The following is a 72,089-nucleotide window of genomic DNA, read 5'->3' as shown; positions in this document are numbered from 1 at the left end:
ATTTAAACGAAAAAAAAGTTGGATCTAAGCCTGACAAACATGAAGTACATTTTAAGATCTTATTACTAGAAATAAATATGTAACTGATTTTTATCAGAGCTGTAAATACCAGCATGAGTGCCAAAAGATCCACCTCAGGACATCCTCGTCAGAGCTCTTAATTTTAGCTCATCTTAAATGAGCTAACCTGGTTATTGAAAGCAGTCCAAGGCAGCAACAGAGAGCAACATGTGTTCCCATGCACTGCTGAGAACTGTTGAGCTGAGAAGTCATGCACTATCCTGCACAGCTCTCCATACTCTCTTCAGTTGCTTCTGGTACCCAAATAGCATTTTTTAAAGAATACCTGTAATATATAGCACCATAGTGACTACTGCCTGATAGAAAGTGTTGCTTTCTCTGTAAGAATATGACTAATTTAAAAGATGATGATAATTTTGTGCAGAGCCATTTCTCCTGTTCTGTCCTGACAGGTTTGAAGCAAAGATAATAATGAAAAATCAGGTGATTTCCCTGAGAATCGGGTGTTGCAGTTGACTGCACACTTCCCTAATTGATGGGGTATGAAAGCAGCAGAAAATTAGGAAAGGAACCATAGTTTCTTAGCAAACTGTGCTTGTGTTAACTCACTGCAGCAACACCTCCTCCCAAGGTTTCTTAAGGAAGGAGGTTACTCAAAAAGTAACCCACAGCTTAATGGCATAAAGGAAACAAACACCAAGAGTGATTGGATCCAAGGTATGAGAGTTGAAATCAGCAATTAGCAAATGTCCAGATGCATGATCCCAACAAAAGAAAAGATTAGAAGGCTTTGTCCACCCTGTTTCTGCTGGGTGTGTGAGCAGCATGAAGAGACATGCACAAGTTAGGTTAATCCAGAAAGCAGAGGTAAAATAGCAGTCAAGATGTGGCAGTGCAGTGTGGGGCAGTAAGGAATGTGTTCAATAGTCACTGGATAGCCCTGGTGGCTGCTGATGGTGCCATTATCAGCACTGTGCTCATTGGAGCTGCCCAGAGCACAGCCCACGTAGTCAGTGCTGCTGTGGCCATCCCACCTGTGGGTGAGCACGTGGAGAGGCCAGTGCAGGCAGTGGGTTGTGCTATGCAGAGCATCACTCTTGGTTGCCTGCCAAGGTAACTCCAGGCTCATTGGAAGGGCTGACCTACATGCAGTAGTCTTGCAGCAACACTTGTTTACATTGTGCATGGAATAGATACCCAGAGGTAAGACAAGACAAAACAAAACTTCTTTTTAAAAGTAAGGCTGTGAATAAACAGTTATCCCATACCTAGAGTGCATCACAAGAGGATTTTTCCCCAGGGAGGAAAATGCAAGAGTAATCGAAGGGAGATCACCGTGGCAGTGCACATTTCTGATGCTGTGTAGCAGAGAAACCCCATCAGTTTTCCAGTTTATTGCCTTATGCCTTGGGAAAGTTGAATTCTAGATTATGACACTTTAAAAGACCTTAAAACCATTGTCTTAAGCAAGCAAATGTTCTTACATTGATGGTATTAAATCCTTCAAAACTGGAGTAACTGTCACAAATAGGCAAGATTGCTGACATTTTGACCCTACCTAGTATGTATTCCATACATACTAGGAAAACTTGATTATTGGCTATAATAATTACTTGGTAGGACATTGGCACTTAGCCTCATTCTCAGGGAGGAGGTCCTGTAGCCATGTGGTGATCCAGTATATGAGCATGAAAACCAGTTTGGAAAACCTGTGCCCATTTTCAGTGGCAAGGAGGGAATTTAATTATAACGAAAATAAATACCTTGATTGTCAGAAATTAAGATCCCATAACACCAAGAAATGATGCAAGGGCTGTCTTCAAAATAGAGAAACCTGCCAGGACTCTTCAAGCTTAACACTTAAAGGATTATGTTGGAAACTTTAGGCTACTAATGTCTTAAATCTCAGTGGATGTTTAGAAAGTACTGAGCCCACTGAAGATGGCCTGAATTTTAACAAGGTAGCAGCAAAGATCAAGGACTGAGCTAGCATAGAGAAAAAATGTGCAAAGGAGATGACTGGAATATGTTCAAATTAGCAGTTAATATGAGCTGTCACTGAGTGATGTAAAGAAAATCTACAGTACAGATGCTGAAAATGGTTTCAGCAGATGATTGCTATAATTTCTGTAAAGCCTAGATCCTGAGAGTTTGCAGGTACTCCTGCTTGCCCAGCCACTAGCCAATACAGGCATATCCCATGCCTCAGGCCCAACTCTTTCATACAAAAATATAATCTAATACTTTTAAGATGCCTTAGAAAAACAGATTACAAATAAGTGTTGTATTATTCACCAGACTTATTACTTCAAAAAATAAATTAAAACTTTAAACAATAGAAGTTAAATTTTAACATCTTATTAGAGCAGTAGTGAATTATTCACTATAGTGTGAAAATTCAACATAGTCTAAGTGGAGAGGAAGGAATATTTTTTCTCTGTGTTAAACTGAAAGAATCAAACATTCATGGTTGAATGAATTCAATTCCTCATAGCCTATAATATTCTGTGAGCACTCTACAAAATACCAAGTCCCTGAGTCCCATTTTGTCCAAAAAAGTGCTCGCATGTCAAGACATCTGAGTCCCTGATTTATTGCATTTATTCACCAAAAAGACCCACAAAGCATCTTTAAAAAAAAAAAAAATCTGCCTAGTTCTCACCCATCATTAGACAGACACAGCAAAGTTTTCTAACAGCAAAATTTTCTTGCATATGAAACCATTATACTTAATTTTGATTTTTTCATTGGAAACTGCATTCTCAGGTGTAAAATCACAATGGTTTATACTAGCTGGCCAGAAGACTGGCAGAGCAGCCAATAACATCAGATCTGCTTTTGCCCTAGAACTTATCTTACATGTCTTCTGATAAAAAGCCACATGTGGTCTCATGTTAATACCATGAAGGTACATTGAAGAGAGGAACATATCAGCCAGTTACTGTGGGCTAAGGCAGGGTCTGAGTTTTGCCTAATTGTCCATGTTGCCATGCACTTCTGTCTGGTTTAACCTCCAAAGAATGTGGTAAACAGGTCACCTCTCAATGAGCTCACTTTTACCACAAGGTGAGAGTAGACACATAGGAAAATACTGATGAGTATTTGTTATGAGGGGACTTCAGATCCCTAGATTACTTGCTTGCCACCTGCCACCTTGCTGTTCTCTAAGTCTGATTGCTTGTAGGTCAGGGACAGTAACTCCAATCAAGTGGAATGTTTCTTTCCACTCAGGAAACCTGCAGCATCTATCTTGAAGGTATATTTCAAGATTTCCCCATAAAGCAAAATACTTTCCTGTTTATTTACAGGACATATTTACAGATGTGGGTTTGTGAATGCTGCTACATATTTAAGATAGTAGGATCTGATTACTTTAAATTAAATATTTTCTAATCCTATCATGGAATGATTTCCAGGTTGATTTTTTTCTATTAAATAAACCTTTTCTGAGAAAATATGTTGCAGAATACCCTGTAAAAGCAAAAAAAAAAAAAAAAAAAAAAATCTGCTAGGATTGCTTTGGGTATTTGAAGAAATAACCATTTTCTCTTAATTTTGCTTTCTTACTTTCTTACAGTCCTCAGTTATCTGCCTCAGTGGCCAAGACTTTCCAAAGATAATTGTCCCTAACATACACCTCATTCACCAAGAAAAAGTCTTCCTTGCTCCAGAACCTTGATGTATCTTGGGAAACTCTGAGATTTATATGAGATGATTTTAAGGACAGAAAGCTTAAAACTATGATGGCATTTCAAAAACAAATTATTCAATTCTCATGTATAAAAATCATGTGGTTAGTGAGTAGGGGCTCAGACACAATCTTATTTTTACATGTGGTGCTGGGGAGTCTCAAATTAGTCAAGAGCAAATGACTCATTTCAAAAAAACAAGTCATTAAAATACACAAAAAAGTCACAAAATTACATCAGACTTGAACAAAATGCCTTATTTTTAAGGAGGAAGAGAAAAAGGTGTTTGAGACATAACTTGATTGCTGTTAATCTTTGCTGGGAGAAAAAAGTATCTGCTACAGTGGTCTCTAATTTAGTGGGAAAAAGTTCCAAGGAACCAGTGTCTGGAAGATAAAACTGGAAACAAAACACTGCACTGAGCATAAGCACTGAAATAAAGCTTTCAAGGGGATTTGTGAATAATCATCTTTGAATCAAATTTACTCTGAAAGAATGTTTTCTGTCAAAAGTTTCTTTGTCTCAGTACAAATGTAATACAATGAAATGCAGTGAGACTGATGTAGCAACACAGATGTTAATTTCATGGTTCTATCTGACTTAAAACTATTACATAATTCATTCCAGAGGTCCTGGCAGTGAGTTTGAGGCCAAAACCAGTGTCAGACATTAAAAGTACTGCCTGTGCTGAAGGGTATGGTTGATGCTGTACATCTAAAGAATACCAGTCAGGCTGAGGTATCTCTGATCACTGTCGAGGCATGAACACCAAAATTAGATGGGAACTAGAAACACACAGTGCATGGAAGGTGGAAAAAACCTAGTTAAACATGAGATCATCAGAAGGAGAAGAGATGCCATTAAAGAGCGAACATTTTGAAACTCCTACTCAATAGTGTTTCAATGTAATTTTTGTGCTATTGAAGTTTCTATGGAATTGCATCCAATTTTTGTCATAACGAACTAATGATTTGAGTGTGTAAGTTATTCAACATTCTTAATGATGCAGCATTGACTATGATGTTGATTTTGTTGTAGATAAACATATCAGAACTATCAATGCATTTTCATGTTTGTTTTATATTTATTAGTTTTTGCTTCCTAAATGAATTACCATATGCTGAGTGACTGGATTGCATTGCTGTATAGGAGGTGTAATTCACATGACATGAATATTTTGCAGAACATCGGGGTTTCTACCATTATGCATCTTAGTCTTTTCTCTACTCCATCTGTTGAAATGGTGAATTTATTATAGATAGTTTTAAAATGAGACTTCTGAGTAATGGTTGTCTCAGATGTGACCTTTATGTTGAGCAGGGAGTGCATAATTGTTGGAAGACTTACACAGCTTTTTGTGGAATTATAAGTTTATCAAAATTTTGCATCATAAGAAGCAAAGGAAAGAAGAAAATAAGCCACATTAGAGAACTGAAGAACTTGGGAACAGTTCTGACTGAATAAACTGAGTATTCTGCTACAATCCCTTTTTAATATACTTCTAAGAAAGGTGATTGTATTGTACTTGTAAGAGAAGCTACAGTTAAATTTAATGTGCACTGCCTCTCTGACAGAATGATTTTGGTTGTACTTGTACATTCATGTCTTCTCCAAAAATCCCATCCTCTTTGAGAGAATTACTTCCCAAGTCTACATTGTGAAAGTATACTAATATTCTCTCTGTTTTCACATTATTTTTCCCAAGCAGAAAGGCCCATCTATTTCCTCACCTACATCTGTCTTATTTGCATGCAGATGCTGTTCTACTGCTGCTTGTTTTACTCCTGTTCCAGGAGGCAGCCCCAGGTCCCTGAACACCCTACCAGCTGTATTGGTGCTTGACACAAGATCCTTCCTTCCTTCCTTCCTTCCTTCCTTCCTTCCTTCCTTCCTTCCTTCCTTCCTTCCTTCCTTCCTTCCTTCCTTCCTTCCTTCCTTCCTTCCTTCCTTCCTTCCTTCCTTCCTTCCTTCCTTCCTTCCTTCCTTCCTTCCTTCCTTCCTTCCTTCCCTCTCCTTTTCTTTAGTCTTTCCCTCTCTCTCTTTCACCCTACTCCTTATTCAAAATACACCAGTGTCTGTTTATAGTAGAAGATAAGGGATTAACTCATACTGATTTCCATGCCAAGTGTATAATTTACCAATACAACTTAGTTTTTTAGGACCATCTGAATTCTGTTGTTCTTTTCCAAACACTATGACTGTTGTGTGCTCCCTTTCCCTAAGAGTGGGACACCACACATACAAAATCAGTCCTTGAAATGATAATTCAAGGTTATAGGAAAATTCTGCAAATACCCTGAAGCAACAGCAGTCTGGAATGGGACTTTCCAAGTGTCAGTAAGTCCATCAGTGACACTCAAACACATTATTTATCCATTAAATAAACACACAGACACTGAATTGCTGAGGGTGCTATTCCATCATTCTCAAATGGTACCCAACTACAGTGTATGTATCACAGAGACACAGAATTGTATAATCATGGAGTGGTTTGGGTTGGAAGATCATTTAGTTCCATTTCCACTAGACCAGGGTGCTCAGAGCCCCATCCAGCCTGGCCTTGAACACCTCCAGGGATATAGGAAGTATTAGTAAAAGTATGTATTGTGACATTGTTAAAGAGTTAGGATGTTTGCATTTTGGGACAAGAGAGATTTTAGTCTCTTACTGATAATGTCATTATAAAGTATGTGATTTCACAGTAGCTGCAAGGAATCCCACTGACCTGCTCCTACCTTGGTGCTAATTGCAGGATGATGAAAGGATGTGCAGGCTGCAGTGAAAACATCAATGTTTAAGGAAACAGCTGGATGCAGTCCTGGCCATGTCTTTGTGGAATGCTGAGCTTTCAGAGTGAGCAATTGCACGCTATATCTTTTCATTACCTGAGCAGATACTGGCAGGCTCTGGTTGCATACATAATCCCCATACACACTCAGCTGGTAAATCTGGCACACAGAGGCAGAAATTCTATCCCCTCCCTCTAAGTATAAAGGGAAGCAATCAGGGAAAATGAGGGATGCCTCCTGCTCCCACATCCCTTATTGCACAGTGACGTGGCTTAGGAATGAAGGAATGCCAGGCAGCCCTGTGTCATGTTGTGTGTTGTGCACTGGTGTGGTATGCACATCCACTCTGCTGTTATGGACTGATATATGTGGTGCATTAGAAACTTTTGGATTTATAAACTCTACCTACAATAAATGTATTTGGTGCAACAACATGTTTCCCCTTCAATTTCCTAGTACATAATACCATTTTTAGGGTACCCAGCTATTGTGTACATAAGCAGAAGTGTGTGTAGAACAGAAAATATTTTTAATAGAAGAGATGGAAAATGTTCTCCTCCTAATCTAAGGAAATAAAGCCTTGTTAGGTAGGTATTGTTATCAACATGACATGCATCTATTCCCATTTGAAATAATGTGCATTTGGAAGCCTGCTCTGAAGCAGTCTGGAACAAAATAAACAGAGAGCTTTGTTAAGAATTTATTTTTCTTTATTAACTGGTTAAGACTTTTAATAACTGGAAAAATGTAAAGAGGATTTCCTAGGGATAATAATAATATAACATGATCCTGTTACCAGAAATGGTTTCACTATTGCTTCATATTTGGTAGGTCCTGGATCACATTAGTAACGGGGACTGAAAACAAGTGAACTGTGGAAAGATAAGCATAATTCCATCTGTTAATGCAAAGGAGATTTCTTCATTACCTGGTGACTCAATAGTATATTATGGACTGCAACATGTATTAGTTATGGAAGTTGCTGTTGAAAACAAGCACTCACTAGCATCTCACTGACCACTGCAATTCCCAGGGTATGAAGTGGTCTGAGGTGTCCCTTGCCAGCTACGGATAAAATTTAGAGAAGCTTGAAAAGAAGCTGAACTATGAGAGGAGTTCCAAAAAAGCAAATATTTCCCAAGGCTTTCCACATCCCTCTCAGTCAGAAGAAGCTTGCCAAGAAATGGCACAAGCCAAAAACTGTAAGCATACCGAGTTCCACAGTCCATCCATTTGGGATAATTTTTCAGTGTTAGTTAATTCATCTTAGTCTACTGACATGTTAGAGCTACAAAAATATTGTAAGAGATGGGTACTCTTCCTTGGTATACCTATATCTCTTCTATTTCTGCAAATTGCAAAGATGAATTAAAAGAGGCCCTAGTTACATGTTTAGATCACTCCCCTTCCTCCTCCATAGTTTACCAGGCACAGGAGAAAAAAGAAGTGGTGCAAGAGAAATACTCTTTTCCCATCTTTACACGAAGAAAAATGCAACCCATAGCTGTGAACCAGTAATAAACCCAGGCCATAAATCTGGATACTGTAGCAAAATTCAGAAGTCTCTTCCTGTTCTGTTGCAACTCACTCATGGCAACTGTAAAAAGGGTTCAGTGGATCTTTTTCCTGTCATAGATTCTCTGAGACACTGCTTTTACCTAGTGCTTGTAGCATTCAGCAGAACATCTGCTAGTTCACCATTGCCAGAGGCTGACCCTGAGGTCCATGGTCATGGTGGTCTCTTCTCCTCCCTCTCTGCCATTATCATGCAGCCTCTCAGTCACTTTCACTGTGTCCTACAGGGAAAGGTTCAGGGAGCCCTGTTCCAAGTTATGTCATAGCAGATGGTGGTGGCTCAAGGAGCTGGCTGTTGGCTGCTCACAGCAGCAGCTGTCCCAAACTCTACCATGACCCAGATAGCAGCAGGAAAGGTGACTTGGCATTGTGTTGGATGGCATAACTGTGATGAACTGTGTAGCAAATGGAGAGGGACACATGGAAATGGAAAGTGAAACACTGTGCAAATATCAACTCATTAGGAAGTTGTCCAGTACATGGAAAAGTGAAAAGGGAAAAAGCTGGGAAAATAAAACTTGAAGAGAGTTATATTAATGATACTTTGGATCTAGTTTAGCAACATGTGCTTGCTTCTTCCAAATAGCAAAGCAGGAAGATGTTGGGAATGAGGAAATAGGAAAACCTTATAAATATGAGTGCTTAGTGGAAGATTTTGAAACCATAAGTGAAATAGAAATGGTAGCAGTTTTCGACTGTGGGGCTGAGAGCAACCATGTGAAGGTTTGAGGCCTCTTCCTTTGTTTAGATAATGCCAAATGCCACAAATACAAAAGAGCCAGCAGACATTCTGTTCCAAGTATGGCAGGAAAGGTTTAGAGATAAGGTTTATAGATAAGAAAGCAATAAACCATGGTAATATAGGAATTCCTATAGGTTGCATGCAAATATTAGGAAAATAGTATTTTGTAGTAGATTGGTTAGTGGAAATTAGAATATTCAACATAGAAGAATACTTATTGTGTTGTAAACGAGAAATCGCTATCTATGCGCTATTCTCTCTTATCCTCTCTTGCTCTCTTATTCTCTCTTACACTCTCTCCCTCTCATACTTCTCTCTCTGTCCTGCTCTGAGTTGTGGCTGGCAGCTCTTAGCAGGACCCTTATACCCACGCCCTAACAATAAACTACAAACTTCAAGACCAGAATATAGAGAGCTCCTGAGTCTGTCCTGACGACTGTCCTCCTGACAATAACTCCCACAGGAAGTTAACTGCACAGGATTTCTCCTGCAGCTCTGGTGATACACACTGATGAGTTGAACTGTAACTCAGTACAGTTACAGTCTTTGGCTTGTGCCATTTCTCACAGAAATGTTGGACAAGAATGGCAATAGGGGAATGAAGCCAGGAGGGGAGAAGAGTGCTGTGGGGAAAAATATGCAGCGAATCTGGATTGAAGACAAGCTCATACATAGGGACAGGAAACCCACTGAAGGTGTGACCAAAACCTGGCATCAATAGATACCTGTGTCCCCAAAAATAAATTTGCAGCAGGAAATGTTCATGATCTGAAATTAAATTAGCTGCACTAGCAAACTCCTAAAACACTCTCTGTCTTGCTTTCAGCCTAAACCAGCTGGGCTTCTTCCCAGCTGTTCTGAAGATTTGCCTAGGGAGTAGGACCCAAACACTCTCAGCCTGTCTTCATAGAAGAGGTGCTCCACCCCTTTGATCACTTTTATGGCCTTCCTCTGGACCTGCTCCTGTGCTGAGGTCCCAGGGCTAGACTCAGGTGAGGTCTCATCAGAGCAGAGTAGAGGGACAGAATCACCTCCCTTGACACTCTTACCACACTTTTTTTGATACAGCCAAGGATATGGTTGATTTTTGAGCTGCAAGTGCACATTTCCAGATCATGTCCCGCCTCTCAGCCTCCAGTACCCCTGGTCCTTCCTGTAAGGGCTATCAAATTGTTTCTTTGCTGAAAGATTGGATTCTGCAGAATCAAAATAAGTGAATCATACAGACACACAAATATGTCAAGTATGTGGAACAGGTATTTGACCCTTGCCCTGTTGCTCTGTCCTCAGACTGGCTGTATCTGTACCAAGTTTAGTGAATGACTGGTGTGAACTCATCAGGAATTACCTTGTGCACACCACACCTCAACCTATTTACTTTGAATAGGCCGGAAGCTAGGACCATATTACACTGTTTGTATTGATTTGGGAACCACACCTTATGATTACCTTATCTTTGGGCTATGATTGTGAGGCATCCTCTTGCATTTACATTTATGCCACTGGTTTTCTATGTAACTGGGGACAACTTATATAAACATGCTATGGCTCCATTTCTTCATCTCTAAATTGGGAGCAATTCTTTCCTCATGAGATTGTTATGAAGACACATTAATCAATGTTGATAAACAGAGGATATCCTGATGTAAATGAGGTAGATACATGAAAAGTATTATTATTATTATTTATATTATGACAGCACATTCTGGTTGTATATACACAGGGAATATATAGATCAGCTCAGAATGGGTGAAGTTTACCTAATCTATACATAAGGGTGGGATTAATTTTCTTTAGTCACCTAACACCATCTAGTCACTGTTCTAGGATTTTATATTATTCATAGAGACAGAAGACCTCAGGCAATGACTTTTTTATCTAAGGGTGATAGAAAACATCTTCTGCAAGTCTCTATTTCTCCCTGCTGGCTATGGAACCTGAAGCAGCTCATAGAAAATTTGCAGGTGCACAAAGGAAAGTGAAACTAAGCACAGATTTGCCATTTTGACCAAGAAATTGACACTATTTATTCCTTATTCATTAGAATGATATGGCTAAAATATCACCTATATTCTACCCACCATATCCTTTCAAGTCAATTGGACAGCCACATAGCAAGAATTATACAGGTGTGAGCCAGCTTTATTATTCCCCATGTGAGTTCTTATTGCACTGACACAACACTGGAGAATCACTTGGAAACCCCAGAAACTCCAAATTCTGCAAGCATGAGCTCAGGTTTCTTTGCTGAATGCATGGCAAGCCTTAGCCCCAGAAATTGATTATGTAGCAAGAATCCTTTTAAACTTAACATCAGAGCTGAGCTCATATTTGGAAGAAGGAAAGGAGGAGTAGGAAGAGCTGAAGAAGGTGGACTCACCTCGGGTACCCATTTAAACATCAGTAAGATCATTGAATCATTATTATAGATCACTGTACCTATACAGGAATATTATCTTGGCTGCCTCTAGCCATAACATGGACCAGATGCCATTTTCCCTAGCCTTCCCTCCTATGGCCAAAGTATTTTTCATGCAGCTATGTCAGAGTGCTTTAAAACTGCCAATATCTGACTTGATTGCAAGATATTTTTATCTCAGCTTATTTTGCAAGGGCTCTGTTCCTGCTGTAGGTGTGATTTCTAGCATAAGGGTTCCAGTTCTAGTAACTATGGCATTACAGATAAAATGTTCCTATTTACAATTCATATAATATTTTCTCAGCCTCCTATAATCCATAATTGTAATACAATGGTGTATTCTACTTATTCATAGATGAAATTCCATTTATACATGTTAGCTATAGAATATTCACATTTTAAGATACAATGCAAGATATTTTAACAAGTTTGATATTGTCATGCAAGTAAAATCTCTCTACATTCATTTGCAATCTGAGCCCACATGGCAATAAAAGTTTCTTTAAGTGTTATATATTGTTTAGTGTTTGATTTTCTAGGTAAAATGGTCTTCTATAACTCCTGTTATGACCATGTTGGATATTTTGGCTGCATTGTAACTGCTGTTATTATTATTAATCACAGTATTGCCATTCCTATATGGTAACACATTTGTGGTTATCATTACACCTGTACATTCACAAATATTCCTTTACAGTATGACTTAATCTGTATCAGTCATGAATTTGAGTAAGTTTGGGATTATAAACATTACCTGATCATAAATCCTGTATGATGTACTGTGAGATAGCATATACTGAAAGTATAGCTCAGGTCATGTAACATTGTAACCTGTGTCCTTTTGCACATATCAGAAAAAAAAATAGACTACTAACTACATCTAGAGAAAACATGTTCAAATATTAAACTGGTTGATTTCACAAGTGTGCAACTCATTAACATGACTCAGGTTCAGGACTCAATTAAAAAGGCAGAAATTGGATTTCATTAAAAGAAAAATAAAATATGTAAGCAATTAATGGCCACCAATGGGTGTCATGAAATACAGACTTTGTTAGATAGGCTCAGTATTTGAAGATCAGAAGTCTGACCAATAAAGGCGTAAAAAGCATAAAAGATAAAGCTTCTGTAAGCATCTGAATTATGTGAGTTTAAAAAACTAGTCAATTTAATTTCTATGGATTAGCAAGTAGCTAAGTGACAGTAAGGGTAACTGCAAACAGACCATAAGCTGTATGGAGTACAATAGTTTCTGAGAAACCATTGACAGATCTACAAAATTTCTACAAAAATACTAAAAACTTGCAAAAACTTTGGTGAAAGATATAACATCTAGAATGTGCCTAACACTACCCATCAAAATGGTTTGCAGTCCAATAAAAAATCAAGAATTTACTAAATGAAGAAATATTAATTGATTTCCTACCTAGAGAAGGGATTACTGACCATAGACTGATCTATGAAGTAGGGTTAAGTATAAAAGATGCAATTGGAAATTCTGACAAGAACAAATTACGGTAAGTAACAATTTATAAGTAATTAATTCAGAAAAAGAGAGAAGTGGAAACTCTTGCATGCCACAGAGATAGAAGATATGACTTCTTTTTCTGTGCTGCAGAAAGTTACATGGAGGCTATTTGAAAGGAAGCCAGTCTGGGCTTGAAACAGAGCAGAGATGGTGACAGCAGCCAAGAAGGATGTTGCTTCTTGACACAATACCAGCAGGTCTGAGGATGTTGTCCTCAGTGCTGCAGCCACTGAGCAGCTCTGGGCTGGCACTGGGTTATGTATGCATGGACCTGCACTTTGGCAGAAGTTTCTGGTGCACTCCCTTACCCCTGTATCAGCAAAATACAGGAGATAGGTTCTCTTATAGTTGGGTACTGCCCTGCAATGCATTTTTCTTTAGGTACCAGTGTTGTACTGTGTAAAACTGTAAAAAAAAATTAAAAGTATCATTTGTCTTCTGTAGTTAAATAGCCTCTGTGAAGTTTGAATCAGCCCTGTACCTACAGATACCCTTCCTAGAGCATGCTGGTATAGTGAATCCTACTATATATTGTATATACTGATAGATTCTGTTGCATGGTGTTATTCTGCCCAAGATGCAGGAGTGCATTTGTTGAATTCTATAAAATGTTTGTCAGCCCATTTCTTCAGCTTGTCAAGGTGACTCCAACAGCAGACATATCATCCAGCACAGTGACTGCTCCCTACATTTGGATATCATCAGTGAACTTGTGGCAGATACACACTGTTCCATTGTCAAAGCCATGAAGGGAGATGTTAAATAATATTGCTCCCAATATGAATGCCCAAGGAATACCACTTATAAACAGACACCACATCATTTTCAGCCTGTTGCTCCAGCCTTTTTTTTTTTAATCATATTAATTCATCCAGCTAGTGAATTGAACTAATGGTAAACCCATCTACCCTGCCTGTCTAGTTTAGTTCCAAAGATGCTGTAAGAGCAGAGATAAAAGCTTGCCAAAGTGAAGGGCATCCAATTCTCTGCCCTCATCTTCAAATCCAGTCATTGCAATGAAGAATGTAATTAGGTTGGTCAAGAACAATTTGCCATTGGTAAATCCATACTTTTTTCCCCAATCACTTACTACTCTCTTACTTGCCTGTACATGGCTTACATGAGGATCTGCTCCTTAACCTTCACAAAGATGAAAGAAAGACAGGTGGCCTCTATTTCCCCAGCTCTTCCTCCTTGTCATCCTGGAAGATGAGTGTGACATTTGCTTCTGCAGTCATTGGGAACTTCTGATCAGTGTAACTTCTTGAAGAGGTAGGGAATAGCCTTGCAGTGATATCAGTCAGGCTTCCTACTTGACTCTGTGTTCAAGTTGCTTGAGTAATCCCTAACTTGGTCTTACTCTAACACTGGTTATATTCCACTAAACATATGGAGAACAAATTTTGCCAATAAAAACTGGGATGTAAAACCTCCACCTTTCTGACTCCTTCATTACTAGGTTACCTGTTCACTCGGCCTTATTCTTCCTCTTGCTGCTTCCTTCATGTACTTCACCAAGTTTTACTCTGACTAGACCTTGGTTTTCATAATTCAGTCATTTCAGACTTGAGTATTCCTTCTGTATTTATCCTGAGCAGCCCATGCCTCCTATGTCCCATAGGATCCATTTTTCCTATGTAAGTCCTGTCAGGAGTTCCCCATTCAGATAGTCTGGCCACCTCACACCTGCATCATGTCCTGCAGACAGAAGATAATGCTTCTCATGGTTTGAGACTCACTCTCCTGGGCTTCTTTTTCTTCCAAAGGACCAGCTCCTGGGAACTTCCACAACAATAATCTCCCTGAGGTCCTCTACTTTTAAGTTCCGAGTTAATATCACTTCTTGACTCTTTTGCTTTCCATCTTCAAATCTTGTGGCTTACTAGGTCTAGACCAAGCAATCCTGATTCTTTTGTTATTAGAATCAGCTAGGCAGAAATAAAACCAAATTTTGTCATTCAACAAGCTTATTTAAAAAGAAATCTTTTTTCGTCTTGACATGCATTAATAAATTGATCCTCAGAGTATACCACTGTAAATATTTTATTGTAATCATATAATCCAGCATCCTTGGCCTTTTTCACATTGACCTCTTTCCCAATGAAAAGGCAAGTAGTATACTTCTCTTGGTGTTTCTACTGTAAACAAAATAAAGTAAAACTCTACTGAATTCAGCGAGGTCCTGTTCATTTACACAAGATCTGTTCCAAGTATTGATTCATTCACTCTTCAAATAATTCAGATATAGAGCTATCCTTTTGTGTCCATGAGCCTCTCATTATTTGTGATTTTTTGGCAGATATTGCAGTATCTGATTGGCCTTTGTCGTTTGGACATACTTTAATATTTCCTCTAACTGATAGATGCTCTTCCAATGTCAGGCATCCCAGGTTTTGGATTTAAGCATCCTGCTCCACTACATAGATAAAACCTAATATTTTGAGACAAGACCTGAGGGAAAAAAAAAAAAAAAAAAAAAAAGATTTGTGGGTAGATGCAGAGTTCATAAAATGTGCACACAGATAAAATGTGCTTATTTTGTGCACCTACTCATATGCAATAATTATCTTCTAAAAAACATGACAGTTTAAGGTGTTGGCTTCCCCTTTGAGAGTCCATTTATCTGCCAAGTAGAGCTGTGACTCTTACCTTGGGGACAGGTGACTTCATTCCCACCAGAGCTTTGTAATCCTGGTAAAATCTCCCTGAGTATTAATTGCCTCTTGCGCTAAGAATGGATGGCTCAGAGGCTAACAGCAAGCCCAGTGCCACAGCACCCTGTGATGGGCAGTGCAAATCCCAGCAGGAAGCACCGTGTGCCTGCAGAGCAGCCCTCCCTGGGGATTTCCCTGCCTGTCCCCCGGCAGGAGAGATAAATGCATGGCAGCTTGGGCTGAGTGTGAGCAGGACGTGATAGAAGATGATTTCAAGGCCCTTTACAAAGTAATGACTGTATTTCTGATTTCAACAAAAAAAAAAAAATTCATATGTTCTATTGTCTTTTTCTGCTCTTGCTTTTTCTCTTGAAAACACCATTGTGTTATACACACACATATACATAACTACTATAAAATTTTCTACTGTAAATCCTGACAATTGAAAGATTTACAGTAGTCACTGCACAAAAACATAAAGCAAAAGTTCTCATATATTTAGTAAGAAATTTGGAATTTCACTATACAAGCATAGGGAGTATTATGTTTTATATGTGCCTGTCTTGCCTTCAACAATCTGGTGGATTTTCAGGCTCTTTCCAAGGAGAGTGGCCAAGACATAGCTAGTTTAAGGGACATGCTGAAAATTTCTGCTCTACCCCATTCCAAATGGCTGGAACTGGCATCACTTTTCTTTAGGCTTGGTTTCCCCATACATAAAATGAAATTAATAGTGCCAGGTTACCTCAGTAGGACTATGTGGCTAACCTACTGTTTATAAAATGTGTCAGCCTGTGGCAAATACTTTCACATGATTTTCTGAGGATAAGACAACACGCCTATAACGAGGACTGGCACTCAGGCTGTCCATCCAGAGTGTGCAGATCCACAGTGTATCCCCCCGGCAGAGTGAAAGGCAGGTGCCAGGTCACACCAGTTCAGAGGCCCAGGGGCTGACACAGCCTTTATGCAACTCCTTTGCCACACTTTTGTCCTCCACACAGATAAAGGGTATGGGCAGCACCATCGTTACCACCCAAAGTCACACAGCTGCAGCCAGAGACAGCACAATGGCACCCAGCTTGCATAACCAACGCCCTTCCACCTGACTACATTGCTAAAAGCAGCTTCTGCAGGGGACTGTGCCCTACATTTCAGGCCATTACTAGCGCAGAAGCAAAGGTGCAAGATCATCCCTACAAACAGCCACACGCCTTCAGGAGGCTGACACACCCAGTGAAGTGGGTGCAGCAGCAGTGACACACACCTATGGAAAAGGCTGGATTTGGTAGTTAGTGACTTGCTGCAGATCTGACTATACATGTTGCTGTCATTTCAACACAGTGCCCTCAAAACATCAGCCCATAGTTTAGCATCGTCCTTCTCCAGCATGTACACATATGAAGCCCTCATTGCAAAAGCGCCCTTGCCACACCTCACAAATGATAGATGCTGTGACAGATATCACTGCAGATAAAAATCTTAGCTGTGTAAAAGAATGAGAAACCGTGTAAGAAAAGTATCATTAAGGCAGAATGAGATAGTATATATACAGGTTTTTATCATCCTCGTTGAACTCTCATTTTTTAAAGGAAGCTGAAACGCAGGTAAAGCTATGAATATATGTGTACCTGCTGGGTACACAGCACATCTCACACACTGGATATACACATTAGCTTCATGGTTAGTGACATCTCCCACACAGGAACCAATTATAAATTAATCTCTCAGAATGGCTCTGGGAAACCCTGGACTCACGGCACCTCTTCTGAACCAGTACTAAACAGTTTAAGCTGCAGCAGCAGTTTAAGCTGAATGCAGCCCAGCACTGCAGGCCAACACTTCCAGTCTCTGCCCAGACTGCAGTAAATAGCGTTAGTTCTACACTTTAGGAAAATACTCTAAATATAATGATCCTGAGTCAAACCACAGTTATATTCACTTGAGAGTAAAGCTTGATATGGCTTGGGAGGAAGCTGTTCACCACTTCCCTCATCTTCTTCTTGGCACCAAATTTTTATGCAGAAAGATGAAGAAGAAATGTCAATATGTATAGAGAGCCCTTTGGAAACAAAACTTGCATTTACTTCACTGGTAGTGTTCAACCTGGCCCTTGACCCTTTAAACCAGGATATTAAACATTAATTCTCATATTTCTGTTAGAACCACAGTGAAAATGGCTGATGTTCAAAACATAAAGTTGACACATATGAGAAATCCAATTCAGTTCACCTCACTGGTGACTACAGTGAGGTGGAAACTTGTGGGAACTTACATCAAAGGTAAGTTTTGGCCAAAGCCTGCACTGAGCATTAGCCTCTCTGGACACTTTCTGATGCATCACTCCAATACATTTGGTTTGGAAAAAAATTCTTTTGATGCAGTTAAATGTATGAAAGGACAGATGGCATCTAACAGATGGTTTAGAAAACAAAAAGGAGGAGCTGTTTCAGATCCTATGGAAGACTCTCTGTGGTGTGGAATACCTGTGTGCAGTTACCCCACCTCAAATTATGGAATTAACAGTATGTTACATAATAAACAAAAAAAATTAATTAGTGCTGAAAGACACATTGTTGGTTTTAATGTTGCTATTTTAAAAAATTATGGTTGTATTAAAACAGCTTCTTCTAAGCTTTTATAATATAAACCTGCCTTAAATCAGCCTCTCTGTTGAAGCAGATAGCAGCTGTACTATTGCATATGAATACACTTGAGCCTGTACTTGTTGATTCAAAGAGCAAATTAGCTTTTTTTTGGCTCAGATAGCAGTCTTTATAAGGCATATCAGCTTGGAAGTTTTCATGCAAGGAGCATATGAATTGGACAGGCTGTACAAGAAAATCCCATACATTACAATTTCATGTGCTAATTTATTTAATCCTTTTCCCTCCTAAGACATTGATGGAATCAAATGAAAAAAATATGAGAATTCAGTAATTAAAGTAATCAAAACACATTTCTAAAGTTAAAGGTATTTTCAACATTTAAATTTGGTCATGCTCAAGACATATAATTCTTTATATTCCTCCTTTACTGATAAGTGAATAGGTTGTCCCTTACCACAGCCTGTAACATTTAGATCTGTCAAATGTGTTGATTCAAGCAATTTTATTCTTTCCCACCAGGTAAGTTCCTGGTTGTGGTGATTCTTTTTGTAGCAAGGCAGAGTTCTTTTACTGCTGTTTTTGTCTTTTGCTGAGTTGCCTGGAGGGCTCACTGTCGGCAACATACAAAGCTCTGACTGCTTTCTTCCTACCACACTTCATAAATATTACCAAATATACCTGCATTACAATTTCCCCTTACAGCAATTTCACTGCTAACCTGAAGCAAAATCTGAGTGGGAATACTTTCAACTAGTGCAGAAGCATGTGCTGATTCGTCAATCATTATGCTAGCATACGCTCTACTGAAATTAACAAATAAGTGTGTTTTTACAAGCATGACTAAAAGCACTGATCATGGGGAACTTGTAACATTTCTATCCTATTTGTTTATTTCATGAAGAAGCAGAAAATGGCTTGAAACAGTTCTGTAATGAGACATCGTTGGGGGTTTTATACAAAAATACCTGGAAGAAATACAACTGGTTTGTATCTGGAATGGGAACTGGGAGGTGACTTTCCTAGAACCACCTGTCCCACAACTTCCTGTTACCTTCTGCACCCTTCCCAAAGAACACAATTGCCTGCTGCCAGAACAAGCACCCTGGAGCACTGGGCAAATGGCTGGAGCACATCTGGGAATTCCTGTGTGTGTGTTCCTCTGGGATCAGCTGCCACAGATCTCCCTTTCCCTGGCAGAAATTTGCCCATCTGAGATGTCCAGGTTTTAGGAACATGTAGGTTACCAAGCAGATGTCAACACTGGCTAACTAATGATATTGAAAAATCATCATTTTCTGACTACCATGCTGGAGATTTTCCTTGGAGGATATTTTGATACAATGCCTTTGGATGTCTTCCTACTTCTGCTCTCTTTAAGTAGAAGACATGGTCTCAGCATCCTTAAGGCCGCATGTCCTGCTGGGTGCAGAAATGTAGAAAACTAACTGGGATGTGTTTGGAAGCCCCAGACACAGACATAATCTTAAAAGCACATCCACATATTTGCAGGCTAAAAGTTAAACTTATGAAAATTTCAGCACATTTTTTAAAGGCAATCTCAAAGCACGGAAGAAGTTACTCTGGTTAGATAGTTCATCTTCTCCCTGTTGTCCAAACTCTGCACTCAGTTGTGGCTCCTCTCAAGCCTTAATGGCTCTGTAGAATTATCTATGTGCAATCATATTGCTAGTATAAAGAATTTAATTGCCATCAAGAAAAATTACCTAATCGAAAATAGCTGAAACAAATTGGATGATACAAACATTTTATAAACAATAATTATTGGTGTCAGTTGTGCAAAAAAGACTTCCACAGAAATAAATAGGCATTCCAATAAAGAAGTAAGCATATGTAGACTATAATATAAATAATTACTAACAAAAATACGTATTCATATTGCTAATATGTCTTTTTCCTTTTTTGTTCTTTGGTAGACTGTGGATCTTCACTCCTTGTGTTGGTGGCATTCTCCTAAGTCCCCATCTTGCCCAACAGGGTAGGGGAGTACAAACCTTTGTCATGTTGATTCACTCAGTAGAGTTCTATTTCAAACTGTGGCCAAGGCAAATGGCCACATACCAATTTGAGGATTATGACTCAATCTCCTGGTTTCCTTTTGATTTAAATGATAATGTTACCAAAAGTTCTGAAGCTATGCTTTAGACAATGCTAACCACATATCAAGATACGAAATGTCCAGCAATACACTCCAGCGGTTTCTCCTATTGGAGGCACAGGAAACACAGCTAACCTACACTGTCTGCCTGCAACCTGAGAAGCAAGTTGGTGTTCACCTTGCCCTGTGCAGTGACAGATCCATTTCAGAGCTCTCACCAGACCTTCTGCTATCATCACTGCCATCAAAATAAGGTATAATTCAAGTCACTGTAATTCATGAAGAATTTTGATTGACTCTTCTCATGTGAGAGAAGCAGCAGCTGTCCGTTCATCCACATGCAATAACCTCGCTTTGCTCCAGCTTTCAGCCAGCGTTGGGATAAGCTGGACTTCCCTGTCCATCGAGGCCTCCAGGTGTTGACATAGCTCCTCTTCCTCTTCCTTTTCCCAGCGCAGGTGATTCCCTACTGCCAAACGCCTGGCTTTGGTGCAGTGGCTCTGCTCCCAGTGGAGTAACTAGTGATGGCCAGCGTGCCTCTCCTGTGCACAGGGCTGGGATCGCAGCAGCCAGAGCAGCGCGGGAGCTGAGCCGGGGTGACTCACCGGAGGAGGAGTGCGAGCTGTGCTCACCGAGACCAAGTGACAGCAAGTGACAGAGGTGCTGCTGCACTGGAGGAGGGAGAGGCAGACACCATCTGATCTGCTTGCCTAGGAGGAAAGCTTGCACCTTGGGTGGAGCAGGTCCCCTCCTGCCCCTCGCTCCCAGAGTGTCATGCAGCCATCTGCACCCTGCAAGATCATGGGATAGACAAGCTGGCAAGGAGGAGACAAGAAGCAAAGGGTGTGAGGAGCAGCTGGGAGGGAGGGTTTGCTGGGACTGAAACACAGGGTGCAGAATGGATGTTTCTCCTGCAGCACCCAGCAACACTCCGGGCAGCTGAATCTCTCTGCTGCATGAGGCCACCATAAAGGCCTTGGTGCAGGATAAGGGGAGGTGTGAGAAGGGCGCCTGGAGAAGGCTGGGCAGGGAAGTGCCACCAGGTGGTGGGGCAGGGAGGCAGCGAGGTCCCGTTGCGGTTGCTGGTGTTATCCGTACTGGGAGGAGAAGGGATCTTAGCGGAGGCTCCTGGGAGCAGCAGAAGAGCCTCGATAGGCACAGAAGGAGGTAACGCCAGCATCGCTCACGCCGGACCCTCGGCGTGTCTGTCAAGGGGTAGCAGGAGAGGAAGAGAGAAGAAAAATCCAAACAGCTACAAAGAGGAAAGAAAGAAAGGAAATAGAAGGTGGCTGAAATATTCATTCCCCCCCGCTACTTTTCCAAAAATAAAATAAATCCTATTTGAACATAAAAAGCCGGACGGAGAGAACAAGCGCCTCCTCGCCGCCCCGAGGGAGGAGGAGGAGGAGGAGGAGGAGGAGGAGGAGGAGCGGGGTCCCCGCACCTGCCGGGGCCGGGGCCGGGGCCGGGGCGCCTGCGCGGCCGGGCCGAGCCGCGGGAACGGGCAGCGCCGGGGCAGCGGGACGGCGCCACGTGACCCGCACCGCGCACCGCGCACCGAGCGCCCAGCACCGAGCAGCTGCGGCCCCGCCGCGCCGCCCCCCGCCTCCGCGCCCTCCGCCCTGCCCGCGGGGCACGGGAGCCGGTGACGGGAGCGAGGCGGAGTCTGGAGGGGAGATACGGAGAGATAGAGATTTAAATCACATCCCCGGCTGTAGAAGGGGCAGCAGCAGCAGCAGCCCCGGCGCAGAGGCACGGACGCACGCGCCGAGACAGGTCTGCCGGCTCCGCCGCTGCTGCTGCTGCTCACCATGGGTGCCGCCGCCGCCGAGCCCCCCAGCGCCATGGGCCTGGTGTCCAGCGTGGTGAACGACACCCTCGAGTTCTACCGCTGGACCTGGAGCATCCGAGGTAACGCGCCAGAGCCGCCGCGGCCCCGCCATGGCCGTGCCCGGCGCCCCCCGCCCGCTGCCCTGATGCGCAGCGGCTCAAAATGGCTCCGTCTCCCGGGAGACGCGGCCGCGCTCCGGATCCCCCGTGCCCTCCGCGCCCCTCCGGCCGCGCTCGGCCGCGTTTGTTTATCTGCCATAATCCCGGGTAGCGGCTCGGGGTGCGCGGGGCACCGATCCGCGGCAAGGTGAGCGCGTCCCCCGAGCGCCCGCGGGTGGACGCAGCGAAATCCGCTTCCCGGGGCCGTGGTTCCTCCGGCGCTCTGCGGCCGCGGCGTGCCGTGGGCTGCTCATACGGGCATCTGATGTCGGAGGTAAGCGAGGCCCTCCGGCAAATCGTGCCGGAGCTCAGGCGGTCCTTGGCTTCTGCGGCAGGTGGGAGCCGCGCGTCGGCATCGCGTGGAGTTCAGCAAAAGAAATGAGGAGATGGTTGTTTCCGCCAGTGCAGCAGCTTTTCGTTTCATATTAAATGTGTCTGGGTCAGTTCTCCTGTTTTCCGCTTTCAATATGCTCCACTCCTGTATTGGCACTCCACGGCTGCAATGTGGCAGATGCTGAAGGAAGAGTAAAGGTTTTGGAATATGTACGGAGAAATGTGCAAAAGCAGCTTTCGGTGCTGGGACGGCAGATGAGGTGGTGCCTTGCTGCAGTGGCCGGTAGCTCTGGGAGCGTTATTGGCAGCGTGAATGGTTCTGTCCCGTGTGTCAAATGAAAGGAGTCGCAGCTTTCACAGTTGCTATTGTGAGTAGCCACGGGCAGCTGACAGAAAGATCACTTACTCCTCTGGATGTTTTCTTCTTTTTTTCGTTGTCCACGCAGCGATGAGGTTTAGCTATTTTGAAATACACAGAGAGAAACCGGAGTGCATGCAGCTGTGGATGTATTTCGTGGCAGTGTGATAAGTGGGAAAGTGGGGCCTTCATTACAGACGGGAAGCTCACTGCATCAGCAGTCTTTGCTTTTCCGCCCCCCTCCCTTCTGCCATCTGTCAGATAATAAATTAATCTCATGTTATAGATGGAAGGAGCTCACTTTTTTCACAATTTGCCTTCCCGTAACTTCTGTGTTTTGCAATATTTTAAAAATTGAGCCTGAATGCATAGTTTTCTGTTTTCAAAAACTGCCAGACTATGAGAGCAAGTAAAAATGCTTGCAGCAGCACTGCATTGTAATCTACCAGTGTTTGCCCTCTTTTTCTGACTCTTGCAGCATACAATTGTTCATAGACTGCCAGGTAACGAATGAAAGAGATGCTATTCTAGTCAATCAATAGCATTTTCAGATGGATATAAAAATAGATGTGGGTACAAAGTTGATAACCTTAAGGATTACTTGATTTCTTTGAAAAAAATGCTTCAGGTTCTGATATATGTCCTGAACTTCAAACATGTTAAGTCTGTCAATAGACCCTGTCCATTGTAAGTAAAAAATTATCAGAGAGGGGGGGGAAAAAAAAGAAGAAAAAGCAAGTAAATATAAAGAATGTAACAATAAGTAACTGACAGTGATAATATGCATAGAGCAAACTTTTTTCCTTCTGCTTCTTCGGAGGATATTAAGCAGTAGTAGGATGACATTGTTATTGCCCTCAAAATATGTGTAAGCCTTACTGATTTACTAATGGAAAATTTTAAATTTTTGCTTTAAGTTAAGTTCGGTAGTATTGCTGTTAGAGCAGGATTCCATTGTAATGAAGTAATCAGTCCTATTTTGTGAAGAGTTTCTTCTTCAGATTTTAGATTACAGCGGGTCCCTGCAAGGCTGTTTTGGGTAGAGCCTAAGTCACATGAAAACCACATTACAGTTCTTATTTATACCCAGTAGTATGTGAAACAAGGTTCTCCTGTAGTTTTACAGTCAGGTAGGGATAGGTGAGACATGTAATGTGTCACATTGTGGTTACAAGGTAGCTCAAGATAAGAAAGTGTTATACATGCTGTGTGGCTGTTCAGTGAGATAATTTTTAATGCCCTAAGTAAAAATACCTGCTCAGTTTGCTGCTTTTCTGTGTGTTTCTTTGTTCAGTCAAAAATAATCGTCTCCATTTAGACAAAAACAGTTGTGTCAATTTGCTGTCTCTGAGTGAACATACAGCATCCTTCCAGTACCTAAAGGGGGTGTGACAAGAGAGCAGGAGAGGGACCTTTTACCAGGGCATGTGGTGATAGGACAAGGTAGTGGCTTCAGACTGAAAGAGAGTAGGTTTAGATTAGATATTAGGAAAAAGTTCTCTCCTGCAAGGGTGATGAGGCACAGGAACAGGTTGCCTAGAGAACTTGTGGATGCCCCATCCCTGGAAATGTTCAAGGTTGGTTTGGATGGGACTCTGAAATTCTAGTCTCTGGCCATGGCAGGGTAGTTGGAAGTAGGTGATCTTTAAGGTCCCTTTGAAACCAAGCCCTTCTATGATATGTTAAAATTGTGAATTCAGCACTGTTACAAATTCATGCAATTCACCTGTGTTAAGAGCTATGACAGTGATGTTGCTCAACAGAAAACACAAATTATGGCATGCAAGACCATTGCCTAATGTTCAATATCATTAAATAAAAAACTATACCACGCAGCAAAGTTGCTCAACAAATGATGCTATGCAATAGCATTACACAATAAATCATACTGAAACACTACTACACAGCAAAATTACACAACAAAATGTGAAGAAATTTTATTCCCACTACTACTCCTACACTTATTCTCTCCAGTTCCCACTTCCATTTTTTATTGAACACCTGTGTGTCTTTAGCCCTGGTCTCTGTATCCAGCAAGATTTTCCTGCCAGCAGGGGTTTTCTCCTGCTGCCTCAGACTCCTGGGATGAGACTTGTGTAGAACTGTGCCAGAACATCCCACTGAGTCTTGTGCTGCTTTTTTGCACATTAAAGACTTGATCATTTTCCTCCCCTGCTTTTTGCTATTTAAAAAGCAACTGACCTTTTCTGAGACCAAAAAAAACCCCAAAAGACCAAGTATATTATGAGCCTAAATGGATTTTGAATTGATGTTATAATTTCTTTTATGATTAAGCATGCTGTCTAAAGCTGATTTGTGGTTTTGGTTGTTTGAGTCTTGCATTTGGGAATAATAGCAGTGTTCTGTGACTTTTTCCCCATGTATATTATCAGCTACATTTTCAGTGTTTAGCTTAATGCTTTTGCTTGTTCATTTGTTGAAAAAACTACTTTTTTCTCTCCTCCCTTGACTACTTTTGAGACCCCTTTTATGAAAGCCCAAAATTCATTGTAACCATATAACCCCTAGAAAGCTGAAGGGCATAATTTAGGAAGCCATAGACTTCAAGAAGAGATAGAAGGGTCAAAAACATGTTCTTAGCAGTCATCAAAAGGAAAACAAAAAGGTGGTCGGAGGAACAGTTACTATCAGGAATATGATCTAGGAATTCCATGCCCTTATTTCTGTAAGGGCATGGGACCAGTTCCATGTAATTGCCAGGGCAGGGCTTCCTTCTTTCTCTCAGCTCGAGTAGCTGGTTGGGGTTGGATTTGCCAGGAAGGATTAAGGGTATGATTAGATGACTGAGCAAGTGACTTAAAGGGAGGTTCCAGGCTGAGTCCAGGGGAACTATTAAGATGAATAACTCAGGACACAATCCAGGAAAGAAGAGTGTGGAAATCTCAAAAAACTTGGGTGAAGAAACCATTATCATTTGGGGAGGGGGAATAGGAGACTGTGGCATGAGAAGAAGATTTGTGAAACACTGTACGAAAAGATTTCTTTAGGGGAGCTATTTAATTTGAATGTACTGACCTAAGGAATAGAAGGCTTTACTGACTTTGGGTGAGAATGACTGTTCTTGGTGCTCAAGAGTATAAAGGAGGCAGGGCAATCCCAGGCCACGTGGGACTGCTTTGGAACAGCAACTATTTACAGCTGTTGCAGTTAATAAGATTACAGACTTTTTCCATCAGTAGGAAAGGAGAGAGATGCAAACTTTCACTTTAACGTAGCATCTTGCTCAGGAGCAACATCAATTATAGCCTTTATCAGTTGGGTCAGAAGTGTAAGGCAGTAAGGATGGAGAAGATGGGAAACTTAGAGCTGCGTGCCTGAAAAGTGAGCAGTGGAGCAGTTTCCTGGAGAACACCAATTGCCATAAACACTTTTGCTAGGAGATCTTGGGACTAATTTAAAATTGTCCAGGAAGTTCAGTTTTCTTTTTCAGTCCAGAGAACAGAACCAGAACATAACACATTTCTTCTTCCCTTGTTTTTTCCCCCATGCAGAACCCAAATATGCCCAAAAGATCCTGAGTGTTTGTGCTTGAGAAAAGTTCATTGGGGTGCTTAGCAGAATGCTCTGAGTGCAAGTAGTCCCTTGTGCCAAAGCTGGAGGCAAGTAGAATCCCAGTGAAAGTGCTTCAGAGGGTGATGATGGGGAAAGAGAATGAAGGGTGAGATTAAGGTTCATGAAGTCTGTTTCACAGAAACAAAGCAGAACATGTTTCTAAACTTTCGAAGGGCTGGCTGAGCATCCAGTTTGGTGATTTGGCACAATATTTGTCTGGCAGATACAATTTTCTTCTCAAGGGAACAGTTTTTTCTATGGCCATGACTGGGTAAAACATAAGGATTAGACAGGGAGAAACACACTGGAAATGGGAAAGCTGTCTAACTAGGCTGGCTGTCTTGTGGCAGAAACACAAAGAAAAACCCTGTGGCAGAAGCAGCACTTGGAGAAACTGATTATGGAAGTAAAGAATGTTAATGCCTAGATCATATGAGACTGCTGTCAACTAAACTGAGCAATGGGAGCATCCCAGTTTACTTGATTCATTTGACATTTAATTGCCACTTAATGAAGGGAGGAGATTTATTAGTGAAGAAAAAAAATGCTTGGTATTGAAGGCAATTTGCTGGGTGTTTGAGGGAAATTCTACCTCCCATTTCATCATCAGGAGATTTTATCAGATTGTACAACTCAAAAGACATAATCTGAACTAAACAGATACTAAGCATTTTTGGAAATGGAAACATCATTCAGAAAAGTACATTAGTGAAGGGGAAATATCTACTTGGAGATCATGGGTCACTGAGCTTCAAGATTTTGGTCATGAGAAAGTAGCATCAAGCAAAATTAACTCTATGGATGAGAAGCTGAGTTATGAGTGGAAGACTTCTCTTTCCTAAAATGAAGGAGGAGAAGTTATAGGGATGATACACAAATCTCAGCTCCAGCAAAGAAATGAAACAGAAAAAACCTTCAAAGAGCACTAGCAAGAATGTGATACAAACTTCTGTTTGAACACTCTCAGCATATTCCAGAAGGAAAAGGAAGTGTGTAGACAAAATGACAAGAACATAACTGAATGTTTGAAAACTGTGTAGGTAGCATGTCTTGAAATCTTTGAAGGAAATAAGTTGTTATGAGTCCTCTTAAAGAAGAATCCGTGGGAAAAGATCTGGAAACAGCTGTATACAGAATTTAACCAAGCTGTTTGCATTACATTAGTACCTACTGCAGAAGGCCAAATTACTAGATGTTTAAAATTCAGCACATGGTAAATTGCTATTGGGGAGCTCTCAGCAAATTATATTTTTCAGCTGAGGCATTATGAGTGTAATTCAGTAACCCCATACTGCAACCAGAGGTGAAGAACTATTGAGCAGTTGAAGTATCCTTGGCATGAAGTAGGTGTAGTCATCCACTGGTTATGTAGATTGATCAAGGATAGTGGCTGAACTCTTGTTCATAGGCAGCTGTCTGCTTGGAGTACCTTGACCAGGAGTGTTGGTGGTTGTCACCCTGCACTGGTGCTGTGCTCAGGGTGAAGAGGCATGTAGCCACAGGGCTGTGGTTATAGATCTGAACAACCAGAAGAGGTTGTAGTCAGGACAGCTGTGCTATGCTGTCCTGTGCAACCAGGGAAGAGTGTCAAAGGCTGCATAAGGACAGGTAGTAGAGGAAGCTTAGGGAACATAGGATGTAGTTCCTTTTAAGGTCTTGTAGATCAGGAGTGATGAGTAGTGGGTGAGGCAAGACTCCACTCTTTTCCTCTGCCAGTCTAGACAGGTTTTTGGAGTTACTTGATTCGAATGGATTAGGAGAGCACTTAGATAAAAGGTGAATGAATGAAAATACTCCAAACACTTAATGGAGAGGACTTTGAGAGGAAGAATTTGCTAGGATGCAAGGCTAAGGGAGGAGACTGTTGTGTGTACTGAAGAGTTTTTTGAGGTAAGGCAAGTGGAGTTGAAAAAAAAGGCCTGAATGGCTTGGAAAACTGGAGCTAAATGAGAGTTCATTTATCTAAAAAGAATCAACCATTAAAAGAATGACAGCTTTGGCTTTTAAAGGGTGTTGGTATGAGTAGAGTGTTCCTGGAGCACAGAAGCTGTGACAGTGTGATTTTAAGGATGGATCTGATCCATAAGGTAGGACTTCTCTGACTGGTAAATATATGACAAGGCTTCACTTTCTCAGGCTGTATTTGGAAACCAAGTTGGAGCTACCACTGCACTTCATAAGGAACTCTGAGTGGGACTGTCTGACTGACACCTCATTTAGGAGGATGTAGATGCTGAACAGTTACTGGGTCTTGTGTGGTGACAAGTGGGTACAACTATGCTCAGTGTTGTCAAACTCAAGTGCTAAGTGTATGAACTTCAAAGTCTTGTGGAATTTTAAGGATGTAAATGAAGGCAGCTCTGAAATTCAGGCTTGGCAATACTTAGGTGTTAGCTCTGCTGGGGTTTTGAGTACTGCACCCTAGCTTGTAGGCAAAGCAATAAGTAGCTGCAAGGCAAGCCTAGAGATGAAGAGAGTGCAACGTGGTTTGTGTTAACTCCCTTTGTGTGTGCTTGGATCTGAAGATAAGCATGAGCTAGATTACCTTTCCCTTGTGGAAGGAGAGGGAGAATAAACTACCTCAGTTTGGCTTACAAGATAGTGACACACCTGTGGGCATCAATTGCTCTTGGTTTTGTTTTGCTCATGTGCCCACAACTCCACTTCTTTCTTTAGGCACTTGAATAATTTCAGTGGTTTGATCTCTAACTCCTGTCCTGGAGTGTTCACTTTCTCTGTGGCATTGTGCCTGCTTGTACCATGGGATTCTTCCCTTGCATTGTGTTTGCATGGCAAGGTTTTGGTACTAGGGGGTCTATGCTAAAAGCTTCCCCCATGTTCAACAGAGCCAATGCCAACCCATTCCAAGATGGGCCCACTGCTGGCCAAGGCTGGCCAATCAACAGCAGCAGTAAAATCTCTGTGACAACAATCACACCAAAAGCAGCATGGCCAGCAGATTGAGGCAGGTGAGTCTGTCCCTCTACTCCACTCTTGTGAGACTCTACCTTGAGTACAGCTTCCACCTCTGGGGTCCCCAGCACAAAAAGGACAATGACCTATTGGAGCAAATCTAGAGCAGGGCCACCAAGTTGGTTAGACAGATGGAGCACCTCTCCTATGAGGAAAGGCTAAGAGAATTGGAATTGTTCAGCCTGGAAGAGAAGATTTTGGGGTGACTTAATTGTGTCCGTCCAGTATCTGAAATGAGCCTTAAAGAAAAATGGAAAGAAACTTTTTACAAGGGCATGTAGTGAGAAGATAGGGGGAATGGCTTCAAACAGGAAGAGTGGAGGCTTAGATTGGAAATTTTAGGAAAAAATTCTTTACTCTGAGGATGGTTGCCCAGAAAAGCTGTGGATGCTCTGTCCCTGGGAATGTTTAAAGCCAGGTTGGATGGGGCTCTAAACTACCCAGTCTAGTGGGAGATGTCCCTGCTCATAACAGTTGTTTGAAGTGGATGATCTTTAATGTCCCTTTCTAAGCCAGGCCATTCTATGATTCTACAATAATATATTTAAGAAGAGGAAAAGAAAAATGGCACAGAAATAATTGAAGCCAGAGAAGAGAGGAGTGAGAATATGTGAGACAAACCACTCTGCAGACGTGGAGGTCAAGGAAGGAAGGCGAGAGTTGTTCCAGATGCTGGAGTAGAGATTCCCCTGCAGCCCATGGGAAAGACCATGGTGAGGTACCTGTGCCCCTGATGCCTGTGGAGGTCCATAGGGCTTCAGAGATCCATCTGCAGCCTGTGGAGGAGCCTCACACCAGAGCAGGTGGATGCCAAAAGAAGGCTGTGACCCTATGGGAAACCTGTGCTGGAGCAGGCTCTTGGCAGGAAGGATCCCACAGTGGATCAGTTTGTGAAGAACTGCAGTCTGGGAGGAGGACTCAGGCTGGAGAATTTAATGGAGGACTGTCTCCTGTGGGAGCAACCCCATGCTGGAGCAGGGGAAAGACTCCTTCTAAGGAAGAGGCAGCATCAGAAACAGCATGTGAACATCAGAAACAACTGACTGTAATCATTATTCCCCATCTCTCATTGCCATTGGCAGGGAGAAGGTAGAGAATCAGGAGTGAAGCTAAGCCTGGGAAGGAGGGAGAGTTGGGGAGAAAGGTGCTTTTCAGCACTTCTCATTATACAACTCAGATTTTGATTGGTAATAAATTCAAGTAATTTCCCCAAGTCACATCTGTTTTGTCCATGACAGTAAATGGTTTGTGACCTCTCCCTTTACTCATGAGTCTTTTTTTCTATTTTCTCTACCTGGTCCAGCTGAGAGGGGAGTGATAGAGCAGCTTTGGTGGGTACCTGACCTCCAGTCAGGGTCAAACCACCACATCCCCACTTTCATTCTTGGTTTCAGCATAATCATGAACTCTTGGTTCTGCTTGGTTTTTTTCCCTCATATTTTCCTATTCCTCTTATCTTTTTCTGCAGTATCTAAAGAGTGTTCTTCTTCCAGCTCTTGTATGTGTTATGCTTAGTTCACATGCTTGACTATGGTGATTTTTTTTTTTTTTTTTTTTTTTTTTTGTCTGCTTATAGATATTATCTCCTTGGTTCCCTCTCAAGAAAAATTGTTTTTTTGCTTTCTAGATATTCCTGGAATATTGCTGGAAGAAGTGAATTTATAACCCATGTCTTTCACTTTTTCTGTTGAGCCAGCAAATCTTCCCTCTGATGTGATTTTATGTCCTTCTATTCTTAGAATATAATTGTAACACCTTGTTTTTAAATTATTTGAGGCAGCATAAATAAAAGAAGAAAGTAGTTAATAGTTAAATTGACTAGCTGGGCTGTAAATAGGAGACTTCATAATCATATTTGCTACAGTTACATATTTAGTTTTTACCAGGAACAGATGTGCCCAATAGAAATACTCAGAGTACCTCAAAATGCTTTGATAATTAGGTCAGGGCTTTTTTCCACTCTGTCCAATCTCCATTTCAGTGATCCCTGAATTTTTTACCAAGACTGAGAAACTTTATTGCAGAAACCATTATAGAAGCTGGGGGGCCATGTGTTACCGTGGAAGGTAATGCAACTGTAGAAGTGAAAAGACTTAGTTGTAGCAGTTGTTTGGACATGGATATTTTGTAGCTTACAAACTGATGATTTTGCTACTATGTACTTAGTGAATGAAAGATTCAGACGCTGATCATCCTTTTCATCATTTTTGGGTTAAGAACATTTTGTCATTTACTTCATATTTTGAAAATTAGCATTTCAAAATTAGTTGGTTTTGGTTTTTTTTTGGTTTTTTTTTGTTTTTTTTTTGGTATTTGGTTCCTCATTCCTGTCATTTTTGTTGATGCTAAAGGGATGTTGAGGAATTAAGTTCTAAATGTTTTAGTATTTTGTTTTTCTTTGGAGGCTTTGAGTGATGTATTTGTGTTAAACTAACAGAAGACCTAATGTATCTCACAGCTGTAAATTTACTTCTGCCTCTGAACTTTGAAGAGCTAATGCATTTCAGTAACTCCTTTTGTAGTTTTTAATCAAAACAAAATTCTCATCTCATTCATCCTTCGGTAAAACTAAAGTGATGAGGAGCATCCTTGTGATAATGCAAACAGGAAAAACAGGTAGTTTATCAGACAGCTTTCTGTGCAGCTTCTTGCAAATTTTCTCCAGTAGCTTTCTGGTATTATTCTTGAGTAGATATCATTTGACATTGCTGGTTTTCATACATGCTTAAGCACTGCATTTAAAACTCTCTAAATGTTCATCTGCACTCTGAATAAGTGTGTTACAAGAGCAGCAGTGCAAGTTGCTTACATCTGCTATGTAGTTAAGCACCACTGTCCTTCTGGTGTGTTAGCACATTAGCAAGACACATATCAGTGCTGAATTTATTCTCCTGTGTGTGCTGAGTATGTAACACTTGACTCTGCAGTGGATAAGACCTTGCAGAATTATTATTGACCTGATGTTAATAATCTTTCATGTTTTTCTATGAACTTACACTTAAACTGAGGGAATCCAGTAACAATTCTGATTATGGAGAAATCATCATATCCTAAGATCATCCCCTTCAGCATTATAAAACTCTGGGTGGGCCAATAGACTAAACTGTTATTGCAACATTGAATGTGCATAAATCCTGTGTTTATATTACTGCTTACTGATACCCTGACAACTATTTTCATAGTGCCAAACCCCAGCACTTTTGTGTGAAGCAATGACATGTCCAGTCTGAGCTCTGAAAAATAGTTTTGGCAAAAAACCACAGAAATTTGAATAAAAGTTTCAATAGAAGAAAAGCTTCATGAAATATTTTGTTCAGTACTTTCATTGCTTTAGAAATACAGAGATATAGACTGGATCATAAAGTCTGCAACAATTTTATAAAATTACATTGTGTAGTAGGGTTGGGGGTTTTGTTTGCTTTCATCTTTTTACTCCATAACTTATAATATTTAAGAAAAAGCATGCAGATATCACTGCACTGGGAATGCATCTTGCATTTGTAATGTTTGGAAAAGATTTGGCAACCAGAAGAAAGCTTCATGCCTCAAGGGCTTGTATCTTGCAAATCTCTTGTAAGCTTCAGTGAGGATTATATTTTTATTATTCCTTGAAGCAGAGCATTTGTACTGTCCCAACAAATCATCATAATCAATGGAGGAGATAAATATAATTTGAGTAAGGTAATCTCTTTGGACTTGAAAATCCTGAGACTTGATGGTAAATTGTCATGTGTCCTAAACTTCATAGTAATTCCATTATTATCCTTCCCTTGAAATATGTGTATCATGTAAGTGTTGTATATAGGCACAAAGACAATATGGTATTAATGACTGAGTGATGGGAGTCCTGAGAAGGCTAGAATGCTGGTCAGAATAACAGGAAGGCTAGTTAAAATACATCTGGCCTTTTAACAGCAAATTGGGATTAGGCCTTCCTGTTCCTTTAATGGGAGTTTATGAAACACATGCATGTTACACAGGTATTCATTAGCTGCAGGAGATGTTGCTCTTAGCTGTGTGGTATTTTGATTTTATGTTGCTGGATACAGCTTTAAGTAAGACTAAGCAGTCAATGACAAAGCCCTGAAATTGAAAACAAAGCCACAGCTGGCTATGTGTGGTACCTGTTAGTCTTGCCTTGTAGTCCTCTTGGTTTTGGGGCAGGCATCTCTCATTTCTGACCACAGCAGGATTTTGTATAGCAAACTTAGAATATGTGGGTTTCATTGTTTTGATTTTCAGGATATGTGCTCTCATTATTCATTGTGCTTGAGGCTGAATACTCATATTCTTGCACCTTAGTTTTATGTTTTATGGCTTGTTAAAATGACAATGCTTTCCTGTAAAACTTTGATATCTCTTGTTCTTGACCCAAACCAATGATGGGTCAAGGAAAGATAATTATAGTGAACTAGTTGAAGCTTAATCCTAATTTCTTTGGCTGTAGGGAGCAATGTTATGCAGTGGGTCCAGTTAACATTTTACAGCAAGCTGCTATATGTTCTACTGGGCTTGCTGCCTCTGAAAAGACATATCCTCTATTAAAATGGAAAATTCTTCTAAGAAAGGTTTCTTAGCTTATACATACGTTAATGGAAGCTTCACAGCCTTGCTTTGTAGATGATACTAGATTCTTTCTGAGTTTGGTACAGGTAGCTTTGACCCTGTCAATCCTTAAAAATACCCATAGTGCCAGAAGACTGCAGACATTGACAAGTATGATAGATAAGAAAGAAGCATAAGCTGGCAATTCTTTTCTATCCCAATCATTTTGCTTTCCTGCAGCAATCTGTCTGCACAATCCCTCCTAAGATACCCTGAACCTTTCTTTTGCCTGTATTTTAGTTCATGCAGTAACTTCAATCTGCTATTACAGGATTTTTCATTAAAAAAAAACACTTTATAAACTGAGATTGTTAGCAGCAGGACAAGAGGAAATGGCCTCAAGCTGTACAGGGAGAGGTTCAGGTTGGACATCAGGAAAAATTTCTTCACTGGAAGGGTGGTTGGACATTGGAATTGGCTGCCCCAGGAAGTGGTGGACTCACCATCCCTGGAGGTGTTCAAGAAATGACTGGACATGGCACTTAGGTGCTATAGTTTAATTGACATGGAGGTGTTCAGTCATAGGATGGACTCCATGATCCTGAAGGCCTTTTCCAAATTTAATGATTCTGTAATTCCATGAATTCAGGATTAGAGTACAATTTGTGTAATGAATAATGAATAGCAGAGCAGGTAAGTTAATTCAAGCAATGACGACCTAAAAGAAAAATTTATTTGGAGCCATATGAACAGCTCTATTAAAGTAAAATTAATTAATAGAAACTTTTTAATTCTGTAGATTTTCAATCCTATATACACAATCAAAAATATATGGCCTCTCAATTTTCACTCTGCAGTGCTGCTTCATTATCAGTCTTCATCTCCAACTGTGCAGCACATGTAGTCATGTACTGTTTTAAAGGCTAATTTTATAGCTTTAGCTGTTGTTGTTTTGAGGTGTTAGTCAAAGACTGAGCTTTTTTCTTGGAATTTCTACGAACTGCTAACAGCAAATCTACTTTTAAATTATTCTGATGCATTACTCAATTTAGTTTAAGAGCATAGGGTCTAATCAGGTAGATAGTTATTCAAGTCCAGTCTGCAGTGGTTGTGTAGCCAGAGTGAATCTTGTATTCACTTGTAAATATTTACATGTCTGAACCAGTATTTCTAATAAAAATGCTGGAGAGAAGTATATTGTATACTTATCTGTAGCCAGAGAGAAAAGGGGGAGGGAGGGGAGCACTAAAGCACTGAAGGAATCTAGTATGAAAGCTTTGTAAACATTTTAAGAGGTGTGAAGTTATGTTTCTCACCTGTTTTTTAATTTGATATGTGCTTTCATTTTGTAATTATTTCAGTTAGAGTGGTAGTAGAATGAACAAGATGTGGGAAATTCTTAGATAATTAAAGCACTGTGGTTTGTGGAACAGTACTCCCATTAGGTAATACTGCTTTGCCTTGTACTGTGGAGTTAAAAACTGACTTGTTTAAGGAAATCTTTGTTAAACTTGAGGTTGGCTTTGAGAATACTTTTGCAAAAATAAAGGTGACCTGCAGAGAGCTCTCACAGAACCACTTTTAAACGCTCCCCATCCTTTCTGCAGTCTCTTTAGAAATGTAATCGGACAGATGGATGTGCTGGATTGCCACTGTAAGTGTCTTTGCTCTGAGAATAGTATCAATAGCTATTAATAACTTTGAAAGTCTCTCCAGATAAATTAGTGAGTAGTGACCTTATAGCTAAGGAATACATATGTTGTTAAACTAAAAAATAAAGATTTTTCTAAGTAGTTATTTTGAACCCAACATGAATGCAGAGAATTGCTAAAATCATGTACTTTAGTACTGTGATACTTTCTCTAAAAGTAATTTTAAAAGCAGAGATAATCACCATTGTACTGTTTCAGGATTTCTCTAGGTGAATGTCAAAGTGCCTGTATTATGCATTTGTTTGTTTATTTTTAAAGTTTTTACTTCTTAGGGAAAGGCAAAAATTGATGATAAGCAAAGTAAAATGCAGGAAATTGAACCATCTAAAATCTTTTCTATCAGAAAGGAAATGCTGAACCATGTTTAACAGAAATGCTTGCATATTAAAACAATTACAGTATGTTTCTCAAAAGTGTATTGAGATTTTTAATGCTACAGCTCCATCACTGTAACCTTAATTATTGAAATTCATCTTGACTTGCCATCCATATTTCAGTATAGGTTAATTATGTCCTCTTTGGACACTGCCAGAAAGGATATTCAGTCCTTTTCACTGGTCCTGTTATTCTTCTTGCTTTGAAGGAAGAAATCAAAGGGGTTTATGTGTGTATTTATTGTTAATTTCCCCACGAAAATAATTACATCCTGGAAAGGTAGGTACGTCAGGGAAATTTCAGTTATTTTTATATATGTGTATATATATATATTTACATATAATATGTATACACACACATATAGATATACAGATGTAAGTTCTGGTTTTTGTCTTTGCAAGGTGAAACTTTAGAATGTATGTACACAAAATGACAGTAAAGCCTTGTGTATATACATATTTCCTCCTGTTTCCTTACATAATGGTAATTTTCTATCAGGAACATGTTAGCAGATATCTTAGTCTAGACTGGATTCATTTTTGCTACAAAGTGCAACCCTAAGTGTTTGTTCTAAAACTTTTCTCACCTTACCAGAGGAGCACTGTACTACAGGCTGTGCCATCCCAGCAGACATTTTATTTGTGATGGAATTAGAATCTGGGTCTTGGGATTTGAAAGACAAACGCATTAATCCCCTGAAAGATTCAGTCAATCTCTGTCAATTCTAATCAGGTAAAGGCATTGGTCTTTTTGCTTCACAGCAGTTGGAGGGATTGTTTTAATTCAGGGAGCTGGCCTTTTTGTTTTAAGCTTATTTCCTCTTTGAGGTAAAAATGTCCCTATTCTGTGTGAAATACTGCAGAATTTAATGCACTCGTATGTCCCCTTAAACTAGCACAGTTCTCTGTAATTTGCAGAAATCTTTTGTGGTCATCAGCACCAGCTAGTAAGTAGGACACAAAATTATGCTGGTTTTGCTAGAACAGATTGGGGGATGGGAGGGAGGAAGGTGTTGGAGTAGCTTGGAATGTTTGTCATTTGAGCAGATGCCTTAAGATAGTGAATTTATCTTGGTTTGAAATAGAACATCTGAAAAGGAGTCTGGAGCAAGGGTCTGCATTTTACAGGGTTTTCTGTGTACAACATGGACAAGCAGGTTTGCCAGGTAAACAGAAATGAAATTGGGTTTGTAATACATTCTGTGCCATAAGAATGATACATGGAGTTGATTTATGATGCAACAAGTTACTTTGCATTATCCAGGAGTGATGAAAAAGTTCTGGGATTAATAGTATCATGTTTTCTGATGCCACAGTTTGTAGGAACTACTAGATGCCCTTGAAATAAAACATAAGGTGTGTTCATAGTTAGCACTGTAGAATAGACTCTTCTACTGTTTGGCCAGGATGTACTCCAGAACTGAATTTCCTACCATGTTCCCTCTCATGGAAGCATTTTGTGTTTGAAGTGTAGTTACTTGTCCTAGGAGAGGTCAGGCCCCCAAAATGGCAATGCTAGATTCCCTGGGCAGTGTGTTACAAGATTTGTATCAGTAATATGTGTTTTTCCTTAAATACTTCAAGACTTCTTTGAGATGTGGTGGCTCACTGTCCACAAACCCTTTGCAGAGGGAAAGTAAGAGGCTGACACCATGGTTTGGAAGAGTAATGGCAGCTTCTCAGGTGCTCTTATGTACTTGTCAGAGTTACTGAAATATATCTCTTGGTTTTCTCCAGTGAAGTTCTTCAATTTATAGTATTTGTGGAAACAAAGTGGAAGAATTGTTTACAGTGCTGATGGAGTGTGAGCAAAGTCTACTTGCAGCTGGGTTTTAATATAAGTTGTCACTTTGTCTTTCACCCTCTAGTGAATCCTTATTCTTCCGTTTAGAAGTCTAGAAATCTTTGTCTCCTGACACAGAAAGAAATATGGAATAGGTCATGGTTTCCTATTTTCAGCACTTGGTGATAACATTCACTTGCTTGCTAAAATTCAAATCTTCCTCTTTCACATTTCTTTGTATTGCCACTTTAGAGTGTAAGATTACCATGAAACACTATTAGAAAATAGAAGACAGAGTATCTTATGTGTCTTTTCCTCTTTATATTGCTTATTGCAAGAAACCTGGGAAAGCAACTGTGCTCTTGCCCCACCTGCTTTTAACTCTTTGTACACTACAGTGAAGGGAGATTTGGATTTGATTAAAGCATGTCACTCTGACTATTCCCAGAGCTGTCTCTTAACTGACATCTTTCTTCTTGTTTCGTGATGAACTCTTGCCTTTTACTTGGTACCAGATAGATGATAATGTTCTCTCTCCTTTTTTTTCTTTTTTTTTTTTAATCTTTTGTTTTTAAATTCATATCGGTAGAGCAATTGTTAAAGGCAAGAAGGAACTAGAGTAAAGGATGTAAGAGCAATAATTGCAATGCAGTAGTGATTGCAGCTTTGGTAGGTGGTATTCTGTGTGGTTTCAGGAGCTTGCCAAACAGGTGAGTGGTAACTGTCTTCTCTTGTTCTTTTAAGGTCCTCTTTTATTGCCTGTGTTTCTTCAGCTGATCTATCTGATTTTTTGACACTCCTACCTGTAGTCCTTACCCTTTCCCTATCTTGCCCTTGGCTTCTTTTGGTGGCTGTGGCCACATGGAATCCTATCATGCTGGCAGCATCAGTGTCCTTTCTTGAGGTTTCCATGCATTAGTTTGAATTTTCTCTTCTAGTATTAACAGCCATAATAAAAGCAGTTAGGCTTCTCTTTCTTCTTTTCCACTTATTTTTAGGCCTCCTAGCATCTTGGAATGTGAAGCTCAATTATTGTTAAATCATCTGGAAATAAGAAGAATCTGTGTTCTGCTCTCTTTCCCTAGATCACAGTACTTGTTGTTTATTAGAAGGCCTCGTGAAATTTGTTCCTAAAATTAGGTTCTAATTTATGGCCTTAAGTAAAACAAAGGAAAAAAGAATGAAGTGTAGGAGAAGTAATGACAGCACTGTTCTTCCCTAATTTTCTTGATAAGAAGCGTTTTCTAACTTGCTGGTTGTATGCCTAGAATTGGGAATTAATTTATGGCATAGGAATTTTTCATGGTGTTTGACTTGCAGTTCTCTGAAAGAAACTTGTCCTCTAGGTAAACCTCTGGGTAGCTGCATTTGTGAGTTTGCCCACACTTGACTGCAGGTGTTTTAGCTGTCTGAGCCTCCCAAGGAGCCGTGTGATGTGATTTCCATATGAAATCTAACTGGCCTGAGCATCTGGAAAATAATCCAGTTAGTATCACAGAGCTGTTCAGTATCTGAAGTTCTGATAGTTATGAAATAGTTACCTTTTATCTCTTGCTACAACTTGCTATTAACCTTCAGGGCTGGGGGGACACGTAACACGTGGGACAGCGCAGGCACTAAGTAGGGAGGGGTCACTGCAGTCTCACTTCCCTCCTCTAGCAGAGCTCTCTTCTAATCCTAGATGTCACTGGTTCATCAGGCTAAGACTGCTTTTTTTCATACTGATCCAGAACTTAATATGGGATGTTCTCAGCTCTGAAATATGTGTGGCATACTCTCAGCTCTAAAATATATGTAATGTAACTTTGAGTGACTGATGGAGATGTTTCCCATATGGCAGCACAGGCTGACTAGAACCATCCCTTTAGAACTCTTTTATTTGATTGTTTTCTGGTAACACTGTTAGTATTCTTTCTGAAACATTAGAATGACCTTCGTCAAATAGCAAAGGTTATCATCATACAACTTGTATAAAATTGATAGGAGACTTTCTAGTGCCTAATTTTAAACTAATAAAAGCTACTGGTTTTATCAGCATTTTGCCAAATTTGTGTATCTTTCATTTGCAATGGTTGAATATTTGGTTATACTGCCACTGCAGTCACTATTCATCATAAGCAGAATTCATTTAGGGGCATTAGTGGGTTGATTTGTGTTTGGGCTCATGTGATTCTGTTTGCTTTATTGTTTTGGATTGTAGAACCAGACAACAGAGCTTGAATGACATAATGAATCTCTGTGTATGGTAATGTGATATAGTGGGGTTTTTTTAAAAACTATTTTCTTTAACCTTCCTAGAAAGAATGAGTGCATTGTGTTTCTCCTATCTGATGCATCTGTTCCAGGAGAAAATAATACTTAACAAATTCAATGCTTTAAGTGATGATGGAATATATTGTTTTCAGCCCTTGTTGACTACTTCTGTTTGCTTCACTCCCCCAGACAAACGTGTTGATGACTGGCCCTTGATGCAGTCTCCATTCCCAACACTGACTATAAGCACTATTTATCTCCTCACTGTCTGGCTGGGCCCCAAATGGATGAAGACGAGAGAGCCCTTCCAGTTACGCTTCCTGTTGGTTGTTTACAACTTTGGGATGGTTCTGCTCAACTTCTTCATTTTCAAAGAGGTGTGTATGGGAATCCTTACTGAGGTTTGAGGATGCCAAAATGAAAATGGTGTTGCATATTCTGGATGTCTGTTGAGAGTGAATGTTTTGTACAGACTTTTAAAGATGAGTTTGCCTTTGAGGTGAGTATTTATAGATAGGTAGTTTCTGTTTGAGAATAATTGACTCTAAATGAGTCTATAGAGAGAATTTGTTTTTGCAGTATTCCAAGTTCTTCTTAGATTTATGTTAGTCTAAATACTGGAGAAAATAAAATCTGTAGATTTAACACCTGTAACTGATACTTTCTTTTCATCTTAATAATCCTAAAGGGTATCAGAATGTATGTTGTTAGAAATTGAGCTGTTTGTTTACACTTTCAGTGTGTTTATAGTATTTAGAAATTAAGATGTCTGTCTGTATTGAGGAAAATTATCTTGTCTGTAAGTTATCTTTAAGAATAAAAATGAAGTGAACTATATCTTTAAATAAAAATATAAGGATACAGACTTCTAATATTTGGTCTCCAATGTTCTGAGTGTGTTACTTGTAATAAATTTCAGTGTTGCTGCATTTTTCCTTTGTTAGATTTTCTGGATAGAGGAAATGAATAGTAACACTGCTGTGGATCAGCTGTGTAGCAGTAGCTAACTGGAATTACTGGCAGTTTGGTAATTATTATTCAAGGATAGCTGTAGAGGATATGGCTGATGCTAAGTTCATGCTGCTGTGACTGCTTGTGTGGATCAGGAGTTGTCTTCCTGGAAGACCTCTGATCATAGATTTGCAAAATCTGTTTCCAGAAGTAAGCAAATGAACTGAGCAGTTAAAATCACAGCATTGCAGAACTGTCTGGTCTGTTCTGTATTTTTGCCAGGAAAAAATGGTAAATCTGATGATGACCTGAATTTTGACCCTTTCCCAGAGCTCCTAGCATAAAATCCGTAATCATAAAATGATTCAGCCTCTCTTTAAGAGATGGTTTAGTAAAATTGTAGCCATCGCACCTTAGTCATCATTTTGTCTAAATTTTCTTGTGCTATTCAACTAAATAACAAAGCATGACAGGTACAAAAGAATTTAATGCTGATATGAAAGCATAGTTGAAGGAAGAGATTAAATCCAATCATCTTGGCAGGCTAAAACTGAAACTCCTGAAATTAATTCTGCAGTGTTACTGCCATGCCTATCTTTTTCACATATTCTTTTAAACTTGTTTGCTTTGTCCATAAGCTGCATTATACCAAACTTGCAGTCAAATAATTTTCAGACCTATGTTCCTTATAGGATATGTGTTTGTAGTATTTCCAAGTCACTGAATTAACATAAAAACGAGTGGGACTGCAAATATTTATTTGTTGTTGATATGCTGAAAATTTATAACTTTATACACAGAGGTTCTAGTTTCCTGCTCTCTCCTTGTTATTCAAGGTTGTTATTCAAGGGATGTTGAGGCAATGGATACAGCACTTCCAGCAAGTGTCTTTTCTTGATGGTAGAGACTGATAGGAGGAAGGTGTTCAAGTTTCAGTTGTTCCTTGTAACAAGGCAATTTCTGCTTCTAAAGTTTACAATACCACTGTGCCACTATTGTAATTCACATGAGTTTTAATGTAATTATTATGAGTAAAATGATACTGTTTGTATTTTGTCAGTGATTTTAAAATTTTCAAATACTGCTAAGAACAGAATTTGAATGTGAAACCTTTAAAACCTTTAAAAGTTATTTAAATAACCATCCTGATGGTGAGCTCTTTTGTTAAGCTGAGGTAGCTTATGTTAAATAGTAAGTTATAAAGCACTGTGAGGCTAGTGCAAGACTCATATGCTGAATTCCAATTCAGGTTCAAATCTGGAGCAAATTTGGCTTAGAACATGCAGAAGTCACAATGGAATAGACTCTATTTTGCCACAAAATCATGAATTTCTTATTCTACTTCAGGACAGTATGGTGAAGTCAATTTACTGCCTTTTACCAAGGGAACCTGGTTGAGTTATCCAGTAGGTCACAGTCGAGATTGCTTGGTTTCTGTAACAGTGCAAACTAAACTTTCCCTGCTCTTCTCTATTAGTACTGGATGTGCTTGTGCCTGTGTGGGACCACACTGGAGTTCCAGTTTACAGCAGCTTATAAATGGGCTTAGATGATGCAGAAGTAGTTCAGTTTCTTTTCTAGGATTATTTCTGTGGACAGTTCTTTCATTTACCTCCTTTAACACACATGCAGCAAATAAATCCAGAGGTTCACAAGGTTTTGTATGTTGTCTTTTTTTCCTGCATAACACTTGGTTTTGCATTTGACTGCACTCTTAGTGCTGTGTGCAAGATGAGACACCAAAGTATACTCAAGTTCAGTCTAATTAAGATGGAAGTCAGGTTAGTGTAAGAGTAGTCAGTGCCTATCCATGACAGGTTTTTTTGAGATCTTTTTCTATCATCCCAATTTATGTCTGCTCCACTGCTGTCTCTCCTTGATCCTTAACGGGGTGGAATTACTTGGCTTCAAACATTCTTGGTTCATAACATTTATGAATGTCAAGATTAGAAGCTTGAACTTGAACTTTGTACAGCTCTAGACTGTACACTGAAGGTGTACTTCTTTCCAATGGAATCTCTCTCAAATGTCAATTTTATCTTCTATCCAGGTTTTTGCAATGTGCTTGGTTTGGAGAGGCCCCACAGAAGCACTTCAATTGCTTTAGGCCATTTTTGATGGCACAAAATGGGGAACTTTTCTCCATCCTTTTTCCCTCACTGTGTTTAGTGGGTATTCAGCTTTGGCTGTCCAAAGTTGGAGCAGGGGTGGGGGGGGTGTTCTGGGTTTCGATTCTTACATTGTGTTAAAAACTGTAGATCCAAATTATCTAATCTCTGTCTCTTGTACAGTGTACTCTTGAATCCATACTGGAAATAACATTTCTGTCAATTGTAGTGAAAGCAATTAGGTGTTTTCTGTTTCTGAAGCTAGAGACAGAAGAAAGAATATTCGTGTCTAAATAGCTTGAGGTTATATTGGAATTTGTTGTACAAGGATCTAATTATCTGGGCTGGGAAAAATTAGTGCTTTCTTTTTAATTTATAATTTTAAAAAGTAGTCTGTAACAATGGCTTGTCAGTAATAAATACAGCTTTCTTTGATAATATTCTCAGGACTAATAAGAATATTTTAAGTATTTTCATTCAGGTAAGTTTGATGTAGCAAGAAATTTGCTGATAATTGTTATAAATGTACTTTCTGTGTTATATTTCTCCTCATGTGTGGCTTTAATATTTTCAGTTGTTCTTGTCATCAAGAGCTCGAGGGTACAGCTATGTCTGCCAGACTGTGGATTATTCAGATAATGTTTATGAAGTTAGGGTGAGTATTTCTTTTTTGTATTTGTATATGAATGTGTGTGATATATAGCACTAGAGGATGGTTTAAGCCTTTTCTGAAAACAGTGTTTCCACATGCTGTCAGCCATGCCTGCATCCCGTTACAACCTCACTTCAGGTTTGACTACATCATATGTAGCAGGTTTAATCAAAGTGCATCAGCATATTTGTGCTAAATTTCATCTGACTGCAACAAGTAAGGGGAGTCTTAAAGATACCATCCCTGGCTTCATCCACACTTGTACAATCCAGGCTAAACTTTGTGTACATGCCTTGGTTCCTAGATTTGCTGAAGTTTGGGATACCAGGATAACCACAGTAAAGGTGATGTGTTCTAGTTAGATCAAAGAAAGTGAGATTTGTCATTTTATCTTGTGGTTGCACTTCACCCATACTGGTGAGGCAGCTCTTTGTCTCCTTTACCCATGTTTGGCTTTATGAGGTGTTGCTGGCATTTGGCAAATGTATTATCAGTGCATTTCATTGTATAATCTTAGTTTTCAAATATCTGGGTTTTGGAAAACATCCAAATTAAAAGCAAAGTGCAGATCCTTGTTCATTTTCGTAATGCTGTTAATTAGCTCATGTACTAAACCTTATCTTCCAGCAAAGCTGACACTTGAGAATCTCTCAGCTGTTCTTGCAAGTTTCATGTACAGATTAGGACATGTTCCTGAAAATGCAGTGGAAGTATGCATTATGTTTATAATAGTTTGAAAAACGTTTGTCTGTGAGGTGGCTGTTCATGGATAGTGTTAATCAGAAGCTTGTGCATGTGACAGGGCTGGTAGTGAGAATGAAAGGTTTGAGTCTTGCACCATGTTTATAATGGCTGATATTGCAGAACAGCTCTGTGTGTAGATTTTTATTGGCCTCACTGTGGCTGCCAATCTTTCACCTTTGCCAATACAGTGCTCTCACTATGTCAGCCACTAGAATGATTCTGTTAAAAATTTTGTTGAGAAATAAGATCTAGCAAAGTATAGCAAGTGCTTGACAGGTTTGGATTTTTAATAGATAAGCAAAATAGAATGCCCTTGTACTTAGCTGAATGACATTGAGGACTGGTGTGGTGTATATTGAAAGAATTTTTATATTACCTAAATGCAAGCAGTACTCTGTTTCATAGCCTCACTTATAGGTGCACTTGTTTGTGGAGAGGTCAGACCTGCTCAAAAGAATTATCATTCATTTTGTTTGTTATGACATGCACAACATTAAGCATTATACAATGAAATAAAGGCAAAATGACCTGCAGAACGTATTTATACTACATAATATGTCCAGCAAGGAAGGGTTGCTCTAGCAATATGTACTCTTTTGACATCCTGACTTTTTATTAGTTTTTTAAAATGAAATAAAAAGTATTTCCCAGATTTAAATTTAAATCCCAGATTTGTGGATTTGCATAAAACTTATCCCTTAAGTTCTAAGTTGTAGCATGTTCAGTTTGCAACTGAGGGAGTTGAGGAAAATAGAGTCCTCCTCTCAAGTTGCTCCAGCAGCTCTATAGTATGCTATCAGTCAAGATTCTTATCTTGATAATTTTCTGGTAATTTTTCTGAATGAATTCTCAGTTTAGGTAAATAAGTTGCAAGTAGAAAATTATATTTTCCACAAGTGTGCTTTGTCTAACTGAGGATTCTGGAATACATTTCTATGCTGCTTTATAGTAAATCATTCTCTGGATATAGGAGATATGATGGTTTTTGACACTGTCAGACCAAAAAGAAAAAACATTCCAAACCTCCTCAAGATTTCTTTCACCATAGTTTTTCATAATATAAGCCTGCAAAAGCAGTTTTAAATTTTTTTTTGCAGTTTTGAGTGTAGAATTGATAAGCATTTTTGCACATATAGATGTAGATACTAAAAGTCTAGCTTTTATTGGAACCAGGTTTGCTCTGCAGAGAAATGCTGCACTGCAACAGTAGAATCAATTGCAAATGCAATGAGCATATTTGCCAGGGAATGAGTAAATAAATCCTGTGTTGCTCAGATAAAGAAGACTGGGACTAACTCACATGGAAACAGCACTGAGCCCAGAAGGCATCATGGAACATGCTCTGAAAGAGCTTCATATATGACTTTAATTTGGGACTTTGAAATTTGGAACAAATATTGAGAAATGTGAAACTCATTGTATATAGTAGTCTAAATGGCAACACTGGAGCCTTTGTAGGGCCTCTGCTTCTGGCTTTTTGGGAATGTCCCACTGTGATATTGCCATCACATTGAGTGGCCTCTTTTTTGTGAAACTCTTGATCAAAGTAAGAGGTCGAGAAATTATCCTTTGTCCTTCAAGAGAGTACAGAGAGCTCCCAAAAAACAGTTCCCCCCAAAAATAAAAAAAATTGGCTATCCTGGGTACCAGAGAATATCATTCTCTGCTCTCCAAACCACATAGTGTATCAAGACAGTAAGCCAGTGATTTTTAAGGCAGCAATGTAAGGGCATGTGGTGGCACTTCCCCTGTACAGTTTAGCAACACTGCAAGCAGCAGCTCAGAGACCTCTTAAGTCAGGCACAGCCTCTTTGGTTTTGCCAGTTTTTAGGAGATATATTTCCATGTATTTGTCTGTATATTTTCTTCAACTTTATCAGTCTTCTGGCTTCCACTGATAGTTAATTGTGTAGTAGTTTAGACAAAATGTGAATAAGCTGGTCCCCTTGCTTACTGTTTTGAACATACCTACACATGTTAATCTCATTAAGGCTCCCATGGCTGCTCTACAAGAAACAGCAGGGACAGCAGTGGGACAAGCAGGGATGAAAATTAAATTCCACAGTTGCAGAAACATTTGCAGATATAAACTCCTTTGTGAATGACTTACCTGATGGATGTTGTAGGTAGCCACCTTACTGACTGCTGGCAGGAAGTTGAGTGGTTTTGTTATTAAAAAAAATAAAATGTTCATAGTAGACAAGAAAGAAAAGGGGGAACAAACCTCTAAGAAAATATTTAGAGGATTCTACAGATGTATTTTGAGAACTTTTTTTTTGGTTTTGGCTTAAGAGTCAAAATAATAAATGCAAAGGGCTGAGATATTAAAACCATGCTTTGTAGTACTTCAGTATTTGAAGTGAATGATTTTGTAACACTAATTTAATGTATGCTGGTGTCTGTGAGTAGTCATTTCCCCCCTCTGCTTACATTTGTGTGTCCTTGTGTCTCAGGTCACAGTTCATCTATTTTATTAGCAGAACTGAGAATATGGGGCTGTGTGAATTAGTTCTCATTTCAAGTGTGCTGATTGTAATCATGAGGCTGAGCAGTGGTTGTTTTCTGTATTGTAATTGTAATCAGCATTGTTTGTATTTATGTCTAGAGTTTGAGTGGTTTCCTTTTATGAGAAAGACACAATATACTTTAAACTTCAGTGAACTTGACTTCACAAGTTCTGTAAACAAAATTCTATAAGGGAAAAAGGGAAAAGAGTTCACTGTAAAAGCTATTTTAATTTTTCACCTTCCAAGAAGTGCCTGTCCCTTCATACCCATTAATGGATAAATGTCTCCAACCCAAAATGTGGAATAATTATGCTGAAACAGAGTCCTGTAATAAAACAGCCCTCCTGTCAAAAACTCTTCAGCAGGCAGGGGACATGGGATTGGACCTCTTGTTGACCCCCTTAATCCTAGGCTGTAATGTAATCTTTCTGTGCCATCTGCTGTTTTAACAGACTTAGATTGATACATATGAAAATTACCAGAAAATATATAGTTGTGACTAGTATTGTTCATTACAAGAATGTGCCTTTTTAATGCATGTTTCCTTTTCTTTTCAACTAAATCCTTCTTGCATGCAGTGTGCAAAGGCTACATGTTAGGTCATGATTTTTGATGCTTTGCAAAAGAAATTTAATACTAGCCATCTGCTCCTGACATAGCTTACATATAAGTTATTGTTCTCCTCTGTTTCTGTCCTTTTTCACTGAATTTATGCATGGCCTCAGGCAAATGACTTGACATCTGTTTCATTTTTTTTTTTCTATAAGCTAATGATGAAAACATCTGCAGAACTCACTGGAAGTACTGAAATAGATCATGTGTACACAAAACCTATCAGGTTTGAGAGTAAATGGTAGAAAATTTTATGATAGTAAGAAAGCAAAGAAGGTGACAGGCAAAAAAAAAAAAAATCTACAGGAACACAAAATCAGCAGGTATAATCCTTCAAAGAATCCTGTTGTTTTTCTTAAGTGAAGGGGAGCATTTTGATCAAAAATTCATATTATTTTTACCCATGGACTGTAATTGGTTTTTCTGGTAGGTGGAATTCAGAAGAAGAGCAGTGAGATGTTATGTGACTTGTCCAAGAACATACACTGAACTTGTGGCACTTTGGGTATAAGACAGAAGTATTTTTGTAGGATTTTTATATTTTGCTCTGTGTCACAGTAAGTTGATTATTTGCTTAGTGGCTCTTTGACTTATTGTTTCCCTATTTCATTAACAAAAATGTCCATTTACTCTATAAAGATTTTATGGCAGTTTGCTTGTAACTGACCTGCTGGTTCTCTAAAAGTTTCTTTGAAGGAAGGACCTCCAAAGAGCTAAAGTATTGCAGTGCTGGACTGTCATTTTATGTATATACAGTCCAAAGTGTTTATTGTTAACTTATGAAATGAAAAGATGCTTATCTTAATTTATTTAAGAGATGCAACTTTAGCAAAGACCTGTAAAAGATGCTGGACGGTTATGGACTGATGCTGGGTGTGAGACAAACCTTGATGTGGGTGTTATTAAATACCTGGCTACCTGTCCCAGAGGCAGTACTGGATATTGAGCAATATATATCTATATATTTATATGATTCTTGCAGCTTGCCTGTGTGTCTGGGAACTCCAAGATCTGTGGGAGTCACTTTTCTGTCATTAAGCCTCACTCCAGCTCTTTGTATAACAGTGAAAAAATCTGCCTCCTCTTCCCAAAACTTGAAGTAGGCTAAATCACATCCAGAGAGTGTGAAGGGTGTTCATTAGTGGTACACAGAAGGCTGCAGTTTGGCATCAGTAAGATGTGCAGTCTCTCTGGGAAACTGCAGAGCCTGCAATGCAGATATGCAGCACTCTTCAACCATGCTGCATTTTTGCTTCTGCTGTAATTTCTCCTAAACTGTTCACCAGATCAATTATGTCAAAGTCTGTGGAGAGATGTTGTTCTTTTCCTGGTTTAGAAAGGTGGAGGAAAACACCATGCAGGGCTATAGCATTGCTCTCTGCAGCTCTTAATGATTCCCCTTTATCTCAGAATATGTCTGTAGTTGGGAAGGCAAGCTACTCTCTGTTAACTCTTTTTTTCTTCTGTCTTCCCTGGGGACTGAGGGGGTGGTGAGGTTATTTCACACCATATTAAGTTAAGAAAGTCTGGTTTACCATCAACTGAGTCCTGAAAGACAAGGGCAATGTCTTACAAATAGGTGTGTTGTGACATTGCCTGCTCTCCTTGCTAGTGGTACCAATTCCAAGTCTTTTTTTTTCACTCTCTGTGTGAGTCACCAGCTGGTCCCACCCTTGCATAACAAGCTAGATGACTTGCAATGCCAAAACTAGACTTGTTGCTATGTTTTGGGATCTGGGAGGGAGTCCCTACCACCACCATATTCCCATATCATAGCATTAGCATATTGCTACATAGAGCTTCTGGGCTTTACTTGCTTTGACAATATCCTAATTTCAGCAGGAAACCCTGTTTATGTTGCATCCCAGGCAAAATGCACTGTGATGGGTGGATTAGAAAAAGAATTTTGGGTGTGTTGCACTTCCCTGTTGGGTAGATGGATTATATCTGTTCAGTTTTTATGGCTCCTGTGGTCTCTCTTTTTCTACTCCCTGAATAGCAGAGAGCCACTGTGGGGGGATGCTGCTTTACAGAGGGAGTTACTGAGCAGGCCAGGAGAAGCTGAGGGAGTATGGCTTTAAGGAATGTGAAATCTGTACTGCATCTCTCTTCTTTTGCTATCTTTCCACCCATATGCCTGTGGTACTGAAGGCTTCACCTTAGCAACTTCATTTTATCATGTTTCTGCCTCATTGTTCTGACCACATCAAAGTGTTGCCTCATTAGAAGGGGAAGCCCTGTGGGAGACTTCTGCAAAGCTTAGGAGAGAATGAGGACACAAACTTCCCATGTTTAACTGGTAAACTGTGCAGAGATGGCAAATCTTTTAACTGTATCAGCTCTTTTTTACAGATGTGACTTGTGAGCAGTAGGCTTTTTCCATGTCCAGAATAGATGAAAGGAGTATTTTTTTTTTCTCATATTGTCAAATGTTTGACTTCACCTCAACATTTAACTAGGATTTAGGGAAGAAAGAAGTGTCCTTCTCTTACAGCATAGATGGTGAGAACTTCATTCCATTTGGCTTGGAATCACTAAAACTTACATATTCTCTGTTTTTCATTGCAGATAGCTGCTGCTTTATGGTGGTATTATGTCTCCAAAGGAATTGAATATTTGGATACAGTATTCTTCATCCTGAGGAAGAAATTTAACCAAATTAGTTTCCTTCATGTCTATCACCATTTCACCATGTTCACCTTGTGGTGGATTGGTATTAAGTGGGTTGCAGGAGGACAAGGTGAGTTCCCTTCCTCTCATATGCTTTTGACTGGGCAGAAAGGAGAATTATTGTATTTGAGAGGAATAGGAGAAAGTTTTACAGACTTGACTTTATAATATACAAAACTGTTTATTAATGCATACAATCTCCCTCTGTGGGAAACATGGGGGAGGAAAAGATAGCAGGGCAATAATCTAATGAATTGCAAAACTTCTTTTCTTTTTCTCATGGGCATCCATTGCAAGCCTGAAGTTCTGCCTTCAAAAGTATCTGTATCTGTGTGAAACAGAAAGATGTATGCATCTTGCTTAACTATTATTTTTGCAGATACAGAGAGCTGCAAAATCTAATTGTGGGCCACACTCTGTGTGCAAATTTAATGAAGTGAATGGAGATGTTATTTTGGCATTGTATGAGAGTTTGAGGTTTGCTTTTATTTTTATAAAGAGGCATGTGTAAAATTCTGAAACCTTGGCTTGGAGATGAGCCAATAAATCTGTCAATTCACTTTTAAAACTTATTTATAATGACACAAGTCTAAATTCATTATCAGCCTTTTTATTCCCCTTTCTTCCTTTCTAAAGCCTCTATCAAATAATTTTATTATTGCTTATTGCATTTGCCACACCCTTCTTTGCCTACATTATACTCTTGTTCCTGTTGTTTAGCCTTATCTCTCTCAAATTGAAAGCTCTGTGGAGGTGAGGGTACAGGGAAAATGCCCTGTTTTGTTTGATGTGTACTTTGGAAGCTTGCAACACTGAAAATACCGTGTAGTAAACACATAATACCATATTATGAGCACCAAACTAATATTTTGGATTTGGTGTTTTGCTTCTGGTTTTTTTGAACCACATTAATACTTACTGCATGAGAGTTTATCCTCCCATTTACTGTAGATATTTTGTCCTGAGTGACCACTTACATTGCAAAGAATAAATATGTAAATTTAGTAGTGATTACCTTTTAATTTCTATTACATAATATGCAGGAAGCAGGTACTCAACCTGATGTTGAAATATTTAATGATCTTTATTTGCAGCTGCACCTAAAAAATGAGATTATTGGAGACTGGATGGTTACTTGTATTCTTGCTTAGAAACTTCCCGGATATCTCAAAAGGCCCTCTCCCTTGTTCCTTTTCAGAACTTTCATGCTAAATATCAGCAGTTTTTAATGCAACTGTTGCAACTATTTCCAAATTTCTTTCAAGTTTTGGTGTTCTAGCACTGCCTCTTAGCTCCCAGAGCCTGCAAAGGAAAAGCAGCAGTTGCTTTTCTGCATTTATGTAGCACCACTGCATAAATGTGGGTAGATCTGTGTTCTTCTATTTTCTAGTTGATAGCACACTGCTTACATAGACAGGTCTATTATAAACTGGACCCTATTATAACAATAATATTGTGGGTCCAGACCACATGGGCATCTGAGCTGTTGTCTGCATTGCCCTAATCTTATACATTAGAGCATTTTTGAGCCTCTCTGTCAGTGTAGGAGTACCTTAACAAGATATAATGTGTTTCTGTTAAATGTCTGCTAATCTTGACAAAGCAAAGAGATCTTAATGCAAATGAAACTGTCAACATGGATCTAACGTGGATCATTCTGGAAGAAGTTATACTGTGCACTGACACACTTAAGACTGCTGGATATTTTAAATCATAAATAAAGAAACTAAAGATGATTAATTTAGACAAATTCACCTGGCAATGCCTTGAAGTTCTTATAAGAACCAGTCAAATTTTGCTTTGAAGTTTTGCTTCTTTTGGCCTGTTTAACCAGACTTCCATGTGAGTTTCTTGACTTCTTGTTGAGAAGTGATCTTTTGCCTTTAAATACAGTTTAAAAGATTTAAATTCAGAGCCTGATACTTTGTACTTTACATTGTCAAATAAAGCTTTTAATAATTCTTTACAAAATAGTTGCAGTTACACTAAAACAACTAGTGTGGAATAGATGTCATTTATGTCAAAAATCTTATAGAAAGCTTTGGCATAGGTAGTCACATGGAAGATGTGACATACTACTTGCATTAACATCTGTTTGTGTCAGCACATGTTGACAGCCAGGTCTGTATTATACTAGTCAATATTTTGGAGATGAAATCCTGACATGTCCTGTGCTTTGTAATTTTTATAATTAAAAGTAATGATACAAATAATACTAGAAAAGAATCCTCTTTTTCCAAAATGACATGATGGTGTTGCCTTCTGTTCCTGGACAGCTTTTTTCGGAGCTCAAATGAATGCATTTATTCATGTCATTATGTACATGTATTATGGATTAGCAGCTTGTGGCCCTAAATTTCAGAAGTACCTGTGGTGGAAACGATATTTGACCATATTGCAATTGGTAAGTAGACTTCCTCCTTTTGGGATAAAAGGTGTTGCCTCTGTGTGGATTTGCATTGGCAAAGCTTTGGCTCAGATGCTGCTCCTTCTAAAAGTTCTTTTCTGCCTGACACTCCTCAATTAGAATACTTTTTGTAGAAGAAAGCATTTATATAACTTTGGGGAAAAAAAAGCGGCATAGATAAGGGTTGTGTGAGTTAAAGTCTAATGCTTCCTTGGTGGCTGTTCCAACTGAATTACACAAACATATTCAAAATGTAGAGAAAATCCAGATCACTTATCTTCTCATTTTCCTGTTTCTGAAAACTGATGCCAGATACTACAATAAATTTGATGTTCCTGGTCAAGCGTAGATGTACCTGCATGAAGCCAAATGCAGCTCCCTACCACCTTGCAATTCAGCAGTTTTCATTGCTCAGTGAATTGGTATAAACTTTGATGCACTCAGACCTACAGAATATATCCAGATTTTTTGATTCTGTATTTTCTGTCTTTCAGGTGCAGTTCCATGTGACTATTGGCCACACAGCCTTGTCTATTTATATTGATTGTCCTTTCCCTAAATGGATGCACTGGGGTGTCATTTTCTATGCTGTCACCTTCATTTTCCTGTTTGGTAACTTCTACTATCGGACTTATAAGCTGCCCAAGGAACCTGTAAAGAATGGCAAAATAGCAAATGGTGCTGTTGCAAATGGAGTAAGCAAACCAGAAAGTAATGCGGTGGTGGAAAATGGAAAAAAGCAGAAAAAGGGAAAAGCAAAAGGAGAGTAACTTGATCCAGGCCTTAACCATTGTTGGCAGTGAGGAACCTCCAGTTTGGTTTATAAAAGGAAGAGGAAAACACTATCTGTACCAATTAACCTTAGGTTACTGAAGAGCTAGAACACAGATATTTTCATTATTTATGAAGATTGTTTTAAGAACAACACTAAAGTTGAATTTCTATTGTAATTATGTAATTATCATGCATATGGTCTCCGTGTAAACTTGTAGACTGCTGGTGTTGGTGAATGTAAGGAAGAATTGCAGTTGATTCCATGTTTAGCAGTCCAAAAGTTAATACTACCATTGATACAGGCAGTTGTGTTGGCACCCACATTTCTGGGGGGGTGGGGGGAAGGGGAAGGAAGTAGCATTTGAATACTTGTGCTTTCTTTCCAGAAAATTATTAAATTTCAAATTATGATGTATTATCTAATCAGGATGTGTAACTTTTCTTGTTCTCCTTGGAGAGTACCTTCAGACAAAATATGTCAGAACAGTGTTTGACTTTTCAGACATTACTTGATTTAATTGAGTATCTGTTACAGTTTGGTTTTTGTTTTATTATTTTTTCTTGTGTGGAAATATACCTACCTCTTCATCTGCTGAAAAGAATATTGAGCATTAAATAACTGGTTTCTGAAACATGGAGTCTTCTAATCTAAATATCCATTAATATTAATTCAGGAGAACATGTGTTTCCCTGTGGGAGTAAAAGGGATTTTTGGTGGTATCTTTTGATCAAATCATTATTTTAATGTAAACTAAGATTTTGGAGTGGTACTTTTAGTAGAGCCAAGTCAAGAATACATTTTAAGAATGTATAAATATGAACTAATATATTGGTTGAAGCAAGCAGTAAAAATAGCCCTGCTGCTTCTTGTCCATGACCTGTGTTAAATCTGTGGCTCTGACTGATACTCAAGATGCTAAGAAAATGCTATGGTGGAGAAAAAACAGCATGTAATTCCATTTAGAAATGTTGTGTGCATGGGTAGTCATGCTAACTACAAGACCAACTATCACTTTGTTGGGAGAGAGAATTCAATTTCAAAGTACTAAATACAGCAAACATAAAAGGTTGAAAATGTTGCTATTGCTTGATACCTGTCAAAACTCTATTTGTTAGACACTTGCAGACAAAGTACTGCTGATAGACAGGCCACCATTATAAGTTAAAACTGCTAAAATAAGTAGAAAATTTAGATGGATTTTCATTTACATGTTACATAAAGGGCTTTTTACCATTCCTTTTGTGAAGAAAATAGGGAAAGATTTATACTCCTTCTGAATAATGTGATTCTAAGAGGTACATTTTGAGCTGCTTAGCATGCAATGAGTAGAAGATGGGTGGAATTAGAAACTATATCCTGAATTGCTGTGTTGCTTGGCCATCACTGAAAGAGCTAGGTTGTTAGTGTCCAAATGCATTCTCCCCTTCAGCTCTGGTCCAAAACATATCCAGAGGTAGCAACAAACATATCTGACAAGTGGCAGCATTGGCTCAGAAAGAGTACACAGAACTGTGAGTGTAAAGTGAGTGACATGTTTAATAGACTTTTGCATCTCTGTCATCCATTGACTATCATCCATGCAAGCAGGTCACATATTCTGTGTCTCATGTTTGTCTTGTCTCTATAAAAAAAAGATCTAAACCCAGAATTTTGGTTATAGCCTGTTGTATTAAAAAATTATTCCTAATGCTGGAGTTGGTTCTGCTGGAAGGTGGTTCATCCCTAACCACCACCACTGTGGATTTTTGGGCAGAATATAGAATTGTGAAAAACTGTCTCTGCTGAACTCAAATGCATGTGACCATTAAGTTTCTTATCTGCTGTGTCTTCTGATTCTTCCAGCCTTTGTAATGATGCTTTTTGCATTTGCATAACTGCATAGTGTGGCATGGGGAAGAGGGATGGTGATCTACCCTTCCTTCTTGGACAAATGCCACTACCCTCAACCAAGCCAAAACTCTGGCTGAGTCAGTAACTTTGGAGTGGCTAAAGGAGTAAATAACTACAAGGCAGATTTACAGTTCACCTGCTACTCCAAAGTAGTGACTGGTGTGAATAGAGTTACCCTGGTGTAATTTCAAGGTCACTTACCCCACTTTGATTTAAGGGTAGCTTCTTTCTATTTGCCATGGGATGTGGGCAGCTAACTGTTAAATCTGTATCATTTCCTGAATTGTGTTAAATTGGTTGTTTGTTGTCATTCATTCAATAAGCCAGATCAGCTAAACTGATACTCTTAATGTGATCTAGCTCTGAAACAGCATACCAGGGAGTATTCCAGTACAGGGTCAATTGTGTCTTTGCTACACTTTCTGAGTTAAAAATTGTCTTGCATGATGGTAAATATTTAAATAACTGAAAGTCAATTTTTTTTCCCCCTCATCATGCATGGAAGTGAATTAAAGTTGATTGAAACTTGAACTCAAGAACAGAACTTGAGTAGAAGCCTTCTGTCAAATTCTGGGGTAATCGTTAAATTCTAAAAAAAACATGAAAAAACTCATTGTGAGAATGCAACACATCATGTTGTTTGGTCCTGTGCATAAACCAGTTTGAGAGATTGCCATTTCATGGGTAAAAAAAAAAACAACAAAACAACCCAGTTATTAAATTACTGGAACACTGCTGTTTTGAGTACATCTTTTGCAGTATGACTTTCCTAGGTCTATTTATATTTGATTGTTCATGTAATTCAAGTCCCATTACAATCTTGAATATAATGGCCTTATTAAATGTGCATTTTTGTAGGCATGGTCTCGAGTGCAATATTTTTGTTTTTGACTATGCAGCCAGACTCACAGAGTACAAGGCTGAACTTGTACAGCTTTTTGTTTTTCAAAATATGAGGCAATAATGCACATGTGAAATACTGACAGATTCATTAGAGTCATCTTTGAGTCTAAGGAACCTTAAAATTTTGCCATGAAAGTATGTATAAATGTGTGTATTTTCTATACACAGTACTGAAATTTAAATTATACAATCTTTTGCAGTACAGTTATTCTTTACAGGGTTATTGTGGTTTTGTTCTTCTAAATCCTTTCAATTTATTGAAAAATTAAATTCAAACCATTCGAAACTTTTCTGTTTTTGCCAATGAACATTAATTTTTTTTGCTAAGAGTTCTGAAGCTCTTGAACCAGAGTCTCTCAATATTTGATGCCATATAAGTAATACCATTTCATTTAGCCTCATCTCTAGCAGTGGCAGTTGTTGGATTATTTTAGCACTTTTTCAGTGTAAAATTAAATACAAATTATCTATACATGTGTGTATATATGTGTACACATACATAGTGTATGTGTGTGTGTATATGTATGGGTTCTTAGCAGATTCTTTCAATATGTGAAGTAAATTTTATTTCTTGAATGTGAATTTGGCAGGAGCTAATAGAATGATTCCTGCAGCTCCAGCAGTAAAATGAAGCAATTTTTTGTTCCATAGATCCAATATCAATCTTGCAAACAGAAATAGTATTTTTCAGTCATTTTAGACATAGAATGGCAGACAGGACAGAGCCATTTCTACCAGTTGAATAAATATTTTGGGGCATCGGTTGTAGATTCTGAGGGGAGGGATCTCAACTCAGGGTAGCTGGGGAATTATGCTGTATTATCATAGGGATCATTTTAGTATGAGTAACTTGCACCAGGTGAGTCTTTGAAATCATTGCAATCATATTCTCTGTTTAACAGAAAACTTCTAAACATAAATCATAGAGTCATAAAGCCATTTAGGTTGGAGAAGACCATTAAGATAACTGAGTCCAACCATTAAACAAATGTTTCTCTGTAAGTTGTAAAGCATGGCCTAGTTGATTACAGCACCATCAATTACTTCCAGCTCCAGATCAGGAGAAAAAGGTGAAGGCCAAATGAAAATGCTGCACATTTTTTTCAGGTTAACCTAAGGGCACATTTCTTCAGAGTAAACACTTGAACTGCATGTCCTGGGAAGGGAGGTAAAAAAGGACAAATAGCTTTTGTGATGCAAGATCTCAGACCTAAAATAGCTTACATGAACCAGCTATCTCTTAAAAACTTGAATAAAACTGTTCATGGTGCATAAAGTTAAACCATGCATGAAGCTAGTGTGGGCTGAGAGTTGTATTTAAAATGAGATCTGTTTCAGTTAAAATTGAAGAGAATGGGGAGCTAATTAACTATCTGGATAGTGTATTTATCTTGGTTAGAAACACAGACTTATCTAATTTGATACCTAAAGCAAGACACCCATATGACATCTCATTGCACTGCAGTCTGATGTGCTGGCCCCTTTGCTAATGTAAGCAGAGGGAGCTCCATGGAAATGAGTGGGTTGGTTCCCATTTATCTCAGCAGAGTATGCTGAGCACTAAAGAGCAGAGAAAATACTTGCTTTCTGCCAATATCCCAGGAGGATTGAGGGAAATGTATGGTTCAGGGTGCTGCTTTTGCATAAGGTGTTCATGCTTTTGTAAACATTAAAAATAAACATTACTTTTTTCATGCTGTTTGAGTTTGGTTTTATACATTCTGTAGTATGTTCTGTGTGTCCCATCTTGCCTCAAGATGCCTGCTAACTTTAGTGTTGTGCAGATCATGTGATGTAATCTGTTTTGTTGCCCAGGAGTTTGAGAAAACCATTTTTGTGACACATCCTCCCATTTTAAGGTTAGAGGGGCTTCCTAATTTTGAGTATTGTCCCCAAATAATAGTGGAGTGGCTATGAAATCTTCCTCAGGGAACTGACTGAAAATAGAATGCCTACTTAAAAGAAACAAAAAAAATCCCCTAAGTTTCCTTATTTTGTCTTGGAAATATTAACAATTAGGAATACAATTAGCCATGAAGTTTAGCTGTGTGGTGTTAATGAAGTCTCTCATCCCAGAGAATCTGGAGCACTTTTGGCATTAGATGCAACTTGTGGTTACATGTGCTGGGTACAGTAAGTTCCTTCATTGTCTGCCAAGTATGATCTCTGTAATCAACCTTATAACATCAAGTTGCACCCATGTTGCACTCCTAGAACCTCAGTGCAAATAGCTACTCCAAATGTCAAGTAGAAAAGAATCAAGTCTGCCATCATAGCAAAATATGGTGTGGTCAATTATGTCTTGCACAATTCTCACCTATTGCTTCAATCCACTGCTTACATCCTCCCTGGAATCAGAAAATACACCAAGTGTTCATAACAAGATTTGTCCCTTAAATGATTAACATGTGCTGGGGTAGGCTCTCTCTGCAGGCAGCTTTCTCACAATTATTCCCCACCAGTAATTAAAAATAAGACTGTGATCAAATCAGATTCATTGGGTGATTGGATAAAATAGATCCTCTGATGTTTGATTTTCTTTTTTGTATCACTTGCTTCTTAACATCTGGGAAATTGGGGTTTGGGGGAAGGGTCTTATTACTTGTTTTCTTGCTCAGCTCGAAGCACTGGGTGAACATGGGCTACTCTCAGACACACACATGAAGCATGTACTCAAAGACAGCTTTGAAGGCAGTACCTTCTGTGGACTAGTGCCTTTCAGTGTCTTTTTGTGCCTGGGACTTCTAGGTCACCTCATGAATGCTGGCACAACTTTCCTGTTGACTGCCTGACATGTCAGTGACATCACATTTGACTTAATTACAAAGATACCTATTGATGGGTAAGTTTATGTCTCTTGATCATCCAGGCCCTGATTAGTGCACACTATAAAACAGTGCTGGCAGTTCCTGCCAGAGAACCACACAGCCCAGTGCTGCTTTGAGGGAAAAAGCTATTTGCATTTTGATTCAGTAGGTAGGAATTGATACAAGCTCATATGGCATCACTGCTATCTGTCAAATCAATATCAGGTAGGTTTTAGTCTGCTAAGCAAAAAGAAATCTTTGATCTTTGAAATGGTTCAAACTGTTTTCTGTCCTTATCTTTAGCTAGAGAGCTATTGTTCTTGCAGTGGTATAACCTTTATTTGCTTGATGAGGAAACCACTGTTATGCTGTTATTTCATGGACTGTGTTTATGAGAGAAAAATACAAGAAAACAACTTGGGCCAAAAGCTGGAGAACATCAAGCAGTTGCTCCTCTAGTTTTTGCTGTTGCCCCTAGATGTTGCAGGAATTGAATGACAACTCTATAACTGTTACTGCTGTGTATTCATTACAGATGCTGTAATGGTATCCAAGTAGTGTACCTGTGCATAAGTACATTCTGAAGCACACAAAAGTTTGCTTTGTCTTAAAAAATAATCAGAGTGATTTATCTACAAATGCTTGGAGTGAAAGTAATGACAAACATCATACTCCTGCATTGACAGGACTCTGTAGTTTCTCATTTATAATCTTCAGAGCTTCTGAGTAGCTTCTTGCAGTAACACAAAGCCCTCCAGAGCTGCAAATTGCTGTATAACTGCTAAAAAACTATTTTTGCAGAGCTTCTGTTATGCTTTGTTTCTTTTTTGCACATGTATCTTCAGGTAAGGTGCTTGCTTACTAAATTATTCCAGAGTGGGATGTATGTCATAGAAAGATCTTGTAGTAGCTGCAAGTGAGTATAATGTTAAATTTTGGGGTGTTTTACAGTCAAGGGTTTCAAGTCCATGGCATGATTTGGTAAACTGGCTTCACCTCAAATGGTGCTCTTGGGCACTGGATACAGCAGTCTGGCTCTACCCAGCCTGGTAGGAGTCTTTCTCACTGAACAACAGATTCTCACCTAGAAATTGATGTCTGACCTGGTTTCCACATATTTGGCAGATGGCACAGAAGTAGTCCCTGGGCCAAGAAGGAATGGGGTTTTTTTGTAGTTCTACGTTTTCTCAAAACATCAAACTTGGAAGGGGGTGTTGGAACACTTTCTGCTGACAGCATGAAGTATGGATTTTGAAGAAAATGTGTCTCTGGATTCAGTACTTGTAGAGAGCCTGGCATGCTTTTCAGTTGTTAGTTGCTTGACATAAACCAAATATGCTGGAAATGCTCCAATTAAAAAGAAAAAAACCCATCACATTGATAGGATTTACTCAGAAAATGAGATTTTAGGTAATAGCTAGTTCTTTACTGAAAAATTCCCCTTTTTACCCTCTTCAATCACTGTGCATGCCTTTCTGCTCTGCTAGAGTGGCTCCTTGGATGAAGGCTGTGATGTGTGTTCAGGGAATAGTTTGCTGCTGTGATTTGTCACTGGGGCATGTGTGAAGTGACTTTTCTTGCAGTCTGAAACGCCAAATAGCGGCCGCACACTCTGAGCAGGTTGAGTAGTAACAAAATTTTTTCATTTAATGATCTCAAAACTGGGTGTTCTGGATACAATAAACTAATAGAAGGAACAGCTTTTTATTAAATTTTGCCTTCCTGCTTAACAAATTTGGCTACGAGGACAAAATCATTTTTTTTATTCGATGATATGAAGGCACACTGTACATTCATAACCAGAGCTTTTGGCTGTGAGAAACAGAGAGTTTACTGTGTTAGAAAATCACCTTGGTAGAGGTTTTGTACTGAGCTCTTCTGTGATGACAATTTAATAGATACCAGATTTTTATATAGATCTGACTTTCAGGTATTTTTATTTTAAAGCCAGGTAAGTTTTCTTGCACAGGGAAATTCCCTCATTGTCACTTTTGATGCTTCACTTACTTCAATGAGGATTTTCCTTAAGGATGGTCCATGATGCTAATAGAGTTTTAAAAACTTTACTAGACCTCACATTGCACACTATAAAATTTGGAGTGTAATAGAAAAATAAAGACCAAAATCTTTAATTTTTTTCCACTTCTTTTTTTAAAGATTTCACAATGAAAGTTTAATTACTTTAGTAAAATATTGGAAGTAGCAGCATATTTTGAACTCACACAAAGTTAGCTGTGGCACAATTCTTACTGAGAAAACTGTTTTGTGCTGCAGACCAGTGCATGGGTGATTTTTCCTTTCTTTATGGCACTTTATTAAATCTGCTTTTGATAAGGAATGATATATGAGACTTGTATATGCAATGCTTGGAACTCAAACTCTCCTTAATGCCTCTAGTTGCACCAGCACTATGGAATACACCTGTAGTATCATCTTGATAAGCAGTTGACATAACTTGCCTGTCTCACAGGTCTATAAAATCTCTTGGATCCAGGAGGTGTTTTCTGAAGCCCATTGAAAGCTACAGAGGGCTTGATTTACTAAAATCCTTGAGCTGAACCACTAGAAAAACAATTTCAATTCCAAATTAAGCAAGTCTGTAATTTTTTTTCATTCTCAGACTCACAGAATGCCTTTCAAAATACATTTCAGCATATTTTTGGCAGTGAGATGATTTTTTGTTCTTTCAACACCTTGAGTCTGACTTTGCCAGCCTCTGGTCCAGCCACTGGCTACCAGGGAGCAGCACAGGGATTTCTGCAATTCATGGCCAGTATTAGAAAATTTCTGCTCAGCTCAGTAGGAGATGCATTAAGTGGAAGGAATCAATTTACTTTGTAATAACGTTTTGTTAGGAATTTTAACTGACTGGAGATTAAGTGGGTATTTTTATCTGACCAAAATACTCTTGATATTTTCTTCACATTATCTCTTGATGCATGTTTTCACAGGGAGTAGGAACATGTGCTGTAGGAACAAAGAGATGCACAAAGCATTAGTGTCTTCTTGGTTTTGCATTGCAAAGATGCTGAAAATAACATGATGTTTTAGCCAGACAAAGGATTTGAAACTCTGTTCTCCATTTAATTTTTAGTGTAGCAATTTTGACAGCATGACATCTTGAGGCAATGTAATTCTTTCTTAAAACAGCAGCAGAATGCTGTGCAGTGCCTCCTTCACTGAGCAAATTTCCCATTATGAGCATAATGCCAGATACCAAGATTAGTTCTCAACATCACTGTGACCTGGTGAGCAGTGCAGTCTGGATCTAAATTACAAATTTCAAAGAATTCCATAATCTGCCACAAAATCAATACAGTCAACAGCTTTTTTTCAGCACTGTGACTAGGCCAGGATATAGAGATTATTGCCTGCAAAAGCTATGCTTAGTAACTAGGAATTCAGAAAAAGAAATGAAAAAACAGATTGATTGTGTTCTAGTCCCTTGATTTAAATAAGTTTGAAAAGTCATGGCATTCAATACAACTTTGTTATGTCTTTCTTCAGCATTGAGGAATAAGGTAAAGAAAAATCCCTGAACTGTGCTCATTGAGGTTTTTACTCACTGTTCTTTTTGTGCCCTCTTCTATTTCACTAGCTAAAGCAACCAAATTAAGAAATGCCCTCATTTTTACTTATTAATGCTATTTATTTTAACAAAATCAGTATCAGGTTTAAATCCCCAGCTGAAACCTGTTTCTCTTTGATACTTAAATAATATAAATAAAAGCCATTACAGTTATGAAGAATGCTTTAGAGATTGATGATACACTCAATAAGAGGTGGGGGTGGGCTAATTAACTGTATTTCTTAGTTTCTTTTTTTCAGCTGTTATAATGCAATCTGAATGTCTATGCCAGAATTTCAGGTCTTGAAACTGGAAATTCCAGAGCAAAAGGAACATTTTATGTTAGCAAGGAGGAATTCATCCATGCCCAGTGGCATGGTCCTACTGTCCTATGAAAGTTGGAAAAATAAGAAATCAACAATATTCAGCCCTAGCCCACTTTTAAAATTGCAACATTCTCATCACTGGTGAATCCTATTTCTTGGGACTGATTTACCTCTGAGGACTTATGGGATTGACTGAGCAGCAACTTAAATATGTAAATAAATAAAAATAGCAGATGTAGAATATCTGTTCCAGGTGATTTAGTGAGGAAAGTGAAAAATCCCATAGTTGGAAACTGCATCCACTTGCAAAATATTTTTTTGGGTGGCACTTGAATTTAGCAGGTTTGCACAACCTGTGAGGTGTTGCCAGATTGCAGGAGGAAGGGATGGATACAGGTGAGTGGTGGTGAAGGCACAGACAGCTGGATGATGCATTTCATTACAGTGTTTCCTTGGGAAAACTTGGAGCCCTTCCTAACAGTTGATGTTTTCTAAGGAAGAGCTAAATAATGTTCTGGCATCAATAGGAAGGGCGTTTCTGCAGCTCCACCTCCATGGCTTTGGAGCTTTAACTGATGGGCAATCTTAAAATGGCTTTTCTGGCATGGACCTACCACAAAAGGAAAAGCTGCACTTCCCAGAGCTCCTCAGCATTGGTAAAAGACCACTCTCAGTTGTTTAGCTTTGGGGTATTCCTTACCTTAACAGGAGAAGGAGACCAAAAGAAGACTTATAATTTACCTTGAAAGGCTACTGTGTGAACTGTGAGAGGTTTGTATGCTTTTCAGTGGTTTACAGCCAAGGATGAGAGGACTAAACAAGTTTTGAGCAGACACCCTTTCTGCAGTGTGGTGTCATGCTTTAACAATAGTATTATCCCTCCTGGCAGGGCTATAAAGTAAGGAGATTATTAATTCAACAGTAAAAAGCAGAGTAGGTAATTTGTGTTAGTCCTAGATCTTTGTTAATATATTTTTCCAAGAAAAAAAAAAAAAAGAGACATTTACCAAGTGGTTGGAATATCTGGTAAACAACCAGAAACAAGACTTGCAAGAACTTGGGTAAGGATGACTCTCTCCTTTGATCCTGTTCCTTCTGCAGCGTGGCAGGCTAATACAGGGCTGGGGCTGCATCTGCAAGCTCAGTGCTGGACTTGTCACACTGCAGGGCTGGAAATGAGGTCCTGCAGCCACTGCTACCTCCTGGGACGTGGTGGTGTGGAGAAACACTGAGAACTGGCAGAGCTTTTGCTCTCCTGCCCATGCCCAGAGCACCCTGAATCTTCTCTGCGATGAATGTGCCGCAACGCGTGATTTGTGCCGTCACAGCTTTTGCAGTTTCTGGTCTGGGCTAAGAGACTGAATTAGTCTGCACAGCATTAAACAGGAATTGTGCTGAATGCTGAAATCAAATGCCAAATTCCAGTATCTTATTCATTAATAAGGTAGTTTTTCATTTTGGATGTAATTAGCTGACATCATAAAAATACTCTAGATAAGCATTTTCTAACAAACAGCTGAAAAGCAGTCACACAGAAATATTCATAATGCTGAAAATTTTTTTGTTAAAAAAGCTTCTAGTATAACAGCAGTTGTGTTAGTTGGAAAATCAGAAATATTTTTGCCATATATGTCTAGACATATATATACAAGTACATCTTCCCAGTCATGAAGCTAGACTTTTTACTTTTTCTATAGCTCTTGCAAAGTAAATTGTAAAATGCCCAGCATCTTTCTGGTGTTATTCATGAGCATTCTCAGATACACCAGTTTAGCTGCCTGTGTGCAAGCCCTAAAGCCTTTGCCAGCTGCACAACAGTTCTTCCTTAGCTTTGACTGTCTCTGAGCCACAGGAGGGAGAGTTTTGTAACATCACAGAACTCCTCTGTCCTGAAGCTCTGGAGCACTTGGATAGTATAGTGCCAATGATCAGCTGGTTTTATGAGGTGTTTTTATTATAAGTATTTTATTACTCTCTAATGAAGATTAATGATGTGACGGTACCACAGCCAGCAACAAAAAATACTACATATGGAAGTGTTCTGAAAATCCAGCGATGAGACTGGTGGCTCCCCCCACCCCCCATCAGCACATGGGGTCCAACCCCTTCACCTTGTCCAGAGGATGAGTGTCCCCACAGAGCTGGCAGTCACCTTTCCACTTCACCCATTTTTTGTGTTTCCTCATTCCCAGCCTAACCCTCAGCTCATGCCCATCGCTTATGGAAAGGAGTCTGGCTCCTGCTGCAGCAGTGCTGGCTCAGGCAGGAAAACATGCCAAAACCTCACCAAGCAACAGGGAAACAAGAGCAGGTTTGGTCTTGGTGTTGCCCAGGCTGCCTCTGAAGAGCACTGGCTGTGCAAGGCAGGCCTGCCCCTTGCCTGCTGACAGCCTTGTGTTATCTCCCCTGCCATCCTTCCCATCAGCTCATCTTGCTTGGCTCTACCAGTGACTCAGTCTATTAAATGGGCGTCATATTTTATTACAAACCTGAGCTGATTAATTGCATGCTGTTAGGCAAAAAAAATGCAGGGCAGCTGTAGAGGGGAGAGGTGATGCAATGGAGGTGCAAAGAGAAAAGTTGTCACTTCTGGAAAGGGAGAGAAAAGGATTAAAGAGCTAAACGTAACCAGAAGAGCTCTTTCCTAAGTGGATCAGTCACTGGAGGCGTTGGGAAAGCATGGCCTCACAGGGCTGCTCCATGGGAAGCACTGCCACCCACCATGCCAGTGCCTCACAGCTTCACTTACAGCCCTGAAGAGATGGGGAGCTCTCTGTGCCTTCTCAAAAGTAATCATTGCCATCGGTGCTAGTCAAAACAAAAAATGGTGGTGCATTTTAGAAAAGATTTTGAAAGTCCTTTAAATGGTGAGCATCTGAGCTAGTGTGGGGGGATCCAGAAGGAGAGTTTGGAAACATGGTGCCCGGTAGTGAAGCAGGAGGAGGAAGTGCCCACTCATCCTGGCTTTCTGTTTGGGTCAGCATCATGCAGTCTTATCAGGAAAGGGCAAGGCACCTGTTCCCAGGAAGAAAAAGAGAGTTCCTGGCAGCTCTGTGTCTCAGCTGGCGCCTGTGGGTAGGGAGGACACACTCCATCCCTTCAAGGGGAAAAGCAAGCATGAGGGAGATGAGTAAGGTTAGGAAGGATGGTGATTTTCCACTGTCAGTCTGTCTCTTGGGGCACAGGCTGGGATTGCCTGTCTTTCAAAAGAAAGCTCACACACACACACATACAAGCACCCTCTAAAAACAATTTGGAAATTTTGGGTCCAAGGCAAAGGGTTAGTGGTGTGGTTTAAGAAGCCAGGAACATCAGTAGATGCGAGCATGAGTCATTCAAGAGACCTTTTGCAAAGGGGAAGTTGGCAGGTATCACACTGAAATTACCATGGGTGGCAGCTCACACCCTTTGAAGCACTGGCTAAGCCAATTTATTTTTTGCTATACACGTTTGTTGCTCATGCTTGAAATCACACAGAAAAAACCTCTTGTGCTTGCTCTGTAAAATAGCCTGTCTGCTTAATGTTTGAGCTGGCACATCCCTGGGTGGTGGGCTCACCCTGGCTGGATACATGGTGCCCACCAAAGCCACTCTATCACTCTCCTCCTTCGCTGGGGCAGGGGAGAGAAAATACAATGAACAGCTCAGGGTTCAAATAAGGGCAGGGAGAGATCACTCATCAATTGCTGTCATGGGCAAAACAGACTCGACTTGGGGAAATTAGTTTAATTTATTGCCAATTAGCACCACAGTAGGGTAATGCAAAATAAAAACAAATTTGAAAAGTCCTCTCCCCACCCCTCGTTTCTTCCTAGGCTAAATTTCACTCCTGATTTCTCTACCTCCTTCCTCCCAGTGGCACAGGGGCACAGAGAATGAGGGCTGCAGTCAATTTATCACAAGGTTTCTGACTCTCCTTCCTCCTCAAAAGGGAGCTCATTACACTCTTCCCCTGCCCCAGTGTGGGATCTTCCAGCAGCTGCAGGCAGATCTTTGCTCCAGCCATGGCCCTCCATGAGCAGCAGGGGCACAGCCACAGTCTGCACCACAGGCTGCAGGAGAATCTGCTCTGGCACCTGGAGCACCTCCTCTCCCTTTCTTCACTGACCTTGGTGTCTGCAGAAGCCTTCCTCTCCCATATTCTCACTCCTCTCTGGCCAAAATTTGCTCCTGGGCAGTAAATTTTCCCCCTCTTAAATGTGCTACTGCAGCAGAGCTACCTCCACCACCAATGGTCTCAGTTTGGCCAGGAACAGATCCATCTTGGAGCAGGCTGGCATTGGCTCTGTTGGCCATGGGGAAAGTTTCTAGCAACTTCTCACAGAAGCCATCCCTGTAGACCCCTGCTACCAAAACCTTGCTGTGCAAACAGTACACCTTGTTTTTCAATGCCACATGAAAGTGGAGTAAGTGAAAGGGGAAAAAATCCTCCCTTATGCACCACTACACTCTCAAAGCCAAACCCATGAACTCACTACTCTGGAGAGGCAGCACAAGCCTCCTGTGGTAGATGTGCACCTGCAGGGATCTCTGACAAGCCAAGGCTCTGTGCACCTCGGGGCCAGCTCCTTAGAACACCACTTTTATCATTTGCTGGTGCTGGGTAACTTCCTCCTGCATCCCCACGCTTCCTGGCAGGTGTCCCAGAGTCCTGGCTAAAACAAAGCCAGAAAAGGCACAGATTTTGACTGCATTATTAGCAAATGCAAGTGTCTCACTACTTTCAAAACAGCAGTATTATAACTGTGTCACTTACCAGAGAGGACAGGTTCTGTGTAGCAGAGGAGTCCACAAAGAAATGTGCATCATCATGGGCACATCCCTGGTCACTAGCAGACTGTCATCAAGTGAAATCCTTCAAAACAATTGAAAATATCATTGGGTTAAGGAATACAAAATTTTTAAAGAATGGTTATACACTTCCTGTAGACTTTTTCCTTCAGGAAATAAAATTTAAAATACTAAAGTTTTTTTCAACAATGTAATTATGTCATGTGTCTCATCCTGTGCCCTATCTTTGCCTCTTTAATACTTTCAGCCAGCTTACTAAGTGATGTACCATATTTTTGCATAGAATTATGGAACAATTTAACCTAGCAGGTCTCTCTGGCTACCTTCTGACCCAATTTCCTGCACAATGTCTAATGACCAAAAAGCTCCTCAGATACCCCCTTCCCATTACTGAAAAGGTGCCTTTCCAAACATTCACTCTTTGGACACCTTTACTAAGCCAGGATTGGGCAGAAGGAGGTTGGAGGTGTCTCAGCTCTTAGTGGAGAAAGTGAACCATTTGGGATCTGAAAGAAGAGGTTTGGGAGAGGGCTTGAGGCTCAATTGGCCCATCTGTTACCCACCTGCACATAGAGACAGTCTGGATTTCTTTTAAAACATGACGAAGTGAGAGCCAGCTGCTTTCTGGAAATAATGGTGATTTCTAGCAAAAAGCCAAACCAAAACAAAACCTCACCCACCAGGATAGTTCAGAAATTGAAAATTCAGAATTTGACATAAGAACAGGGCTTATGAGGCCCAACTCCATGAACCATGGCCAAAAGCTCCACAAGAAAAGATGTTTAAAAAGGAGGTGAACTTACAACACACCACCTGGAGAGGGCCTGAAGCCTTTTAAGCTGTATATACAGAGGTCTGCATTTTTATGAAATATCCAACAGACCAGCACAGAACTTGTGCTCCAGAAGGGAAATGGGACATACAAAGAGGAAAGCCTAATAGAAACCTGAAAAACAGCAGGCAGCAGTGACATCCTACTAAGGAAAAGGGTAAGAAAAGATAGATAGATAAACAGAGATTTCTCTCACACATTTAGAAAGAAGCAGGATGGTATTTCAAGCATAATGAAAGAAGTGATATTTTTTTAGCTGCTAAGTTATGAGTGTGGACATTAAGGATCTGCATTAGACATAAACAGGTTTAAGTCTTGCTACATACTCAGAAGGCCTGTAAAAATCTGCTAATGATATAATTGACCTACTAATTTTCATCTTGAGAACATCCTGGTGTACCAGGGAAATTCCTGAAGTCTTACAGAGCATTAGGATTAAGCCACTGATAAAAGGCATAAGGATGAGCACGCTAATGGCACAACATTAGTCTGACATCAACTCAAGACAAACTGACAAGACTGCTGACTGACAAGATTGGACTGACAGATGACAGCAACAGAAACTAGTGCTGCTAACATTTCAGTGAAAATGTTACTGGCAAGTTGTATCAGAAAGAGCAGATAACTCGGGTTGGGCAGGGGAGGAGGTACTCCAGGAGCTGAAGCACATAATCCACTGCACTGATGAGGATTCACACCAGAGAAGGTTTATCCTGAAGAACTGCAGTCCAGGGAGGACCCCATGCTGGAGCAGGGCAAAAGCATCAGAGGGAAAAAGCAGCAGTTATGGACTGACCCCAGTTTCCATTCCCACATCTCCCCGTGCAACCTGGGGATAAAAGGAAGTAGAAGAGTGGGGGATGAAGCTGAGCCTGTGAGAAGTGTGAGAAGAAAGGTATTATTTTAATGTTTATCTTTGTTTCTCACTGCCTGAATCTACTTCAATAATTGGCAACAACTTAAAATATTTCTGCCCACCTCCATCAAGTCTAGTCTGCCTGTGATGCTGACTGGCAAGTCACCAAGCTCCCTGTCCTTGCTGTGACACAAGACCTTTCTCACACATTTTCTGAGGATGGGGTGTGAGTGAGTGAGCAGCCAGGAGGGATTTAGGCTGTTTGCAAATGATAACCCACCCCATACAGATCATGAGAAGCAAAAAGCAAATGCATTAACTAATTTAGGAAAAACACCCAGATGATTAATAAACCAAATAAATAAAGGTAAGGAGGTCAATCATAGGGATATATTCTTACTTCTCCCAGGAGCCTGTCCTTGGATGCCATAGGTTTGGGGCCCATTCCATCTCAGGCTATTCCAAAAACTGAAATTAAATGTTATTGGCAGATTGATTTTCCTTACATTTATTTTCGGCCTTGTACACATCTACTAGATTTAAAAAATCAAGCAGTTTGTTTCAAAGTATTGATTTTTAATCTTGTTTGCCCTTCATGTCTGATTTAACCAAAGAGAAGGAGCTCTTGTAAGGGTTTGCAACTGTTTGCACGTGCTGTGCTTTCTGTAATCCATCCCCTGTGTACCTTAACTATAAACATAAGGCTTTCCAGAGAGCTGCTGCCAAGGCTCCAGGGGCCAATAAAGAGCTGAGATATGTTTTCCAAAATATCCACTAGAGGGTACTCAATGACCTCCTAGTGGAGACGGGTTTGCAGTGTAGACTGGGAGAGGGAAGCCAAAAGAAAATGTCTCTGATCGTTGCATTAACAATAGCACAGCACAGCACTGGAAAGCAGCTGCTTTCCTTCACTAAGTAGGATTTTAGAGGAAAGAAATGTTGGACGATCTTAAATCCATCAGGACCATATCTATACCACAGCTCCAGTGGCCCCAAACTGCCAGATGGAAATGGGGCAATGGGAAATGGGGGTTTGTTGTCCTTTCCTGGGAAGTGTGAGCCCATATCCAGCCCTACTGTGCTGGCTGTGGGGCTGGCTGGAGCCCAATTCACACACCTACACATTGCTGGAATTTCTTCCTTCTTCCCTTCTTTTGCTGTTGGTCCTGCGTTTGGGGTGACATCTGTGCAAGTTGGTTTGGCATAGATGAGGTTTCCTGGAAATAAAAAGTGCATTTTTTCATACTGCTGGCCATTGAAACAGTTAATGTCCATGGGATACTGTGGTATAACCACCCATCTCATAAAACAGCAGTGATTATTATTCCTCAGTGATCTATTTTTTTCTTTTTGTGTTAATCAGCCATGATCAGTTTAAATGGATAGTTGACGACTTTTTGCTAGAAAATAAGATAATTTTACCATGCAAGTAAGACACAAACAGAGGCTTTATAAATCCACCAAATCCCCTGGTCACAAATTTCTTCTTGTTTTATTCCAGGCTTTTATTTCCCCATTAAATGCTGCAAAGGGCATGTAAAATGCTAGGCATGGCCTCAGAATGCTGGCCCTGCAAGGATATGCCATTTGTCTTTTGCCTTCTGCTTCCAACAAATCAATAATAAGCATCTTATTTCAGTGTTGAAAGAGAGGATTTTTACTATCCAGCAGGACATCTGAGTTACTGACCTTGAGCACTAATCAGTATGTTTGAATGTTCTCACCAGGTTTGGAGCTGAGGCTAAAAAAAAACTAATTAAATCAGCAGGGGGCACAATTTCTTCAAAATATCACAGGATTATCCAGCCATGTGCTGGGTATTCTTTCTGTTTCACAGAGCAGAGCTGCCCACCAATGCTTTCTAAAGATCTAATATGTTTTTCTGAGTTAACCTGTTCAGGCCCTGAACTTTCTTTCCCACAGGGAAACCTCAGGTCTTACTGATATAGTTCATGCTTCTGAAAAGGGATCCTCTGCCAATGGGTCAGTCCTCCAGGGCATTGCCCAAATCATCCTTTTTTTCTTCTTTTCCCAAAAGTCCAAATTTCCTGGGGACAGCCTAAGCCTTGGCTGTTTTACCATTAGCCTGCAGAATGCTGAAGAAGTGGTGATTCACTGCCATGTATCAAGGGGACCAAGCCCAAAGGTGCTGGTGGGATGCAGGAGGTTTGCCTGCCCCCCTAAAATCCTCCTTAGCAATAAGCAAACAGGAAATTCTTCCCTCCCAATATTTAGCTTGCTCACATTATGTGCCTTTGCAAATACTCCATTGAAATGCATCTTCAGATCAGATTCAAAACTCAGGGATAAAACAAAGGTATGGTCAAGCATAGCTGTGGGTTAATAGGTTTTTATCTACTTTTAGTTCAGGATAATGAAATTTCCCCATTTCTCCAGCACATTGGCTGTGTGTATTTGCCATTTCTTTACCAGTTATGCCTCTGGATTATTTTCACCTGCAGAACAGGCAGGGCAAAATCAGTGAACATCCAGAAGATGGTCAGTGGATGGTTTTCTAAGGTGGAACACCATCAGGTCTGATGCTCACAGCAGCATGGACAGATGACAAAAGAAGCTGTCTAATAAGGACATATCCTTATTTTCTGTATGTCACCTTGGACATGATCCAAAGGCTCATGCCATTTTCATTGGAAA

General features: G+C 39.8%; 1 protein-coding gene across 1 annotated transcript; it reads left to right on the top strand.

The window, feature by feature from the left end:
- The first annotated feature begins 21,677 nt into the window (after window positions 1–21,677).
- ELOVL4 (ELOVL fatty acid elongase 4) lies at window positions 21,678–57,941 on the top strand. The gene is made up of 6 exons (XM_056487938.1): window positions 21,678–22,053; window positions 40,225–40,412; window positions 43,669–43,749; window positions 50,178–50,349; window positions 52,556–52,683; window positions 53,181–57,941. The coding sequence occupies exons 1-6, from the start codon at window positions 21,954–21,956 to the stop codon at window positions 53,454–53,456; spliced, it is 945 nt and encodes a 314-aa protein (XP_056343913.1). The 5' UTR covers window positions 21,678–21,953; the 3' UTR covers window positions 53,457–57,941.
- Window positions 57,942–72,089: the final 14,148 nt, after the last annotated feature.

This window comes from Oenanthe melanoleuca, chromosome 3 (assembly GCF_029582105.1).
Source record: "Oenanthe melanoleuca isolate GR-GAL-2019-014 chromosome 3, OMel1.0, whole genome shotgun sequence".
Lineage (NCBI taxonomy): Eukaryota > Metazoa > Chordata > Aves > Passeriformes > Muscicapidae > Oenanthe > Oenanthe melanoleuca.
The sequence above is the reverse complement of the archived record's forward strand: the minus strand, read 5'-3'. Positions and strand labels throughout refer to the sequence as shown.

Excerpts from the sequence above, each read along its gene's own strand:
- ELOVL4 (XM_056487938.1), top strand. The coding sequence starts at position 21,954 with ATGGGTGCCGCCGCCGCCGAGCCCCCCAGCGCCATGGGCCTGGTGTCC. Across the intron at positions 40,413-43,668 it reads ACTTCTTCATTTTCAAAGAG|TTGTTCTTGTCATCAAGAGC; the intron begins GTGTGTATGGGA and ends TAATATTTTCAG. Across the intron at positions 43,750-50,177 it reads ATAATGTTTATGAAGTTAGG|ATAGCTGCTGCTTTATGGTG; the intron begins GTGAGTATTTCT and ends TTTTCATTGCAG.